Genomic DNA, 72089 nt, shown 5'->3' with positions numbered 1-72089 from the left:
CACCAGTGCAACGCCAGCACCTGAAGAACGACAGGGAAGTACGCTAAAACTAACCCAGAAAGAACGGTTTAAAAGGTCGAAGATCGATTCTCTCTATAACCATCTTGAAGAGGAGCTAGGGAATCCGGATACGAAGCATTATAATAATTTTGAGGTACGAGGGAATCAACTTCTTCATGATGGTATAGAGATCACGAAAAAGAACGGCGAGTTGCGATCTTCTGGGGAGATAAAAAGGAAGTTGGGCGCAAATCACTTGCGACTCATGGGTTTTACCGACTATACTACGCCCAACAAAGGAAGTAAGGCTAGGGCTCGGTAACTTTTAAACGAGATTGTTTATGTTGAGGCAAATGCGGACGATATAGAGATAATGCCATTACTCGAGAATGTTGTTGATGCAACGGAAAGTTTCAAAGATACTTCCTTTGGCGGTGAAGAAGAAGTTCAAACCGAACGTGAAAGAAAAGGGCTTAATCGCGAACTTCAAACCAAAAAGGGGAATTTAAAACTATTAAAAATTGTTCTGGGACATGTGCGATCATACAGAGGTCATCTTCAAGAACAATATTACACATGTCTTGCGTTTTGAAACAATCTGGAATATTTGGAAACCAAATCATATGAGTTGTTGGTTATTTATTAAAATTTTTTTTGATCAATAAATTTTTTAAGATGGACAAACCTGGCGAATTCAATTTGCGCATGATGGCATCATTTATCGTTTAGGGTTTTGCTCATGCGTAGATGTTTGTTGGATTATGTCGGATTTATCGGATTTTTCGAATTTAGTTGGTGGATGCACAGATGGGGTGTCAGGGGATGTATGGGGGAGAGAGGGAGAAGCGAGCGGTTTTAACACTTTGCGTCAGAAATATCAACAATTTTCTTTGATTTTACGGGGGGTGTCGAAGTAGAGAAAGAGAGAGAGAGAGAAGCGGGGGATTTGCACCGGAACCCAACACTTTGCGACAAAACGAATAAATATCTATCTCTCAAGGCCCCTCGACACTATTAAGAATCGTCTTAAATTTGCGCAAAACAGAGTCATAGAAACTTTGGAATTCCTAACTGTTTTACCATTTTCAAAACGTCGAAAAGAAATTGTTTCCAATATGCAGACTATTCAAATTGAGATATGATGTGATGATTACCTTATTTTGCAACAGCGAGGACAACGGTGTAAATCAGCATTCCAATGGCTATGATGATGGATTCAAATGGTGATAACTTGTTCCTTAAACAGTATTCTCACTGCTCAGTAAGATCAGAAAGAATACGTCAACAGTTAGAATACGTATTAATCAAGTTAAGCTGACTCTGGGTTAGGATGAAAAGCATGATATTTTTGTGTCAATTTGCATCCATGTTGTTTTTCTTTGGATTTGGCCTTTTTAATTGTGCCTCCACCGTGTCATTATTTGTGATTCCATATAAAACCCTTTTCTCCTCCATTCCCAAAGACTCCGTTGACTTGTGTTCTAATAGAAGTTACTTAAAACATTTCCGAACAGCGGCAACATCTATATTTCATCAGAGTTTTTCTCATCTTCGATATCATTCAAAAGACTTTGTGCCCTGGCTTTGATTCCCTTGTTCGATGTAATATACTCTGGTCTATGACATAATGTCAAGCATTTGGAAGCACTAAACCCTCCTTAAGATAACGAAAATATCGCCAAATTAAGACACCTCATAATGGAAAGTCACTCTTTCCCAGTTAGTATGGGAATGGTGCTATGTGCTTCTGCTGCAGTCGGGTTATCATCGTTAAAGGGTTCTTCTTGATGTTCAACATTCTCAGGTATGTCCATTCTAGAATTTTGGATTTTGACTGGATTTTCTTGAATTTTATTTTACATCACTTCCCATAAATAACCAGGAATATTATGTTTGGAAAAAGGCAGGATCCGTATGTAAAAGTTAACATTATGCTCGGGATGAAAGGAAAGCGGAATAGTGTGAAGTTCTCTCATATGCCATATATTATTAAACAAAACAAAGAACTTTATGCGGATGTGCTCAACATTGGAAAAGCGATTTCGTTTTCCCAGGACATCTCTGACTCCGTTTTAATCTACAACCAGTGGGAAAAAATGTTGGCACATGACTACAAAACTTAAAGTCTGTTGCTACAAGTAGGAATTTGGGCTGCTTCTATACTAGATTCACACCATTCAATTTTTGTGGTGCTAATTGTTGCGGACGTAAGTATGATTTCCTTTAACAGCGATTTAACGGCGCTCCGTAGGACCTAAAGTGGATTATTCTGTAATTCCAATATGTGCGACTAACGCATTAAAAACACTGCTTATCATTTTGGAGAGTTGACGCTACTTATTAAATTATCGACAGCTACTTAGCTACTTATTAAATTATCGACAAATCCGTGTAAAAAATCCACTTAGGCAGAAGAACAATGGAAAAGATTCTTCATTTAAATTTTGATGACGACAGCAAGCACCAGGTAATACACCAAAAGAATGTTTTTTTTACAAATTTTTTTACCTGTTTCCTCTATCGAGTAGACCTCGAAATGTTGAACGAAATGATTTATAGAAACATTTGCTTTCGGTGAACGGTTGAAGAGATTCATGCCCGAAAATTGTTGCTGCCCAAATTTTTTGTCACTGATTGTAGAACTTATCGAAACAAATATAAAGAGAAAGATCGTAAGCAACATTTGGAAGACTATTGTTGAGAACACGTGTATCATTTTAATACTTAAAACGAAATGAAATCCAAAGCACGAACGATTACAGTATTCTGGCTGTATACGAGAAAATTCCGGTACAAAAATTCGAGTGCAAGATATTCTGGAGGGCATGAACCAAACGACGAAATGATCAGAGCCTTACAATTGTAGTTGACTGGTTGCGTTGGTACATATTAAAAAATACACGACTTTGTCACGACTTAAAGAAACATCTTCTCTATTCCACTTAAAAAAATCGAACTTACTACAGGTCCACTCTTCTATGAACTGATCTCCAATCTGCTCGATCGATTACAGTCGTTTTGTGCTGTATGATAACGCGATCTGCAAAATATGCTAATGTTTAATTCAAGGTTAACAACATTATCCTCAAATTTGAAGAAGTTGCTCTCGAAGCAAACGCGTTGGTTTTGCGGTAATGCCGCATAATGTTACTTTTCAAGAAAGAGTTGGCGTTATCACTATGAAGAATGATGCTAGCTATAACTTATAGATTGATACTCCTGCCACGTTTCATGGGTATTCTCTTGCTATTCAGCAAATAAGATAGGAGGAAAGGAGTAAACGAAGTATCTTACAATATAGACATAAAAAACTTGCGTAACACTTAAGGGTGGCGCCTAACGAGCTATGCTTCCACGCAATGCCACCCAAGGATTACTTAGAGTAAAAAAGTAGCCTTTTTGGTCCATACTTACCGTCAAATATTACAAAAAAAGTCCGACGTTACAGGAAGTATCCTAGGTGGTTAAGTCTATCTTCTATCGGATGGCTAGCTAAACATTAACGACAGATTTTCTTCTACAGGATAGTATAAGAAGATGTATAGGCTAGTTTTGTGATCCAAAGAGATCAACGAAACAAGAAAATAAACACTAGACTATACACACGCTGTTAACACGCTTTATTTAACATCAGGATCAAAGTAATGGAAAATCAACGAAATGGTGCACCAGGAGCTTGTGTGTGAAAAATCATCAAATAAACGGAGTACCTACATACTACAAGATAAACAAACTAAAAAGAATACTCAGGTAATTACACCAAAGAATTTTGGCGGTAGCTAAGTTGTTGAACACAGAGGATAAAAATCTGTGTGCAAGCGTTCCGCTTAAAATTCAGCTTGCGAACATGATAGTCAAGTCTGCAAGCATTAAGCAGTAAGCGACGAAAACTATCTTTTAGGTGTGATATTGCAATGTTACGGCACATATTACAAAACAGACATGCCGCAGAAAAATTATATTTAAACCTATAGACGACAAAGTAACCATTATATAATGTGAAAGGACCACAATTATTCACCTAAGGTTGTAACTAAGAGACTACATTATACTAATACTCAGCCTATGCAGACAATAAGGGATATGTTTGACGGTGGAGTAAAATAACCTCACAAAACCGCCCTCAATGGTCGACTGGCACAAAAAAGACGAAAGTAGTTAGAGACAGAATACAGGATGGATTTACATAATATCATTGTGTATTATCCTACCATGCGATAAAGTAGGACCTATCTTGAGGTAAATTCTGAGTTGCAAAAAATGACTTTTTGATTAACTCAAAAGTTAGTTTTAAGTAATGTATAAATAGGTCAATTTTTATTATTCTTACTATCAGAAAAGAAGACATAGTTGATGAATTCATTGCGGACAAGATTCTTGACAAACGCAGATATCCCGCGCTTGAACTGGAAATTTTATGAAAGCACGGTGTAAACAGCTTATGGCTTTTAAACAGTATTTTAGAGTAAATATAGAATATGTTTACTGATTATGAAAATCTCTTTTGTGAGTTTTATTTTTTCTTTAAAACTTCCTCTGTGCTTAAATCGGTGGAAAGATTGCTAAAATCGCGAAATTTTAAACCTACTGTAAATGACGGATTAAGCGCCCGTGCGCTTATTTAAAATTTTATCTTGACACGGGCGGTTAATTTAGCAGGGGCCCTTGATAATTTTTTTCAGAAAAGCAGATTTTTTAAACTTTATTCTCATAATTTTTATAAATAAAAAAAAGAAATCCAAACAAAAAGGAATAGTAATAATGTACCTTTTATAAATATTTTAATATTTTTATCTTCATCTTTATCTTCGTTGTCTGTATCTATTGTGAGGAATTCAGGTGCAGCATTCACAACATCACTTTCATTAATTGCAAACCTATAATCATAGTAAAAATCGTTGCTTTTCGTGCCGATCTGAGTGAGCGGCCCCTTTTCTGGAGAGAGCGGGGGCGGGGGGGGGGAGGGCACGCAACTCCCCTAAAGAATGAGGAGTAAGCTTTATTACAAAGATAACACCACTCAGTTTTTATTTGAAAAAAAACTTTGATTAAAGTAAGTGTTCAGTTTAGAACTCAAACACCTCTCTTTAAAGCCCTACAAATGATTATAATTAATTTGCTTTAGTTGATTACAAATGTAAGACAGGATTGATTGATTGATTGGTGACAGTGCTTTGTTGTTTCAACAAAATAAAAATAAAGGTTGGTGATAACGAATAAGAGTTTCTGTCTATTTTTCATCAATTTCGGTAAATTTGGGCCACCTTTTATTCCGAGTAAACATTTCAAAACTTTAAAATTTTAAACAGAGGAGGGTGTGTGGGGAAAATAGTGAAGTGATAAAGGTTGGATGTAGATTTCTAATAATATTTACCGATGGAGAGTAGTGAAGGAAGGTAAGTAAGGAGGAGCACTTGAGTTTGGAGAGCACACACTGCAACTATCATTTGCATGACACTGAAGAATGCAAAATGAAACATAAATTATCCAATCACACTTTACTCCACTGCATAACGAATGCAAACACTGAAGAAAGAGCGATGGAAACTCTACCAAAGAAATTATTCTCACTCTCAAAAGAAGCTTGAATATTTTCTCTCGCTGAGTGCAAAATAATAAAACTAACTGACCAACCACGTTACGCAGTGTTTTTTTTTCGACCAATCACGTTTCCACAAATTCAAAACATGTCTGAGGGTCGTGATTTATAAAAGAAAAACAAACTCGGACCTAGTCTTCTGATTTTGTCGCGAATTATCAAGCGATTTTTTATTATGAAATCTCCCAAAAAAACAACTATTAATTTGGTTTCCACTCGATAAAATTATTCTTACTGTGTGCATGTGAGACACAATTGTTTTTGTTACCGATGCGACGCATACGTGGCAATCAATCACACTCATTAAAATAATGAGATTGTTTAGTACAATACGTAAATTCTTGATCTCTTCATATATTACTGCATTCCAATGAGTTAATGAAATGTCAGTAACAAAAGTTTGTTTTGTTTTTCCTTTATAACGTTTTCTTGTATATACACACGATCAGTTCATGTATTGTTCCAACCAATGTCACATATGATGAAATGCCCCTCACACTTAAAGAAAGTGTGTTTTTTGTAAGCTGCGCATCTGATCGCGCTGGAACGTACCTTTAATACTGGATTTACACTGTGACTGAAACTATGTATAATTTCTGCCTTCTTGTTTGTTGTTGTACGACATGCCTGATTTTACCGACCTTGTCTGTTTACGCCTTCTAGCGAATTGTTTAATAACGGATTATCATTAGAGTATTGTAGTGAAGTTTTCTAACTGCTTTTTTATATCGAAACCTATTCGAAACCTACTACACAAAGTGACAGCGAGAAACAATCCCACGTCTGTGTTAGTTTACTATTCTTTTTTATGTGAGATGTATCCACTAGTTATTGTGCAAACAAATGTTTTTATAGTTGTAGCCTTGTTTTTATAATCCTCGAAAACGTGACTAAAAAGGAAGGTAACCTTAAAAATAATAAGAACGGTCTTAAATTAGTGACTGTGACTCAGTTTAAAATATTTTTGCAAAGAGTAGGTCACGAAAATTCGATAACTTGCTCTTTAAATCTTATTAGTGTTTGTGGCGAGACCATTTTTTTGTTTTTTTCTTTATATTTATTTTATTCTGTCTAATTAAGGTCCCATGTTGTTGAGTAAAGATTAAAAGAAAAACAAAATATTTTATGGTAATGCCATGTCATCAAAAGAATCCGAACGAATCCTTGGTCACACAACAGCCTTTAAATTTCCCATTGTCTTTGCTTGAAATCCTAAAATTAACAATGTAATGCTAAAGGAGTGAAGCCACTGCAATGAAGACTTTGTAATTGCTAGTGCTAGCGTAATTACTTATTCAGGATGTTAGGATTAAATTATAATTAGATTGTCTCAAATCAAGACAGAAGTTTGGTGTGTCAAGAGGTAACTTTTTGTTGCGCATTATTTCTGTGTGAGGGCCGTGCAGTTGATAAAACATTCTTCTTTGAGTTAGAAAATCATGCTACGGAAACACGAATATCAAATGCGATATGTTTTTATCCACTTTGTTGCGACGGGTAAATTTAAAGGACGGGCGAACCCGTGGATTTTTCCACGGGCTACCAGCTAGTCTCTATAAAATAATGGCCGTATTCAGTCTGTCTCTGCGCAAAATGGACCTTAAGTAGCGAGACACACTAAATGCTGTATATAAAGGATTGGCGAACCCGTTAAATAATAATTGATTAAAGGATTAAAGTTTATGTTGCGTTTTAAGGACATATCTTCGATATCCGTTTAGTTCTGGCATTCGGTTTATAAGCAACCGAACTGGATTTAAAAATTACTACGCTATATATACTAGTTTTGTCCAAATATAAGTACAAACAACACAAAAAATATTTGTTGCGAAAATAGAAAGAGAAAAAAAGAAATTAAACTCCAAGAAAATTCCAACTACAATAACTACTTTGTTGAACTCTTTGGATTTTTTTTTTTCCTCTCGTACATCAATTACGAAAATTAGTTAAATATTTTATTTCGTACTTAGTAAAATAAAATTAAGAAATCACGCAACTACAACTTCATATCTAAATATTAACTAAAAAGAGTAACTTGAGATCTGGACAAATCCTAGCTTGCTTATAAAAAATCGTTTTCTTGCCCTAGCAGGATGACTCAAATAAACATTCCTTTTTTTAGCTTGAATTTTTGTCGAAGAACAATTTGATAAACGAAACAGTTAACCAAAGCATTATAGCAATTTGATAGAAAGAAATCATTGAGCTCTTTCGGAACATAATAATATGGTTTTAAATCAACTAATGTCTTATTATTATACAGAAGTGAGCCCTTAAATAGACGCCCACGGGATATTATTCTCGATAAAGTTTACTCGATAAAGTTTACTTGGAAGCATTATGCTTTTCTCATTTTTTTACAGCTTACTCGAAACCTCTTCTAAAACTCGAAACTTATTCTAAACCTGTGCAAGCTTTCTGAGAGTGCAAAGATTGGGTGATACATGAACCTATGATGTTTTTTTTGCTCAGCAATTATTCTACCTACCACGCTTCTATAATCTTACCAAAACTTGGGAAGCTTTTAGTAGTTTTAATATAGTCTAATATTTCGCATATTCAACATTGTCCGTAGAATAGTTTTTGTTTTGTTTTATTTCTTTTTCTTTGTTTCCCTTTGTTCAGATAAGTTTCAAAATTCTAAAAAAGCACAACAAAACAACAGTAATGCATTTCGTGAGAAGCGTAGACGTAATGGTTGCCATGGCACCAGGAGATTTGTTTTGACAACACTCTGGATAAACAACAATCTTATATTCTAAAGCTATGAATGCATATCAGCCATTTATCTTTATAGAAATTTTGTCCAACATTAGAACGAATTTTTTAATGCATTTACCTGTTCATTCAAATTAGTTATAAAAAAAGTAACAAAAAATTCCACGTCAGGTCATTAAAGGTCATGTCTCGATCCAACCACAATATTGAATTAACTTTCTTTGTATGATATTCTATTTTAGTTTACCGACATTGCACACAATAACGTTTTTTTGAATTTTCTGACGTGGATTTACAGTAAATGACTAGCGCATATAAATAAAGATACGGAAGTTGCTATGGTGTTTAATTATACATAAAGCCTGCCTTACACTGTGTATATTTTGAGCTTGATATTGTGCGATGATGCAAAAACAATTCGGGAATTTCCAACATATCTATAACTCGTAAAAGTTTTGTTTGTTTGTTTGTTTGTTTGTTTGTTTGTTTTTGTTACAGTTCCAATATATTTTCACCCTTTAAAATGCTGTAGCATTGTTTAAGTCACCGTAGTGTTCAATTAATCCCCGTGTCACTTCTTATAAAAAAAATCTCAAAAGAAGTTTTTTTTTGTTGAGGTCAACAAAAGTGAGAAAACAACGAGTTTTTTGAATTGCAAAATTTTTCATTCTGCGGGAACCTCTTAAAGTTTAACTCAAGAGTAATTATTTACAAATTTTTTAGGCTTCCTAAAGCTCGAAATAGGGCGTAAGGTAAACGTGAATTCATAATTTTGCTGTTGTTCTTAAACATAAAAGCGTAATTTTTATCCTAAAATTGGTACATATGGCTGTCGAAATAGGAAATAGCGAACAAATATAGTATTGCTTCCCTGAATGTCTTTAAGTTAGAAATTTCAATAAGATCATATTTTATATGAGAAAATCTTGAGTTTCGGTTGAAAGCGTACTATAAGCAAGACGTAAATAATGGCATGTGTAGCATCGCTATTATATTAACTTTTTGTATAACTCTTTCGCCCCAAAACATTTGCTTCAGTGAATTAAGCATGCCATAAAAGCTTTGTGGAGATTTTTTTTTAGCCTATCCTTTTACATGTAATATTTTTGTAATATTAAAATTATTATTGTAATATTTAAGGTTGGGGGAGTCGAAAAGCTAGTTTGTTTTGTTTATCGTAGTGTTGGATAAGCAAGAAGTTTTATACTTATGAGAAAGTGACAACAATATTTGAGACTGAGTGTTTTTTATTGATTTCGACAAAAAATTACATTTTAGTGATAGTACATTTGGACGTCGTTCATGGAATTGTCTCGGTTTTGTTTTGTTTACATTCAATTTATATAGATCTTCACCACCCTATAAATAAAAGTAAATTCTATTAAAAGAAAAAAAATACAATATCTACAAAATTGTTTGCATTTGTTTATTTTTCTTAAATTCAAGCATAAACAAATTTCTGCTATTTTAGACCATCAACAATTTGTAAATTGTTACACTTTTTGATTCATACATTTCAACTGGTAAAAATACATAAAAAGTCGTAGTTCGTTGCATTATTTCTACACTCAAACTTTGCAACTTTAAGTTTTTATTGTGTAGTATTAATTGATTGTTAAGAATTTTATTTCAAAATCAGCATTGAAAATTAAACAAATTCTCTTCGATCGTCAAGGATTGTATATTTTTCATTAGGAAAACATACTTTGAATGTAAAGTAGATTAGGTAATAGGACAAAATATCTATCATCTTCAAAATTTTTTTGATTATTATAAACATTTAAACAGTACACACCTTCCCTCCTTGTATTAAACTACATTGCTTGTAACTTTTAAACCAACAAAAAACAACGAAAACATACTTTAAAAGATTTCAACACAGAAATCACATGATGCTACCTGACAACTTTTTTCGATTTTTTTTTTTCACACAAAATAATATTCTTTTAATCCTTCTGGATTTGCAGCCAAATTTCTATAAACTATGATGAACGGAAGACAAAGAGGAATCATAGCAGCAGTTTTGTTCCATTTCTGCAAATATGTTAAAAAATAGTCATATTTTGATAAAACAAATTGAATCCATATGTTCTTTTAACCTGAAAATTTAAAAACAAAAACTCAAGTCCTGATTTTCAGTCTTTTTGATATAAAGAGTTTATAACACAAAACCTTAATGTTTCATATTTTTACGTTTCTTAAACTTTTTTGCTGTCTTAAATGCTTACAAAAATCAAATATACATTCTTCTTTATTTAGGGTGTCAAATTATAAGATTGAAAATAATTTTCCATATAAATTTATCCAAATAAAATAATTTATATGGGAATAGAAGATTTCCGTTGTTGGGGACATTACTACAGCTAAATAGAATTTTCTAGAAGAACTTTAAAGAGCTAGTATTTTTGTTACCTTCTTAGATGTGTAAGTCTTCATTTTCTTTCTTTCTTTCTTTCAGATCTCCTGGTCACAATTCACTGCATTGACTCAGGTTACCATATTTACAATTTCATAACATTTATACATACAATTCCACATCTCTTTCTTGCCACTGTCAACTGCAAAATATGAAAAAAGTCATGCTATTGTCAAAGGTATTATTTAGTTATTGGTAACAACGGGTCAAAATAATTGTAAATATACGTAGATAAGCTGAAAAAAAAACCTCTTTTAAAATACATAGCCAAATGAGAAAAAAAGAGAAAAAATTGAAACTTGCGCTAAAGAAAAATAATGTGTGACTGATGATCAAAACGAAGTAAAAGATCACCCTACCATGTTGTTCACACATAGACAGAATCTCGACGGATACAATGTTGTTCGTTGTTCATGTTCTAAACAATATGTATACAATATATACGATGTAATTGTAGTGACTGTAACTGTCAGGTATAAACTTAGTAACATGCAATTCTAGGCTTAACCATTTTTTTTGCAAAGGAGACTATTAACGGTGATGATGCAGTCTATTCTACGGACCATTATTGGCCGAGAACTTTGTTGACAAATATCGCGCATGCGCGCACTTAGAAAACTTATTAGGAGAGAATTGAGCAGCGAAGGCAGAACATAGTCGAAACGCAGGGAAGCTGGTTAAGGGTAGGGGTACGTATTTTACAGTAGACTTGTTTTGTTTACATGTAGTTTTATAGCGAAGATATATTAAAATGGGATTGAGTGATACATTTGTTCACAGAAAATAATTGTATCGACACTACATCATGTGAACATAAATTAAGTGTATCAAATGTGTTTTTGTCCTGTTGGAAATTACTTTCTTCGAAGTTGACGCTGTCCCCTTATTGATATAAGGAAAGATTCATTGATGTATCGATTGATTGGATAGTTATTAATCTATTATTTTCCTCCCTTCTAATAATTTCTAATGACAGTTAAATGTACTATGTCCTCCTTTCTAAAAAATTTATATATGACAGTTAAATATTAAGGGTATTAATAAACATGTTATCATAAGTTTATGGAGATAATAATTATAATTCCCTATACTTAAGAATTGGTTATTATCGCCGTAATAAAATGCTTTCATTTCATTGCAAACTAAGATTTATACAAATAACTATATTCAATTTTTCCTTCACACTAGAATGTTTCTTTCTAGCCACATATGCAAAATATAATGGTACTATGGTACTATACTGTATATTTTGGTAAAATATACAGTATTGGGCAATACTGTATATTTTATCAAAATTTCTCATTTTAATTTCCATGCTTTACAGATACATGTCATTGTATGATTCGTTTATTTTCATGTATTTTTCTAAAACAAGAGAATATATATTACATACTTTTACTTAAAAAGACAAAATAACATTTAAAACAAAATATTCTGTTCTAATTATGTCATCATTTTTTTTATAAAATTATGAAGGGTTGGTGGTTTTTTGTGGAGGAAAGGTTGTAGGAAAGGGGGTAGGTTCATTTTTAGGTCCATGTTCTAAGTTATGTAAGTTTGTCAATAATTATAGTATATTAAGCGTATTTGCAAAATTATTGTTTTTCCACATTATGATTGTCATAATTATTTGTTGTTTTTGTTGCTAACTAATTTTAAATTATCTATTTTTTGTTTGTTTGCTGTTCTTTTCTGTGAGTCTAAAATTTGTTTGTGTATATTATGTATATTTCATTCATTCTTCTGTTTGAATGAATATCAAAAACTTAGTGGGTTTTCTAGTAAAACTGAATGTATGTTTTCACCTACTTCTAGCTCGAAACAAAAAAATAACAAGAACTTTTAGACTTTTGACATATTTTTCCTTGTTGAACTTTCTTAAACAATTCTTAAACACTCACTAATTATATTCATTTGAGTATTCTCACAGCCACATGTTTAAAATGAATATTCTGACCTGACACACAGATTTTATACCACACAGAATAAATGGAATATAACAATACTCATTATCTTACAGGGTTTTTTTATAAGCATGACATTTATAAGCATCTGTAGGCTTAAATTTGGTCATTTTTAAGCCTAAGAAAATGTTGTGGAGTTTTTATGTTTTTTGTTTCGTGAGCAGTTTTTCTTTTTATTCTTTCTGTCTGAAGTAACCAGTATGTGGTGAGATTTAAGTTGTAATTACTGATATTTAATATTCAAATGCAATATTTTCTTTAAAATAAGCATATTTTTGAGCCTGAGCATCTGTTTTTCATAAGCACATTCCAATAAATCTTTTTTGAACTTGAAAAAGTACTTTTTATGAGTATCCTTAATCCTTTTTTGAAATTTCAATTCTATTTTTATCCTTACTTATTCAATATCAGGCTTCATGGTGTGGCTACACAGTTGTTTTTCATAAATATTATGTATGCATCCCTTCATGCATATTGCTTTATTTTATGCTTATGATTTTTTTATTTTTGTTCAGTTTATTTTATTTATTTATTTATTTATTTCTTGTTTTGTTGTTGTTGTTTTTTCTTGTAATCTTAAAACCACTCCTGTATTCAATGTCTCTTACATTTTATTTTTTTGCTCTGCTTGGCTGGAGAAAATCTTATATACCAATATTCTCAAAATAAGTGTATGCCATCTTTGTGGTGATAAAAAGCTGCAAAAATCAATTTTTTAAATTTCAGAGAATATTCTAGATATGTATATTTAGCTAGCTATTTCGCTATTTAGCTAGCTACAGCCCTGAAAAAAAATGGTAAAAATGGAATATACTTAGCTGGTGTGAACAAAAGTACTCTACAGACCTCAAAGGTTAGCGATATTTGAGGTAAAAGAGAGAGAGCAGCAAAATAACAGCAACACCAACAACAAAAATAAATAAATAAACAGAGACAGGAAAGTAAGTCCTTGTATGCTCACAAACTGCATAGATATAAAAACAACTTGTTTAAAATCCATGTTCAAAATTTTAGAATTCTTTTAATATTTGATATGTGTATTAAACGATCTATTTAGCAACAAAAAAGCAACTTTGAGACTAGGGACGCCGTAACAATAGTAATGAATTTTCGTAGAAAAATACAAAATAGTACACTCCATATGCAATTCTAAAAAAAAAACTTGAGCTTAAAAACTTTATTGTTCTGTACGCTGTTTTATTTACAAAATTTTAATCACTTACCTCGTTTCTAAACGCTGGCCTCGTTTTAAATCACGGAAAAAAGAAGATGTATTTATGTCCGTTAATATAATTAAATCATAACATTGAGGTGAATTCTGACTATGGTGAGGTTCAAAAGGCTGCGTTTGGAACACAGTAGCAAGCTAAAGTGGATTGAATCTAGAAATGGCATATGGTTTGCAAAAAAAAATACATTTGTATCACATCCAAAAAAGTTTAGTTTAGAGAAGAAGATATAGTTTAAACATTTTTTTTAGGATACATGAAACATTTGAATCTGTTATTTTTGTCATTTTTTTTTTATTTTTTATGTCATTGAAAAGCTTAGAATTCATAGCATATTAATTTTAATTAAATATTATAAATTTTTTAAAGGTAAATTATGAAAAAAGGAAGCTTTAAAAAAAACAACGATTTTTTCCCTAGTTCTTTCCAATAAAAATTAATTTCTTTGCAAAGTTTAAGCCTCGATATATCAAAAATAATTTTTGCTTGATACATCTTTAGGATTAAAGGTACAAATTTTAATAAATATTTAGAGAAAACTAAAATATTAATGTTCCAGGTGATGCTCTCAATCTCTCAAACGATGCCTGTTTTTTTAAAAAAAATGAATTGTTAAGATTTTATTATAGTAAAACTAAAGAGCGCAAAAAGGTAAAAATTTAGAACTAGGTCTTGAAAATCAAAATGGAGACAATATTTTAATAAACAAGTAGATTCTATTTGAATGGTGTGCTTTTTATGTAAAAAAAGCCTGTCCATTTTATGCTCGAGAGTCAGTAGCTTGAGAAAGGTGTTCGATAATTTGTTTACTTCTTGCCAGTTTCTTATTTTATGACATAAATCACGTTATTCGATGGGAAATTTATCTGACTGTCAGAAAATATATACTTTTGTATAATTTTATTTCGCAGTTTAGGAAATATATACAGTATTTTTAATATTGGTAATAGCTACTTCTTGTATCCTTAAGCAGGTGAAAGATTTTTTATTTTTTTATTTGATTTTATTTTTTTGTGTTGTTTTAATGTCAAACGTTTTTTTAAAACATACGACATCTTTCCAGAATATTACTGTGAGCAGAAAAAGTAGTTAATTAGAAAGTTCCATCCACACCATGACAACTCGTCACTTGACAATTAAAATTAAAATTAATACACAACGCGACAATAGCTCAACTAATGTGTTGGATTATTCGAAACACATTACAGCGGCGAAAAAGTTGTGCAGTGACGTGTCTGAAAAAGGCTGCTATTAAAATTATTGTATGTGTTTTTTATTTATTTTTGTTGTGAGATGATACTAAGTGTTGATTTTGATTCTTATTTTGTTTATGTTTATCATTCTTCTTTTATAACTTGCATTGCTTTTTTAAGGTAGATATAAAAAATATAAATATAAGAACAGTGAGTGGTGCACTTATAGTGATTTCTTATAACAACTTGGTTTTGTAAAAGAACATGTAAGAACTTCCAATACAAAGAAAAAGATTGACTGGACTAACACAGAGATCGTCCAACATCTTTCTTTCATTGCAGTCAGTGTATATATTAAGGGATTGTTTACAAATAAAATCAAGCCCTTCTCCCCCCTCATCGTCTCTCCGTCGACTTTGCTTCACCCTTTTCATTGATTCGACGTTATATTTTTGAAAGAGATTCCTTCAGGTCGAGATTGAGCAAGGAAAACTTTTGAAGGAAAGTACTGTCATCTGTTTTTAATTACTTTTTATGTGTTTTTACTTACACCTTTAAATTTTGTGATTTTCCTAACTTTTAAATAGCTTTATTTTTCGAATTATGCCGAAGTGTTGCCATGGTAACACGTTTTTTATGTTCAGTAAAATTCTACTAAAAAATGTTTTTACATGTTTTTAAAAGCTTTATGTGACTTCATAGTTTATATTGTTATATTATTTTTGTGTTTTTATTGTTATTATTACTAAATTAATCGTACTTAAAAAATCTTTAACAAAGTTCAAAGTTAGTGCTTTTTTTTCTATATGTCACCGAATTTGATGACGTCATCACCAAAAATGCTGACGTCATCCAATTTTTTGTCACCAAATTGTTTATTAATACCTGGACAACACTTGTGGTAGGTTTTAAGTCCAACGCCCCTAGCATTAAGGAGCCCCTAAAAGGCCCAGCAGGAATAGGGTTAAAATTCACATATGACTCCCATCAATTAGACGAATGTCGAGTAGGTTGTCCTGACAAATTTGAAGACTTCTTAAAAATTGTCTATTTCAATTATTCCATCTTCTCTTGTATATATGTTGATGAACGTCTCTCTTTGTTGTGATAAGATCATGTCGTTAATTAAACATCCTTTTATAGACCCCGTCAAAATTAAGAAACTTGTTCAGAATTTTTTTGGTGAAATGACCTAATAATTTAAGGAACTTTCACTAGTTGACCGTTTGCTTGGTTTTTGTACAAAAAACATGTGTGACATAGAAATTGACATATCTGGTTTTGAATCCAAAGAAATCAGAGCATAAAACTGATCTTAACTTCTCCCTGCAATGTTTTATTCTTGGACGTTGTGTTTGTTTTATTTTTTCTTGCATTTGAAAATTTTCTAATCCTTTTAACTATTATATTCCCTCCAACACAAAAATTGATAAAAAACAGACCCTGAAACGTAGATAGAACTAACGAGATAAAATTATTTTGCATGCAACCTTTTTTACAGTATTTTTATTGCTGTTACAAGAAGTTGTGTTCAAAAGTCGTACAAAATTGTTTGGAAATTTGTTTGGAAAAAGCCACATGAAAGTCTCACAAACCTCGATGTTTTGTTGAAAGGGATTAAAAAAGGTTTTGTAGAAATTACTGTGATGCTAATTTAAGTTATTGTTTATGTCGGAAGGTTGTACATTTTTAACTCGGTAATTTGGGATTGAATCAGTACAGCGTTTGACTCAAGTTCAAGAGGTTGTGGGTTCGATCATCACATGAGGACGTTGTCTAATTGCGCAGAAATTTCAAAGACTTCAGTAAGTAAAATGGAATTTTAAACACTTTTGTAACGGCCTTTGTGGTATCTTCAAGAAATTACTTACAAGTAAACAAGTAAACAAGTAAACAAGTAAACAAGTAAACAAGTAAACAAGTAAACAAGTAAACAAGTAAACAAGTAAACAAGTAAACAAGTAAACAAGTAAACAAGTAAACAAGTAAACAAGTAAACAAGTAAACAAGTAAACAAGTAAACAAGTAAACAAGTAAACAAGTAAACAAGTAAACAAGTAAACAAGTAAACAAGTAAACAAGTAAACAAGTAAACAAGTAAACAAGTAAACAAGTAAACAAGTAAACAAGTAAACAAGTAAACAAGTAAACAAGTAAACAAGTAAACAAGTAAACAAGTAAACAAGTAAACAAGTAAACAAGTAAACAAGTAAACAAGTAAACAAGTAAACAAGTAAACAAGTAAACAAGTAAACAAGTAAACAAGTAAACAAGTAAACAAGTAAACAAGTAAATACAGTTTAATTACATAGCATTTAATCATGTCATTAAATTATTAGCAGCATTAATTGAATCGATGTCTCTTTGTAAAACCAAGCAAGCATCATTAAAAACATGGCCGGATTTTTTGCAATGATAATTTAAAATTTGGATGTTAGAACATAAAAGATCAATGAACATAAAAGATCAATCTGCATCGCTTAAAGTCAAATATTATCTACGTTTCTTTTAAGTGCAAATTCTGTTTTTTGTTCTAACTGTAAAATTAATGTTTTTGAAAGAAATGTATCGTACGACTTATAATAAAGAGGTTTAGCAAATGTTATTGCTTGAATTAAATAAGGAAAAAATTTAGCTTATTTGCTACCCCAGTAAGAAGCAGGAGCAGATGTCTAGGTTAAAATAGAAGTTACTATTTACCTTAACCAGACATCTGTAAAAGATTATAATACTTACTAGTTGAGACACGGTTAATACAGACGCGGTTAATACAGACGATACTACCAGGACCAGATGATTATTTGTGTTTTAAAGAAAATTATAGGACATGAATGAAACCAGGACCAAATACTTATATGTTGTTGTAGGAAAATATTATTATTTGAATAGTGAATTGAGATAGATGTTATTACTTCATGAAGACCCTGAATATAAATATCTGATATACAGCTAATCTCTTCGTTACTGCGTTTAAATTATTTAGATTTGTTAAGAAGCTGGGTAAAAGCACTATATACCATTTATGTGTGTTTGTCCCTGCAATGTCCATCAACAATGTCATTAGCTGTGCTAAGCTACTATAAGACGAAAATAAAAACACCTGTTTTCTTTTCTGTGCTTGTTATTAAAAACATAACTAATATCTTAGATCTGTGCCCAGAAGTCAACTTTTTTCGTACCATTGACAACATAAAGTGATTAGATCGCACCAAAGATGAAAGAAGTCAATTCTGACAAGCATCCAGACAAGCAACAAAGAAATAAGGTGAAACCTCACAAATGTACAGTTTGCCACAAAGCATTTGTGCATGCGTATACACTGAAAGAACATCTGAAGCTGCATACTGGTGAAAATATTTACCAGTGCGATGTTTGTCTCAAAGAATTTTGTCAGCTGGCTAACTTGAGACGCCACGAAAGGATACACACCGGGGAGAAACCTTTTAGTTGCAAAGTATGCGAGAAACAATTTACAGACCGCTCGTCCCTCACCTGGCATGTTATGACCCATTCGAAAACAAAACCGTTTCAATGCAAGCACTGTTCAAAATCGTTTTATCTACAAAGCCATCTCGACCGTCATTCGTCTATACACGAATCGGAGAAGAAATTCAAATGCAAGATATGCGGAAAGAAGCTGCGCCGAGTGGATAGTTTAAGATGCCATATGGAGACACACAGCGTAGTGAAACCTTTTAATTGCATACAATGCAATCGAAGTTACAGTACAAAAGCTGCTTTAAATAAACATCTAAAAAATCATGAAAAACAAAATCAGGAACTACTTCCACATATAACCGAACAACAAAAAGGGAACTTAGATGTTGATTCATACACGATTTTGAAAGGAACACCAAGAAGAAATGAAATCATAGAAAAAACAAATTCATCGCATTCGTATCAGGAGAATAAAATTGTATCAGGACATAAAATTGACGCAAAAGTACATATTGATAAAGCGGAAAAACATCATGTGGAGCCAGCTCCAAGGAAAACTGCTTTGCGTACAAATAGCACACTTGAAGTAAGTTCAGTAGAGAAAACACTGGACAGAAGTATGTCTATGGACTTCAGTTCACGCAAAGCGCAAATACATATTCCAGTGAAACTACAACCTATGCCCAGTCTCCAGGAGGAGGAGGTACATTTTACAATTGACAAATATTTTTCTTTCGCAACTGATACTAAACAAATGTGTAACATTTGCAAACGAATTGCAACGAATGAAGATGATCGCGTCTATCACACTTGTATATAAAATCATTTGTATGTCTCTTTATGAGGGCGTTTTCATGTACGCCATTTATCTGACTTGTGTCTGTTTTTGTTGACTCGCCTACTGTAGTTTATGAGTTAAATATCATTTGGATGCCAATATGTTCTTTTCGCTTTTACCATAAAGTTCGAATTTTTCTTTTATGTATAAGACATATAATTGTTCTAACTATAAAATGCCTAAAATTCCTGGGGACGAGGTTGAGCTAATTTCGAAGTTCGCCACCACAAGTAATTGCATAGGCTATTTATATATTACATTCACGTATTTCGAACTTGTGCATGCTCAGAGGATCTTAAGCTTTTTGGTCAAGCTCAAACTCTCAAAATGTGCTTATTGTTGCCGACGTCAGCAGGAACATTTATCATTAATTTCGGGACCTTCATGGGAATCGACGTGGGTTCTCTTGATGTGTGGGCCCACAAGAGAATGTGACTAGCAACTTTTCAACGCTGTCTGCCTGACCTACGTGTGTGCAAAAGTAGCGACTTTGTTGCCTGCTGACTGCAGCGCATTGACTGTTTGACACCTTTGAAGAAAATCTGCTTTTGTCTCTAGAGATTATCTACTAAAAATGGCCATAGTCGTTTCAGAGGCAACAAAACGGCTTTCGGTTCTCGAATTTAGTGGCAGTGAAAAGATTATGACCACTAAGAGCAACATCCTACTAAATATATTATTGGATATCTAAAAATATTGCAATTAGGCAAATCCTGAAATTCTGGCGTGTCAGCAAAAGGTAATCACACTAGTGATAGCTAGGGTAAGATTTGAAATATAGTTTCCACGCGGAATAAGAAAAGGAATGATTAGATTAGAAATAAATTTAAACTTCAATATTCAAATATTCTTTCACACCCTATTTTTATGAATATTTTTTTATTTTAATTAAAAAACTTAACAACCTTGTACCCAACGCTTAATAAAGTGTTAATACTTTGATCCAATTAATCTTACTTTTACCAACATAATTTAAAGTATGGATTCTTTACTTGTATCTTTGTTGAAACTGATCCGCTGTTAAAATTAACTTATTGTCTTCCCCAAAACGTTTAAAAACTCAGGACGATGACAAAAATTTAAAAAATTTTAGCTTCATTTCATCAAACCGATCAAAAACTATACCATTCCGAGTTTTAAATCGTTATTTTAATTTTTAAGAAATGATGAGAAATTTAACTTTTTGTACCACTGAAATCAAAGTTGTTAGTGGGACTAATCAGTTTGGAACTATTTTGTACAATTTTCTTAAGTTCACCACCTTGTATTAATATAAAAGCCCTAAATAGTAAGAAGCCTTTATCGCTATGATATATCAAGTTAGCAAGGTGACATATTATAGAATGGAGGTAGAAATACTATCCGGAGTTTGCATCTGTTCATCCCAAACCTTTTTCATTAATCGCTTACAAGTGAAAGATCATTACAATTAAAGACAATTGCACTTTATAATCTCAGCGCATGTCCATGTTGTAGTAACTTTTACTGTGCCACCCAATTTTCACCAGGCCCCTTTTTATTTTCTTGTGCATGTGCTGGAAACAACAAGTATTTTCTGTCTGTTTTTGAAACTTAAAAATTGAATTTTTGCCGCTGTGGTCTGCGTATTTCCTTTGTGCATTCTTAACTGAACATGAATATGAGCCAGGAAAGACTTGATGCACGTTTACTACTGGGTATTTACGTAATAGCTGGTCTAATTAAGACTTGGTACATAATTTTTTTAATATATGCAACTTAGGATTAGATTTGACAATTATGTTAATTAAATTATGGTAAAACAGGCCACAAACCGTGCCAACATGGTAGCCAATATTTCGACCAACATGTTGGCGCTTATTAAACTACGCTGCAAAAAATTTCCTTGTTCATACGCAAGCCTGCCAATATTATTTAACGCACACGTTTTAGAAAATAAAAAAAAAACAATCGAGCTGTTCTCTTATCAGTAGCAGCATAGATAAGTCAAGTTTCCATTTAACTGTAAAATTAGAGATTTTGCGCGGTAACAAAAAACCTCATGAGCTTTTTGTGTTATAACAGAAATTACAGTCAAATAAAAGCATGAATTTAAGAACGTTGTCCACGATATAAGTTTGAAAAGGACATATGGAATCTGCGACAAAAAAACGCATTAGAGAAACATATAATTTATTCAGTTTTGTCCATTGTATTTTAACAAAAAAGAAATTAAAAATTAAGAAGAAATTAATTGAACCACGTCTGCTGACCGAGTATGCCATCGAAGTTAATTGACCTCAATCAGTTATTTGTAAAATGCGCTGAAACTTATCATTGCATGTTTTTCCCGTTTTGTATGCATTCTAGTTCCTGTTTCAAAAATGCGTGAATAATTACTTACCTACTTAAAAGTATTTTCGATAGATAAAAAATGTCCCAACTTCCCTGTTTCCACTATTAAAAAGATTATAAATTCCTCGACAATTAAAAACGCGCCATTTTCCTTGTACAATTAAAATGGTTTCGTGTTATTTATAATATTGGACTTTGTGCTCTTTGCATAAAAAAGCCAGTTACATAAAATGCAACAATTTTTTGGTGATAGAAAATTATTAAATTTCCCTTTACGAAGTGCACCAAAAACGTAGGTATGTGAAGCCCAGACCCCTTCACAAATGTTTTTCTTTAAATCCTCAACATTAAAAATATAAAAATGGTAGACAATTTCCAAGAGAAGGTCGCATTTGGTGATTGTGTTTTTTATTACATTTGCCTTTCGATGTTTGAACCTTCGCTTAGCGAATATTCGAGTTTTTGGAGTAGATTTACGTGAATGGGAACAAAAGAAAACGAACAAGGTAAATAGATTTGTTATGCTCGAAATAAGGTTCTGGAAACTTTGAAGTACAGGTCAAGGTTGTTGATTCTATTGTTGATTCTGTTGTTGTTTTTGTTGTTGTTGTTGCTGTTGTTGTTGTTGTTGTTGTTGTTGTTGTTGTTGTTGTTGTTGTTGTTATTGTTGTTGTTACGTCTGCACTTGGCTAACATGTTGTTTTTCTTTTGTGCTCTGTTGATGATCTTGATTGATGTGTTTCTTTTTTAACAACTGCCTCATAAATGAATAACCACTTCAAATAGTTTAAGTATCAGGTTTTAATAAAGAATAATAAACCAGCTTTAAAGAGATGGAAGTCAAATAATAACCTAGAAATTTATATCATTTTTTAAACGAAAACAAAACGACGATGTAATTTTGATTGAACAATTTTGATGAAAAAAAGGTGAATGCAATGGGACATTATTTCTGAATTGTAAATACTGTATGTATTTTAGGAATCATAAGGTGTAATAAATGCAGAATTAAAATAGCTCGTTTAAAATTTCTTGATATATTGTGATATGAGTATTTATTACGATCTTATGGCGTATTAAATTTTATTTATATATTGCAGAATTTAAAGAGGCTCCAGGTCTTTCGCTCGGGCCCACGAACTAACAGACTACTGGAGCATGGAAATGCAGTGTCGTTCATATGATCCTGATTGTTTTGATTTGTCTTTCTATTGTTATGTTAACTACTTTTGCATTTCATTGTACCTTTCCACGGTTAACCTCTCCGTTGTTGTTGATGTTATATAAATATAAAAAAATCAAAAAAACTATAGTTTTACTAAGAAATATAGGTTTAAAAAAAGGTAAATTAAGTAAATATTTCTTTTTGCTATTGTACTTGCGATTTATTTTACCCGTAAATCCAAACACCACAAAATACACCTTTCCCGAATTTCATAAATTATCATAATTATGACGTCATCCAAAATTTTATAATGGTTCTGTGCTCTTCAATTAAAGATATTCAGATAGAATATTAAATTATCGTGACAAAAATGAAGTTTTTAGAGCAATTTAATATTCTTGTTGGATTTTATTTGACTTGAAAAAACATCTATTTTGAATACAAGGCTATTCTTGGAAAGCTCGGCTTTATGAAGGTGCTCCGGCGGGAGTTGTGTTTATTGTCAGCCGATACGACGACAACAAACTGCGCAAACTCCCTGCACCGCCCAGGTCCACTACTTAAATGTCAGTTCAATTTCCAATGGTACGACCTTACTCCGGTATATCGAAAGGCCTAGAAGTGCTAAACACTTCAAGCAGTGGGGGCATAAAAGCATTCACAAAACACTCGAATTAAAGATTAAATACACGTTCTTAATTGTCAATAAATGAATACAAATGTCCTAATGTTAAATATAAAATATAGCTACGATCACCGACCCTACCGACCGAGATGCTTCGGGTGATCCGTACGTCCCGTCTCCGTGGTGTTGTACAAACATCTCCTGTTTCGTGCAGTATACTGCACAAACTTGTGCAAACGTTGTGCACTGGCGCGTGTAATTTCAAACAAACGGGATGCCATTTCTACCATACATGTTTTCGTTTGGTGCTGCGTTTAAGATATCGTTGAACGGGTTTGAATGGGGGTTTGCTTTATTTAGGTTTGGGGAGCTGACGCCATTGGTGAAATATCTGGACATATTTGTATGGATTAGGAGGTATGGGTACGAGGTGTATCAATTCAGTTTGGGCGTTACCTTGTAACAAAGGGTTTGATCGTAACTTTCTGTACGGAATTGAGGCACTTAACGAGGTATTTACGAAATTAGGTAATTTGTTCTACCTTTTGCTAAGGAACTTAGGGATAAAAATCATGGCATAATAAGGAAATTCGGAAAAGGTCTATTCGATATATACTAGTCGTTAACCCGTGGAAAATTCCACGGGTTCACCCGTCCTTTAAATTAACCTGTTGCAAAGAAGTGGACAGAAATATATCGCATTTGATAGTCGTGCGCATTTTAAAAATTTCGTGTTTCCGTTACGGGGCACGGCTTTCGCGGACAGACGACGGCTATTATTAAAGAGACTAGTCGTTAGCCCGTGGAAAAATCCACGGGGTCGCCCGTCCTTTAAATTTACCCGTGGCAACAAAGGGGATAAAAATATATCGCATTTGATATTCGTGTTTCCGTAGCACGATTTTCTAACTCAGCGGGGGGTCTGCGCAGAGACAGACAGACGACGGCTATTATTATAGAGACTAGTCGTTAGCCCGTGGAAAAATCCACGGGGTCGCCCGTCCTTTAAATTAACCCGTGGCAACAAAGTGGACAGAAATATATCGCATTTGGTATTGATGCGCATTTTAAAAATTTCGTGTTTCCGTTATGGGACACGGTTTTCGCGGACACACAGACAGACAGACAGACGGAATACGGCTATTATTAAAGAGATACAACGTATGACGTTTGTCAGAAGGGACTACGTTATGCATTAGTATCGGTAAATAAATACAAAAGCAATGATGCATTGTTTCTTTTGAGTATAGGTTTGTCCTACGGATTAACAAGCTCCCTTTAAGTTCTAAATCAAAATTAGTATATGCGGTGGAGAGTATACTAACGTTGTCAAAACTCGGTACGTTATTGCAGTATATAACATGTTCTAGCACAGCACTAGGATTTTGAGTTTTGACGGATTTTCTAGTTAGAGAGGAAACATCAATATGTTCGCAAGCTCCAGCTTTGAACCCATGGCAACATCGTCGATTTGTTTGCATAATTAACCGTCAAAAGTAAAAAGTAAAAAAAGAATATTCAGTAGCTAACAATAAAAGTTGTCTAAAATCACCGTTACTCAAATTATTAACTTTCTCAGTGTCCTTAAATAAACGTTTCAACACAAATATCGACGGTTTCGTGTATTCCGTCGTACGACCAAAACGTCGTTAAGAAATATTTCACCAAAAGAGTTGTTGTTCTTTTTTTTTTAAAATCGTTACACCCATTCAGTTTAGATTAAAGATCTTACATAAATTTCATTATTTATAAATATGCGTCATAACTGCAATTAAATTGACTAGTCGTTAGCCTGTGGAAAATCCACGGGTTCGCCCGTCCTTTTTATACCGCATTGCGTGCTTCTCGCTATTGCGCAGCTAAGCTACCATTTTGCGTGACAGACAGACAGACGTATACGGGCGTTATAATATAGATGATGTCCTTATTTCGCATAATTTGCGAAACTTTAAAAAAACTTTTTACTAGAGAACGAATAAAGACAACTTTTAAAAGTCTTTCCATATGACCTTACTTGATCTTTTATGGAAGATAAGCTGTAAGTCAATACATCTGTCAAATGCAAGTCAGGGAACATTATCCCTCAAATCATAAATTTCAGGGAGGGGTTTTGTGAATAAATTCCTCTACCAGAAATGTCTTAATAAATTATGTCACGATTGATGCCGCATAATCAATCTGAAATTCTTTAAATGTGAATATCTTGAGAAGGTAAAGAGCTTTTTTAAAAATTCAACTTTTTAAGCTCTATAAGTCCAACATAATTTTATACCATAGGTTCCCTAAGCTTTTTAACTTTATATCCGTGGAAAATCCGTAAATAAAATTGAGTGCAGAAAGAAACTCTTTGAAATAGAGAAAAATACCATTTTGAAAGAAAACATCAAGTTGTTGGTTCCCTTTGGCGGGGCTTGAACTTTCGCCGAAATGTAATTCCTAAATTCAAATAAACAGAAATAAATTTGGATAAAATTTCAACCATTTCGAGAAAACTACAGAGGTTAACCACGAAATGTTGTTGATACGTTACGTTGTATTTTGTCGATAATGATTAACATGCTGACAGTGGCAACTATCGGTACAGTTGGACGCCCACTTTATCAATCACAAAACAAAAGATATCGATATTAATATATTATAAAATTTAAATATATACACATATTTACAAATATTTATTATAAACTTTTACATATAATATATTATATTTTACAAGAAAAGAGGAAAACCATGCCTGAGTATTTTACTGTTTCAGGATCCCACTTATTTTGTAACTAATTTTTAGGATATCATTTAGAACAATTTCAGAAGATTTTAGCTTTTTAGTTAAAATCTTTTGAAATTGTTAGCTAGGAATATTAGGAGAATTTGAATTAGAATGACAAAAATAATTTCAACGGAATTGAACAAAGAAGAAAAATTGGATTGATCAAATTTCATTTCTACATTGGTTGATGCAGAATATAAATATTTTTGAATATTTTTGAGTTTGACAAACGTATGTTCCCTAAAATTTAGGAGATTTTTAGGAGTTTTCACAAAAAATCAGAAATTTTAGGAGTTTTTAAGATTATTTGATGGATTTTTTTTTTAGGATTTTTAAGAATTTTTAGGAGGCCTATAGTTTCTATTTTCTCGATTAGATTCGTAATGTAAAAAGTTCAAACACAGCATTAAGTGAGATCATTTTGAATATCAGCAAATGCTTTTGATAACTGTTTTACACGCTGTTCTAAATTTTTCTTCTGAATGGCGGTATCGTTTAAAATAATTCTCATTTCTTCTTCTACTTGTGTTACCTAAAGATAGAAGTTAATTTTTTAAGAAGAGTAGTTTAAAGAACTTTAGAAAATGCGGTTTTCGGTTCAAAAAATGCTGAATAACACAACGCCTACAAGAAAAAGAAAAGGTAACGAAGAAAGAAAAAAAAAACAAGCAAGGGCAACAGGCTGCGTTTTTACCTTGTAAAGGCAGACATTCCAGTGGAAATTAGTAGATTCTTTTTTTCCTTTTTTTCAGAGGGATGGGTTGGGGATTGAGAGTGGATTTAAAAACAATACAAAAATTCATTGAGGTCCGAATGAAAAAAAATCACGAAGATCCAAAAACGAATTCTTTCCACATTACTAAGGTTATTGAGATTTTGTGGGTATATGTTTATGGAATAGATTTTTAGGAGAAGGCGTTGCTTCCTTTTAAAGAAAAAAGCGTAAAAAGGTAGAAAAATAAGACGCATGCGTGCTCATAAATTATCAAATGCCCTGAGAACTCGAACTAATTTCTTGGAGGTTCAATAAGAGTAAACAGTAATTCTTTTTCTATGTTCTCTTTCTATGACAGTGCTTTAATATAACTAAAAAGTCATTGCTTAATACATTCTGTTCATATTACCTCTTCCTTTGCTTTCTGTATTTCATCGTTCTTTCCAGCAATAACTTTTCTTAACTTTAAACCAAAGTCATGTTTTGCAGTTTCCATCTCCAGCTGATGTTTCTCTTCAAGTGTTCTTAACTTTTCCTTTAAATCGCTAAAATAGAAAAACCAAAGATAACTTACGCTGAAGGACCTAACATGAATTTTTTTTAAGCACACATGGTCTTTAAATACCTTTATGTTTTTATCGGAAGCAATTAGAAAAAAACAAAGTTGTAAAGACGAGATGTAACTGTCCCACTATCTTACGCCAGCAAAACGAATTGAAATTAATAAATATAAGAAACAATTAACCAACAAAACTGATCCCTCTCTAACCTCGCCAGTTTCGCAGATTCGTCTTTTTGTTCAATCCAACTTTTTTCTTTTTCTTCAAAGCTTTTCTTCATTTGAATAACTTTGATTTCAAACTGGTCAATAATTTTACTTCTTTCGTCCCACTGATGTCGTAATTTTCTGAAAACAAAATGACAAAAGAACGTGAAAAGAGTTATATTCTGTGTTACTGCTAAATCGAAAAAGAAAATTGAGGAGAAAGTTGAAGTGCTTCTACGTAAAATTAAATTGTTAGTCAATCAAAATTTAACCCTGGACATAATATTTAGAAATTTCCTCCTTTAGCTCTTTCACGAAATGGGCAAACAGCATCACTTGACCAGCGCCTTGCAGCCGAGTAGGCTGTTAAAGTTTATTTCCGCAGAGGTGTAAGCCGAGTAACTAACGTCACAAATGAAAATGCTAGCTGCACTTCCCACATGTTCGCATTATGAAACAATCACTCCACGACCCAGAAAGTTCCGAAATATCGCGAAATCCAGGCGTGCTGATTTTGGATCTAATCAAATAATGAGTCCTAATTTCGCCGTAAATATTAACAAGCTCAGAATGCGTGCTACTTAGCTGCTTTTAGTTGCCTTTGACATACCACCCTGTTTCCCTATATACATAACCGGGGTTGTTGCATGTATCATAACAAAAGAACAATTTTATTTTTTCATTTTGTTTTGGTCGTGAGTGAAAATCTGGTGAAGAATTTTTCTATAAAAAAAAAATTCATATAAAAAAACTTAACGCTGCGGAAAATTTGATGCAAACCCACTTTAAACATATTTTTCGCATTTCCCTCTATTTTTTTAAAGAAATATGCTAAATAGGGAAAAGGGGAGGTGGGATTATTATAATATGTTTGAGTAAATACGAACTCACTTTAAATCCAATTTACAAGATTTAAGTTCGTCTTCTGTTTCAGCAAGGTTCGACTTTAATTCTTCTTTTCGATCAGTCAATGCATCTACACTGTCCTATGAAAATCAAGGCTGAAGTGACCTTCTGAAAACTTTAACCAAGTCGGGAACCACGACAAAGACAATGAAAGAAACAAAAACAACGTAGACGACGAGTCAGAACAACAACAACAACAACAACAACAATAACGGGAGCATTATTTATTCATCATTACACACATACCTGCAACTTAACATTCTGTTCTTTAAATTCTTGCAGTTCATCTTCTAAATAACCTCTCTCCTTTTTTTCTTCATCGGTCAATCTTTTATTCTCATTAGTCAGTATTGTAAATTCCTATAAAAAAATCCGTTTCAATAAGTGCAAGTCAATGTTTAAAAACATAACTTCAATAGAAAAACTTGTTCCCACGTTATAGCTAAACAGTTAACTTTACAACAACACACACTTCCATAGACTACAAAAATCGGATTGCGTCAAAACATCAAACTAAAATTTTATTCAGACCTGCTTCATTTTCCGGATGGTCTCTGTTTGACCTTCGATCAGCTTGCATTTAATTTTCAAAGAATCGTTTCCATCCTAAACAAGATTTTAATGTTTACACGCGAATATCAAAACTAAGCATAAACAATGAAACAAAAATTTTTTTACACAAACGTGAAAACCTTAATTTGGAGACCAGTTTATGATTTTTTTAGAAAATCCAAAATCGTCACTTTGCAGCATTTATTAATAAGTAATTTTTTAAAAAAAATAAAAAAAAAACAACCTAATGAACGGATCCGAAGATAAGCTGTGACGAACGTAAATAAGGATACGAAAAAACCTATTTTTAGCTAACTTTGGGTCGTTTTAGGTTCGTTGCAACTAAATTTCCCTGCAACAGGGACATAAGGATTTTTATTAACATTTTAAACCATTTATAGAAAAAAATAATGATAATTTTTTTAAAAAAAACTTAAAAACTTATTTTTAGGACAAATTTAGGGTTTCTTGCCAAAAATGACGCTACTATAATTTTTATTCAAATCCAAAGATGTCACTTTCTAGCAATAAGTAACTTTGAGCAAAAAAACAGAAACTAATAAGCGGACAGAAGGGGAAACTGCGACGTATGGACGTACGGACAGACTCTATATCATAGATCACTTCGCTATCGCGTGTGACCGAAATTACAGACACTTTTGGTGATATTCATAAAGTCTGACTTATACGTAGAATACCTCCAACAAGCATCGGCAAAAGTACTACCGTCAAAACTCAGCCACGCTGTGAATTACGTTATGACAGATGTGTGGTAATCAAAGACATACCTTTAATTGATTTTGAAGCAGGGAAATCTCTTTTGATTGCGATTCTAATTGGGCATCTAGTCGTCCTCTTTCTTGAGCCAATGAGGCACCTAGATTTAATTGATCTTAATTACTTGCAGACCAACATGCAGTGTATTATTCAGTACATTGACATTACCATACATCCTCAAAAGAAATAAAAATGGACGCAAAGACATCTACTTAGTGAGGAGACCAAAATTCGTAGATTTACTAAGCAAACAGTAAACAAAATAATATAAAAACATAAAAGGTTTAATCTGAAAACCTAAATACGTTAAACAATACACAAAAGGACAGACAAAACTCTTAAATTTTGTTTGCTTTAATTAAGATTAAAATTTCGAGAGTAAACAGCCCGTACAAATTTTGTATTTAATCCCTGTAGTAATAACAGTATCGTGTTATTATCAACTGCTATTAAAAAAGGCTTGGTCACTCCATGAATTGGCGCAGTGTTGAACTAGCGAGATCACAATTCTTTGCATTTCAAAGATAATTAAATATTACAGTGGCAAAACTCTGCTAATAATGGAAACAGTTGACATGAAACCAACCTTGTTGAGCTAACTCCTGTCCCCAAAGTTTTCGTTCTGATCTTAAGCCATGAATGACAGACTCTTGTCCTCGAATGTGTGCTGCCATTCTCTCTTTGTCCTATTAAGAAAACATAAGAATATTATTGCAACTTTTGTTTGTATTCAACTAAAACTTTTTCTTTCTTTTTTTGGTTGTATTATATTCAACTAAAACTTTTTCTTTCTTTTTATCCAATGAAACTTTAATCTTGTTAGCCACAAACAAGCAGTATAAAGAATCAGATAGCTTAGGTGAAGGGTACATTCACGGAAAATATAATTTCCCTGATTTTCCTACAATGGCGACATAATGTCTACAACTTTCTGATTTTACCATATATATATGTACTACCTGTTGAAGACTTTCCACTTTTGAACCGATATGCCGAATGGAAGATAACTCCTTCTCAACTTGAGATAATCTCTCCTATTATAAAATATAATAAAAAAGACGGTTGTTGTTTGCTGCTAAAAAGTTTTAACATTGTAACAGATGATGCTCATGAATATTTTTTAGCAATTTATCAATTTCGGAGCTGTGAAAAGTATCTATGATCATGGAGGTGTATACATTCACGTTGTGTGAACGCTTTATTAATTATTTTTTACTTTAACTATTAATTTTTAAGGCGTTTTTTTTTACCCAAGACAGACATTTAGACATGCAAATAAAAAAGTCTACCTTGTATTGTAACTGCATATCTTGCTTGCTTTTCGAAATTTCTGTTATACGAGCTTTCTGCTCTTTCACCAACTAATGTAAGAAAAAAACATAATACAAATAATTCTCCTCACATTTTCTTGCTATAGTCAATATGTAGAGTAAAATAACAACCAAATTGAAGTTGAAAGTAAGTATGAATTTTGCGACAGCATTTTTTGCTAATTCGGAACATATGTACATAGACCTTATTTGCCTTATTTGGCATCATTTGTTATCCACCTTATTTTAAAAATTGAGACGAAATTCGTTACATTGTTTAAAATTGACAAATTTTAAAGTTTTAAACAAACTGATAAATGTTTAGAATTAATCTCGTTTTGATAAGGAAGCAAGATATGGGGACTGTATACCAAATAATGATTTGACATTGGATAAAATTAATTTTATTGACGCCATCAGTATTAAAAATAACGTCATATCTGCAAGAAAATTTGCTATTTTAACGATACAGGTAAAAAGTACATTTTTTCTAAAAATATTGACACTTATGTGATTTAACTTTGGTAGAATATTTCATTTGGAGTTGTTCGAATCAAGGAAAATAACATAACGGCGTTATTAGGATCAGAAATGACGTCATTCCACTGGATTGCATTTTCTTTAAATCTGATCTGTCTGTATTTTATCTTAGTAACCATAGATGTCGTTAGAAAAATCTTACTAACCACCTGGTGGACAATATACATGTATAAATAACAGACCAGACCTTCCCCATATAATAGGGTTAAAGGTTTAATCGTAAAAACAACATCACATGAAAACATTTTCTGACATTAAATCGGGTTAAAAAATTACAGCACATCTGAAAACGCTAAAAGAAAGTAAAATCACCGAACCTTGCACCGAGTACAAATGAGTACAAGATTAAAGAATAGTTCACGCTACCTTTGATGTGTTGGTTGGCTTTCAAATTTATAAAATGATGCAAAAAACTCACCGAACTTAACTCAGTTACCAAGTTCTTAGCTTTCGCTTCTTTTAAAGAGACTTGTTCGAAAGTCGATTGCAGTTCCGTTAGCTCGTTTGAAGATTGCTCGAAAGCTTCGTGTAGCTAGAGAGAAAAAATTTTTTTGGGGGGATGATTTCAATCATAAACGCTTAGGATTAGTAACTCTTTTGGTCAAGGATATATAACTTGGTACAAAAACAAACAAAAAAATTGAAATTGGCAGGTTGTTGGTATAGGACATTGAATGCAGGCTATATATTGCATTCTCTCAATGCTAGGTTTCTTATAAAAAACGTGTATGTTCGAGAGGGAAAAAGACTATTGTCTTTGTCCAATATAGCAACTTAAATACAACATAGTCAACTAAAAAATAATATTTAAAAAGAAGTGGAGGTTTCATGTACATTAATTGACAAAAAAATTGGTCGGGATAAGCGGAAACCTTCTAAAGAGATTCAAGCAGCCAAGAAGCTCTAATCAAAAGTTACATCACCTCATTGTATCTATTTGCTTCGATCTGCAATGCCATTCGAAACTCATCTTCTAATGCCTTATATTCGATATTTCTCTCGTTTAATCTGAACAAACAAAAAACAGACACTAGGTTTTAACCAGTTAACGAAAAAAGTGGGACAGACAGAAAAACATCTACCTCTGTACATGTTGATTAATAACTTCAGCAGTTCTTCTCTCACATTTTGTTACTTCTTTCTCAATTATATCTTTCACTTCCTTGCTCTCTATTTTCACCATCCCTTCCTGTTTCTCCCTGAAAAATGCAACCAAAAATTACTAAGGTTTTTTTCTAATAGGAAACTTCAATCAGTTCCTCCTTACACACTTTTATCTTACTTCAAAGAAATGAAAAGAAATAAGGACTACATTCACAACAACAACTGTATTGTGAACAGTTAATTCTATATTCCGTACTTGTGTTCTTGCTCTCGTCCAACCAATAGTTCTTGCAGTTGTTGAAGTTGGCCTTTTTGTTTATCCACTGTATTTCGCAGAAGTTCAAGCTCTCGTTTTGATGCCCCACTATCCATCTGAAGTTCTTTGTAACGTTTTTTCTAAATGAGTGAAACATCCAGAAAGTTTGAGGGAGGGGTTAAACATAAACATATGAATGTTTTTTCTTGATGGAGGTGAAGCATGGATGTATACTATTACGAGAGAAATGCGTGTGTATTTTAATTTTGCGGATAGAAAAAATGAGGATTAAATTTCATAAATATAAAATTTTCGCTCATGTAAAAGTTTGAAAATAATTTTTCCTGTAATATGAATGTGAACTGAAACTATGCTGGTCCAAATGTCATTTTTAGAAAAACTGCTTAAAAAAACAAACAGAAAAAAATGCAAGAAATTTAAAACAAATTTATGCTTTAATTTTGTAAATCGCTTTATAGAAACTGTAGCACGAAGCAACTTTTTGTTCTGTTTCTCCAATGACGGTTATATTAAACTCTTAATTAAATTTAAGCTCCCATTCTCAAAATGAGAAAATTAAGAGTAAGTACTAAGAACACATGTCTTTAAAACTTAATAATTATTTTTAATTATAATTTTAATTATCTCTTTAATAATAGCCGTATTCCGCCTGTCTGTAGGTGCGTCTATTTGTCCTTCTGTTACGGAAACACGAAATGCGATATATAAAGGACGGGCGACCCCGTGGATTTTTCTACGGGCTAACAACTTTAATACACATAATTATAATTATTATTTCATACAGCATATTTTACACGGTTGTTTTCAGTGAGAAGAGCATCAAAAATTGCTACAAAACCTAACTATTAAGAAAACCTACATGATGGATTTCATCTTCGCCTTTCTCTTTTTCTAATTTCATTGATAGTAGCTGAAGTTCTTTTAAGTCTTTTTCCAGGGCCTTGTTTGACTGAAGAGTTTCATCTAACTCATTTTTTAGTGTACAGTTTTCGGTCTAGTGTAACAAAACAAAGAAAACCCACAATGTAAAGACAATATGAACATTATCATTTGAGTCGCCCTCTAAGACTATAAAAGAAATAAAAAACACAACCCGATACCTTTAACTGTGTTGCTTCTTGTTCGTACTTTTTTCGGTCTGTTTTCTCAGTGTCTAAAGTTTGCTTGAGTTTTGTACTTGTAGTAATAGCAGCTTCTTGAATTTTTCTCTCCTCAACCACTAAGAGTGCAATGTTTTGTTACAACATAAAATATAGACAGAATATTTTATTGTCATCACAAAACGCAGTCATTTTACAAATGCTTAAAATATATAAGGAAAGTAATTTTCGCAGAAATTTAATTTCGTAAATCAAACAAATAGATTTTTTGCGAGAAGTTATTTTTGCGAATTTAGAAAATTTATTTTTTTGCGAGAATGTGATCACTAAAAATCAATTTACTTTTCGTGAAATTTTCTTCCCTTAAAGTAGACTGAATTTTTCCAAGCTTTTATTCCACTGATACATAATTTAATCAGAATTATTGTCGCTACGTGTTGGATGATGACAATGTTGTGAGTATGAAGTGAAATTTATAGACTAAGATCAAACACCCATTAGTCTAGAAGATTATCTGATGTCACGAAAAGAATTACAAAAAACTGCCTGTGAACACTTTCGTTCATAAAATCAAACGTTACACTGACTTTGATAAGATTACCGAGATTAAAATAATCCCAAAGAAGAACCACATGTCAAGCATATCCCCACCTCCAAATTTATGCGAAAATATCCCCACCACCAAATTTATGCGAATTTTTACTTATTTTCAAAATCCTAAAATAACCTTCATACGGATGCTTAGAAATTTTTTCTGTTCAGATCCTTTAAAAACCAATAAAAAAACACTATAAGCATAAAAATAAGCATTTGATAAAATTACATCTCTCTTGCAGAATTTTGATGTTGTCCAACAACTTTCTTGATGCTTGTTCAGCTTTCCATCTTCTTTCTCGCTCAGAATCAACTTCATGCATGAGAGACTGCAAAAAGTACAACAAATGAATCGTTTGGTACAATGAAAGAAAAGGGTGATTCTAAAAAAAAGTATTTTTAACAAACTTTTTCATAAAGAAACTTACTAAATATGTTTCATCTTCTTGAACGCTGCTTACAGCCCGAGTATTCTTTCTTGGTTGTTGTGCAGTCAGGACCTTCTTACCCTGAACTATTGTTAACCCAAAGATGTAAATTACAACACTTGCACAGGATTATTGAGAAAAACGTTTTTGTGACATAATTTACACAATTTTGTGGTTTCTTAAAATAATGAAAATTCTTCAACTCGTTAATAGTGGCCTAACGGTCAACTAAAAAGTCATTGGGAGAATATTTTTTCCTAAGCAGAATGAATTATTATACAATATCATAGACACTCTTATGACTCGGTAATGTTTGCACCTAAAAACTTTAGCATTAGAGGCGAACAATGTACAACTAGATCACAACCAGTCAGTATCAATTTTTTTCACTTAATCAAGTCGTCAACGTGTCTAATAATTATACACGCCGAACATAGCACAACGACAGGATAACAATAATAAGAAAGAAGAAACCTTTTTTATGTAAAATATTTTATTTAGTTTCCAGGCCTATAATAAACACTGAAGATAACCAACAAAGTAAAATGATGCTATTATTTTTCTTACCATATTTCTCTTGGCTGCATTTTTTCTCTGCATTATTTTTATTTCTTATCTTTACTGGTACCTTTTTTAGTTGAGAATGCATGGGTTTTACACGTTCTGACTTTTTCTCAATAACTTCACTAAGATCATTAGATGTTGTAGAAGCAGTATCGTCAGTTGAAGATTCATCATGAATATTTACCAGTACGTTGCCTCTTGTACTATTACTTTCTTTCTAAAGTCAGTTATAGAGACATTCAACTTTTAAACCTATGCAGATGCATGCATGCTATAATTAGAAAAGAAAGAGGAAGAGCTTTTACACTGGGGCAGATTTTTTTCCCCATCTTTATCCACAAAAAAAAGGTTAATTTTTCCATTTTTAATGTATAAAAAGGATTAAATTTTTCTAAAAAATGTGTTACAATGAAGCAACTACTATAGTGATGACACAAACATAATTTTACCTGTTGATCAGTGCAAAAATTAACCAAAGTAGTCAGTTTTTCTTCCAGCAAATCCAGTCTTTCAGTAACAGCATCATCCTCTTTCTGCAATAGCTACAACACCACAACACAAGACAATGCAGAAAATACTATTTATTGTTACAGAAATATAGAACAAAAAAGATCAAGCAAGCATGTTGGCCTCGTTTTGTTGTAACGTTTTAGTGCATAATCTCCAACTAAGCAGGCTTTAAATGTGTGTCGTAAACGGTGGGTTTTGAGTTCATAGCAGAGTAAGCAACCAAAGTTTTATACCTTTTTAAATGTTTGTTTCTGTCCATGGGAATAGCTAGAATCGTTTTCTTTGTTTTCGTCATTGTAGACTTCTTCTTCTTCTTTTCTCTTTTTAAATTTAAGTAAAACAGAATCTATTTTCGGTGTAATGATGTTTTCTTCACTTTGAATAGTCTAAAGGAAATATGACATTATAAAACATCACTAGAAATTCTTTTTCGGGTTTTAGATTTCTTAGCAGGCATTAATAAAATAATTAAGAATTGACAAATAGTAAAAACAGACTAATTATATACAAAAATACAGCCTAAAAATAAGTTCACGCTGTTACAGGTCAATCTGGCCGAGAAATGTAGATTGCTGGAACAAAGAAATACAAATCTGTCTGTAGAATGAACAAATCTGTCTGTAGAATGAACAAATCTGTCTGTAGAATGAACAAATCTGTCTGTAGAATGGACAAATCTGTCTGTAGAATGGACAAAAGGAGCAAAATTCGTACTACTTCAATCTAAGTATTAAGATAAAGGGGAACTCCTTATTCACAGGGATAGAATTACAAACTTAGTCAAGAACTAACGAAATAGGTACTGGTAACTAAATGAGACTTAGACCAATGATATCAAACATTAGTTGTTATATAACATATTAACAGTTTGTTTTTTCAAATTCCATTTAAACCCAAAGTTCTTAAGGTCACTTAATTTAGGGTTTTTTCAGGTTTTCTAGGTTTTTAGGGTTTACTATCACCATAAATATAGAGAAAATGTTTGATAAATTCTTGCATGTTAAAAATAAAAATGTTTACTAAGGTTTTTATAAAGTTAAAATAAAGCAATAAATGATGTTGAACTTATTTGGTAGAGGACTAAAGGTTCAAAAATATTGACTCTTTTGTAGATAACATATGTGTTACAAAAGCAAAACAGAATACACAAACAAAAATCCAAATTGCGTTAGTTTACTCGTAACAGCCCCCTCATACTTATGTGGACTGTTAGATTTGCTTGTCCGTTTCCAATAAAATTTAGTGCAATCATGAGAATGTATCTATATATATTTATTTTATTTGTTAAACGGTTCTTCTTGGTTTGGTAACAAACTAGATGTTTTAAACAATTTTCTAAAGTTATGTTTTAATTCGAACCTGATGATTGTACGTTGTTACAAAGTTGTAATATTCTTACTTGTTCAACAAATATTATATTTATTTTATATTTTATATTTTAGCGCCACTTATTTTTGCATGTTAAATTTTTTAAAAATTGATTATTCACAACATGCCATACTGGTATGAGGGATGCGAAATCATTAACAAGTCCATTGCATGTTTGTGTATTTGCACAGCAATGCTCAGTCTGATTAGTGTGGAAAAGTCAAGACTGGTTAAGACTTTTAATCTACACGACTAAACACAGCAGTTACTATGCGCAGCGAGTACCACACTGTGTAGTTAAAAATAATAAAACGAAAGATAAAGGCATTTGATTTTTACCTCAGAAGAAGATTGCACATTGTGTGTTTCTGATTTAGCTGTTGATGATGCTTCCAACAACTCCAGGTACTCATCCAAGCCTGCAACAAAAAAACAAATGAACACTAAGGTAATAAGAGATATCACATTGATAGCTTAACCAGGGTGACCAGCCAATTTTTCTTTTTTGTTTCCCTCGACTAATATAAAAATTCTGTCTTCCCGAATAAAAGTGCATAAAATACAAAAACAGCATTTTTAAACAAATTCTAAATTACGGGTTAATATGTTATACTACAAGATACTATTCCTTACTTTTGGAAGAATTATTAACTTCCCCTGAAATTTCTTTGACTTAATTTTGGAAGTTTTCTAAAAATTACCAACTTTCCAGATTTTTCCCTGAAATTTTCACTAACTTTAGAAATTCCCTGACTTTTCCAGATTGCTTGCCAACCTGTTAACATAATGTCACAGAAAGTAAGACACAAAAAAAAAGTAGTGAGAGTTCTTGCAAATGATTTTGTAATGATATTGTCAGTATTTACCAGGAATGTCGCTACTATTGAAATCATCTTGAACAACATTTCCATGCTTATCGTAACCATCCAAATTTTCAAGCCATGGCATCTGTGCTAAAACATTTGGTCTGTATGCAGGCAGTGCACACACAGGATTTTCATCCTCTTCTTTCTTGAAGTAGATGGTTTTCAAGGTTGTACATTGCGACAAACATTGCACTACATGATTCACTGAACGAACTTTGTTTCCAAATATGTCTAATCTTTGCAACTGATGTGAATGGTTGTGGAACGCTTTCAAACCAGATAGATCAGTAATGCGATTAAATGATAAGTTCAAGTTCTTTAAACATCTAAAGATAAGTTCAAATAAAAAATGTTTTGGTAGAATGAGCTTCGCCATGCTTAAAAAATACCTTACCGGTTTTTTGATCTTGCTCTACTAAAATTTCTGTCTGTAGGCACATTTACGTGTATTTTTTAACAGAACTAGTACCAATAACTTCCAGGAGTGTTACGTTTAATACTGCCTTGCAGAAAAATATCTGAATGATATTGTTACAGGATAGGAGAGACTAATGATTCTCTTTAATTGATTGCCTTCGTTTTCTGTATGACAATTAAATAAGCACCCACGTGCTAACTCGAAGAAATAAAGTACATTATTGCAGAATGTAAATGATTCGAAAAAAATGCCATACCTTAACTGCTGCAGTCCCTCTACTTTTGCGATCTGATTGCAAGCTAGATTCAAACTTTGTAAACCGCTGCTACTGTTTAAACCAGAAATTCGAGTGATTTGATTGGATGACAAGTCAAGATGTTTTAGATAATTTAGATGGGTCAAACCTTCTATTTGTCTTATCTTATTGCAATGAGCATTTAAATGTATAATCCTTGTAGGTAATTTTAATTTTGTCAAGCTTACTATTCCAGCATCGATCAGACAGACCTCTAACGGATTTTCTTCCATTATTTTTGTATTTTACCTAAATATAATATAACAATAGCTATGTGGTTGCTTAAAAATAAACCAAATGGGACCAGGTATAAGAACGATAATCTAGCGTGTCTTGCAAAAGGAGGACAAAATACATGCATGGAATTCTTGAGAAAATAAAATGGAATGAGCCATTTTCTGTTCTAGTTGCTCCTCGTGTTCCACAATCTGTTCAAAAATAGCAATGTGGAAAATCTGTTCCCATCATGCATCATTGTATAACAGCCATAAAAATATTACTAAATTACAGTTTTGCTTATTGGAATGCATCATGCATCTACATATTTACCTAAAGAATAGATATTCACGATTATTAGACAAAGGCACAACACTACTCTGAGCTCTAAATTACAAAGAAAAAATTTGATACAAGTACATTGTGTTCTTAAGGATATATTCATCGGGGATCGAATTAGAAATATAAAGTCAGTTTGCAAAAATTTGTATACTGTACAGAAGAAACACCATCTGAGCTGTAGTCAGGGAGCACTGTACGCCACTTGTCATTGATCCCTCGTTAACGGTTATTTGTTGCAAAATATATTATAAAAATAGGTGATACAAATGATTGATAAAAAAATGGAACTTGTAATTCTTATAGTTTCATTGTAGAATGATTGACTTATTCAAAACCCTGAATGTAAGTATATTTCCACTACAGACACGTCAACACAAAATCTAGACAGGTGAATCATGCACCTAAAATGATAAAGCAGTAGGTTGTTATAATTAAAAATGTTTGATAACAGATAGTATACACAAGGTTCAGCAAAAAATCCCTTTTTACAATGATTTTCTTAAAATATATAACTGTCATTAGATATCATGATAATAAAGAGGACATAAAGACAAAATCAAAACAATCATGGAAACATAAAAGAACACAATTTCAAGAAATGATAAACTTTCCACAGTAATAAAATATGCAAGTTTAGCACATTAAACAATAAGTCAAAACTTTTCTTGTACATATGTGAATAATGTGAATCGTGGATAATAAGTTGTGATTTTGTGTGTCAAAAACTTAAAACAAGAATTGTAATGAAAAGAAATAATTAGTTTCGTTAACAAATTTTTAGTTTAAATTGAAAGGTGAAAATGTATTGTATGTGTTCAAGAAGAGTAGACAAGTTAACAAATAAAATAAATACTATCACAGGTACAGAAAGTTTTAAATTATAGTAAGAGCATTAATTTAAAAAAAAAATTATGTAGTAAATTTATCAATGCAGTGGTATCAAAATACATCCACAATGTCAAAATTATCTTTCAAATCAGGCTTCGTCATCAGGATTAGATTGCTTTTCACATCTTAACCATATTGGTATCAAAACAGCATCAAATAAAATCATTGTCAGATGGCATAAAACCATTGCAATAGCCATCAAGCCTTGGTCACCTAAATAAATATAAAGACATGTAAAACAAACGTATTCCAGTAATAAAATAAACAGAGTAATAAAAAGGGCGCAGGAATTTCTATATTCAACTACATTCTTCAAAAAGAACACTGCGATATACATCATTAAAACAAAAAAATATTTAATTTACATTTTGAATGTGGAATATCTCCCAAACGTTATTGATCACTTTCTACTCACCAAGGCTTTCCGGTAGAAACGTAATTGTTGGTATGGCAACAGCTAAAGTTTTCTGACTTGCTAGGATAATAATGCATTTCCTTTCCTCCGTTGTTAGCTTTAAGATATAGCTAGCCACAGTATTTAAAATTAAAAATAGACTATGCATAGTCAACGCCCAAGCAATGATAAAGAATGCACTGGTAATTGTTAACTGACCAAGCTTCCCATCTTGGCTGGACTTGCTCACCTTCAGCCAGGTGATGACAGCTAACAAGGTTACGCTGATTAATTTTAAAACCAGTTTATGTCTTGGAACAACAACAAAATCTTTTATTATTTTAATAAAACGTAAACATTTTCCAAACTAAATTGAAATAGATTTGTATTGCAATATATTACAGCTAAAAGTAAAATATTGTAACAACTTAATATTGTAATATTGTAACAACTTAATATATATACATCACATCGAACCAAACAGTATCACTAATTACATATCCTAATTATAAAGCTTGTGTTAGTCATGTTCTTTATATGCTTGCTTGTTTAAGTGAACTTATCCTTTTTGCATAATCTGATATAACAAAACCCTAACTGCGTCTGTTTGTGCGAGGTACCTTTTCTTTAAAAATAAGCGAGAAATAATAGTGTTTAATAACTATAAGTTAATTTGACGTAACGTCACAACATCCATAAATCAGATTGACATCAATGTTTTTAATAAAAATGAAGCTATTGCATTGCACTTGTAACTTTCAGGCCAAATAAATTGTATAATAAAACAAAAAGCATGCGAGTAAGAATTGAATTGAACTTACTATTAGTGGCAACAACAAAGTAAGACAAAGCTGTAAAAGTAATGGAAGTACATCAAGGTTAACATCAGTAACTGTTGTTAAAAACCATTTAAAGAACAATGGTATAGTAAACACACCAGCAATGTTTGCTACCACAGTCAATATCAACGCCAACACAAAGTTCCCACCTAGTTGTGTCACCTAAGAGAAGAAAACATTTTTTTTTTACTTTTTAGAAATAGGTTAGTTGCATGTCTATCCAGCTGAATTTATCCCGAATTCTCCATGTCACTATGTAACAATCTGAAAATTTACAAATAAGTGTTTAATAACATAGAGAAACAGATCTTGCCACAAAAAATGATGAAATGATGAACTCAATGTTTTAAAAAAATAGATCAAAACTTACCATAACGACACCACTAGAGATTGTACAGGGCATACAGAAAAAAACAAGCAAACCAACTTTAAATTCTGCAGGACCTAAACCATGTTTGTATTTTGTGCCGGTAAAATTCTGATTTAAGCTAATACTTGATGACAAATTATTTTGTAAGCTTGAGTTGGACGATGAGTTTGTCGTAGACTGATTGAATTTACCAACGTATTCTTCATTAAAGCCTAGCAACATTGTTAAATTGCCACCAATAATTGATGTAAAAGCCAATATACTTAAAATACCCCATAAAGCAGCCTTGTAAGCTTTAACAACTTCTTTTAGTGCGTCTGTACGCAGATATAAACCACTATATAAGAAAATGCCGATAACACATACATACAGAGTAGCTTTATGATTTAACGCTACACCAGGTTGTGGAACTAACACACCAAAAACTACGGCCACGATTAAAGATATTGGCAAAAAGTTCTTAATTGTGAAATTTTTAATCAGTTCTAAATACTTTTGAAAGCATGATTTTTCCTTCTTATTTTCCTCTTCAGCAACTAACTCTGATCTTTCCATGGTATTTCTGAAAGAAGAAAAAGTAACACAGAAATATAAGATAAAAAATTCCTTAAGGTAAGGAATGACACTTACATCCTAATATTATCACTATAGAAAACCTGAAGTATTATCCCTGGAGCATAATTATCTTAATAGCTTTTTTTCGTCCCTGTGACTGTCACTTATGTTACTAGACTGAAATGTCTTCAGAGTCACTAAAAAAACTTGCTTGTTATTCGTTACAAAAGCAAGTTCATAATCATTCAATTTGTTTCCTAAGTACTTGAAAACACCACATCTGTGTGTTAGCATGAAGTTTAAAACACCCACCATGCTACCTCTGCATTGTTACCATGTCTACTACGCTTTTGTGTAAATCTTAGTTTTATTATTATGAATGTGCACTAAGTAAAACTGTGATGGCAAAGACAAACAAGAGTATTATGAAACATAACATATAGCATATTTAAGAAGGTAAATTTTATCTACACTATTTTAACTAACTTTACACTTTTGAATTAAGAAGTAAGAAAACATGATACCATACCAGTTAAAAATATTATGTGAATTTGTTATTTCTAAAACTTGCAGTACTTTCATTTGGTTGATGACAGACCGGAGTCTCAAGGTGAGAAACACAAATTTTATCTTAATATCAATTTCAATCTAATAAATAATACATATATGGGAATTTTTTTCCATATATTTCTAACCTTGACAAGGTTAATTCTTTCCAAGAGAGACGAAACATCATTATATTCCAATATATACATGTCAAGAACTGTTACAAATTTATACCTAATATCTCAAAACATTTTATAACCATCCAATGACTAGGGAAGTTAATCAATATAAGACAGTCAAAAAAAAATATGGCATGTATATGTTATGGGATTGTGATGAATTCCAAAATTATGCATATTAAGCGGTTATTATGCATAATAACAAACCCTAACCCTTATAATAACACCCACAATATATGCATAATTTCCAATTGGTTATGTTCCCTGCAACATATACAATGTCTGATAAACGTTTCTGTGTTGTAAAGTTATACAGCTTGATGTTTTCACAGTGCTGATGAAGATCATGCAGCCGTATAACCACAAGACGTTAAAAATTGTTATAGGATATTAGAAATAAAAAAATTGCAACATTCCAACATTAGGCTTTGCACCATACAAAAATTAAGAAAATTAACAATGAGAAAGAAAATGCAGGGTAGTAGCAGACACTCAAATCTTTTTTGGGCAACAGGGGGAATTTTTAACCTTCTATATTAGGTAATCCCTTTTATATCAACAATGCAAAGAAAAACAGAACCAGAAACATTTTCTTAAAAAAACTAGTAAATAAGGAATATAAAAAAAATAGAGCTTCAAAATGAAATAACAAAATTTCATGAAAACAAAATTTTCTGTTTTCTAGCAAAAATGAAACTTATAGTTAAAGGAAAAAGAAAAACTAGGTGATTAAATCCGTTATTGTGTTTATGACAAATGTTGATAAAATTTTATGATTCTCCAAAAAAATTAATTCTAGCAAAAAATAAGCTGCTTTTTATCACCTGCAAGAAACGTTTCAAATTTTTCTGACAATAAACTACACTAATCAGCAGCATCGAAAAATTCACCATCATCATCATCCTCGCTACCACGAGATGGCTTACGTTCAATGTCAGTTTCTCCCATCTCATTTTTATCATTAGTCTGACTAGTAGAATGTTCATCGACTTGATTATTGACAGCTTCCGCAGATTTTGTATCACTTTGACTCTTAACTTCACCAACAACTGTTTCATTGGTTGAACTTGATTTGTCTGTTTCTGTGCTTTCATCAGCAATCACTTCTTGTTGATCCTCTGTTAAGGTTGGAGCTGTTATGACAGAATTTTCAATGCCATTAGACGACGTACTATTTTTTATGGCTTTATTTTGCGAAGCTTGTGCTTGAAGTACAGAGTTAAGTTCCTAAAATACACAATTACATAAAAAAATAGAATAACATGGTGACCAGCTAAATTGACACATTTTAGATGTATGACACATAAAAAACGTGTCGATTTAGCTGTTTAGTTTTCACTTTCACCAAACTCACTGTGAATGATTTATAGACACAAAGGTAAAACAGGACTTTGACAAGACAACTACATGACCTTTCTTTTATATTTAATGCATCAGTAAAAAATATAATCCCAGAAAATTACAAAAAAATAAATTAAGTACAATTTTCAGGAATTCCCAGTACATAAAGCAGATCCTAAAAGACCTTGTTTTCCGGACAATCTTGGAAAAGGCATGCAATTGTATGCAAACGTCCCCCACACAAAAAGCAAAATGTGTAGTCAGAGAACCAATACAGTTGGCTTTGCAACCCTTATTGTTGACTTTTTTCGATTTAACTATTATCAAATAGATTTGTTTTTCTAATGGCTGCACTAATTAATAAATGTTGGTAAAAAATACAGCAACATTTATGTCCCCCTTTAGTAGCTTTTTTGTGATTTTATAATTTAAACTTACTTCAATAGTGTATTTTTTTATGGTTGCTCGAACTTATATTATAACTAAAAAAAGTAAAAGTAAAAATATCTTTGACAATAAGGGAACATTATTTTATTTTTCATGATACATTGTTTGTTAGTGTTTTGGGGGCTCTTTTAGTGGTGCCATGATATCATTTAGTGCTTTTTTAATTTCAGAAAGTTCAGGAGATAGAGTTCAGAGATTACGACTAAAGGAAAGTATTTATTGTGTTGACGAAAATTAAGTACAACAGCTACGATAGGGAGGCTAAAACGCTGTACTTATAATGTAAAGGGACCAAACAACTTGTGACATATTGACACAAACCACAAAGGTGAGATGGTATTTATTGGTTTTAGTAGATTTTCTGTCTGACTTGTATTGCAAATAACAAGGTAGAGACTGAATTGAATTGATTGAATTGATTTTTGAAAGGTATTAAATGTTACCGTATCCCAAGTAGAGTCAGGTCTGAGCAAGGAGTAGAAAATGTTTCTGTGGCTGATTTTATGATTGAAAAAAAGAGAAGTGTTCGTGAAAATATGACAACAGGAAAGTCTAACTACAATCAATGCATTAAGCAGCTATGGAGATATGTGTTTACTGGTGACACATGGGTATATGTTAGAATTATTTTAGAAGAAAGAAAGTATTTCAGACCCTTTGAGCAGATTTCATCTGGCACTGAATAACACAAATGTTATTCAGTGGAACTCACCGATTGAACAGTACTTGCCTGCTAACAAAGACTGTGCTATGGTATTGAGGGGAGCATAGATATTAAAGAAGATTATTATGATTCCTGTCCAATATTTCATGCCCTCACAGATGAAATACTCTCTAGTGATCTTACAGTTAATTTGGGACAATAGATTTAACACACATCTAATCCAGAAAACTATGGAATAGACAATTTTGTATGCATCAAAAGCATAATTCCCAATTATCATAGGTCTTAGGAGACAGACAACTTTTAAAAGTTATATAGGATGTTTTTAAAACAAGATTTTTTTACAGAATAAATGTTAGCAAATGTTAATGAAATGTTATAAAGAATATTAATTATAGTATTTGTTAGCTTTCCTTCTTCATAAGAACAAACTTTGTAATAACACATCTGGAAGAAGTAAAAGGCACAAATAAAACAAAACCTTAAAAAAATTAACACTATAAGCTTTGGTCTGTGCTTAACTTTCGTATATTTATATCAACTTTTTCACTTATAGATTTAGGCCACAGTGCTCTCAAGTCAAGATCCTTTAGCATTTTTTAAATCAGTGATATTCATATTTAGTGAATAGAACACTAAACAATTTGATGGTAACCAATGAGGAGCACTGAATGATGTGCTCCATGGCAAAACAGTATCCACTGTGCAGTGTACTGGAGTAATGGGATTATTTTCTTGCTTTTACCTTGGGCAACTTTATTTTTTTTGAGATATCATATGCAAAATTATTAAGGTATGCTATTCATCGCAAACATACGTAAAATCTGATGTAATAGAAATTGCAAGCAATGCATCTAAAAAAATTATAAGTCTATTATCTTTAATTTATATTTTTTGGTCTGTAAATCATTCTCCATTTCAACATATAATATATTAAAAAAAACTAAGATAGACTTCATTATGCTAAGTGTAAGCTGTATGAAGTTAATTAGGAGAAATAATAGCATTACCTCAGGTCCTAAAAATTCTTTCAGGGTGGACAAATCAGAGTCGTCAATAGTTATATCTTCTATTTGACTTACATTGTCTATTTCACCAACTGAACCTGCTATTGGCTCTATAAACATAATTTCAGACAATGAAATATATATAAGGTAAAAAAAACTGCTCCAAACCTTTCTTTATTTAATTCTCAATAATTAAATATTATACTAGTTGAATATTTTGTTTTCCAAATAAAAAACACAAGTTTACACTCACTTTCTAGTTCTCCGTATTTGATGTACTGGTTCATCTGATCAAGAAAAGCATCTTCATATGCTTGTTGTTTATCCACAGATTTTTCTCGTTCCACTTCACGATGTATTTTAGGTGTTCCCACGCTACTTAATTTTGCGGTTGACTCTTCCTCGACAACTGTCTTTTCGCACTGCTTGTCCTTACCAGCAATCATGGCTTTTTTAAGAGTGTATTCAGCACTAAGGAGGAGCAGAACAATAATTCATTGCAGCGTCTTTCATAACATCTGTTAAAAAATCAATATTGTGCAAAAGAGATCAACCTACTGTTTTGTTTCAACCAATTGACTCAATTTTACTTTCAATTCCATTTTTTGTTTCTCAAATTCGCAACGCTCACATGCATCTTCATATTGCAGTAAAAGCTCTTCAATTTTCTGAGTCTGTTTGCCAATGGCTTCTAAACAACGAATTTATTTCAAATAATAAATCTTTCTTTTTTTTAACATATATTACTCTAATCTACACTAACCAAGAAAACGGCTTATGCGATGTTACAGACTATATGAGGGGCCATTCAATAATTACGTAACACCCAAATTCACCTTTTTTACCCCCCCCCCCCCACCCTTTGTAATGCATTGTAACAAATTTAGTACCACCTGTCCACCCCTTGTTATGTAATATTTTGAATCTTAAGATCTATTTATTTTCTATAGTACCAAAAACTTTTATGTAAAGGATAATCAGGCAAACTAGTGCACTAAAATGAGAAAAAAGATATAACAGGGCCATTTATTTAGCATGCAGCAAAGTAAAGAGGCAAGAAACAAATTCAAGATTTAGATCATACACTAAAATAACTAAAAATATCTGAATACATAAAAATTCTTTGTTACATAACAAAAGACTTCTGTCCCCCACCCCTAAATTTTTGTATCAATTCGTAACAAAAATGATCATACTTCACACCCCTCAGCCATTAGGTAATTTTTGAATAGCCCCTCATTACAAACTACAGGATATTTTATGTTATTAATATACATCTTGGAAAATCAGTTATTCTAAACAAACTTAAGGGGAGAACTAACCTATTCGTTTTTGAATAATTTCAACTTTGGCAACAACTTCTGGTAATACCACCAAATTGCCATGGAATTCCTCCAAATACCCATTCCATTTCACCCACTCTTTAGAAAAATTTGAAATGTTGCGATCAACATCCTAAATGCAAAATTATTTTTTTGCCAAAAAAATAAAGTGGTAACAATGAATTATATGAAAAGAACATTAAAATGGAAAACAAAAATCTTAATTTATATCAAAACTTACAACAATGAACAAATCTTACCTCTGATTTTTTAACATTAGTAACTGATTCCTTATGCATGGATGCCCAGGTTTCCTCAAACCTAGGTCAATATCGAAATCACAAGTTATATATGTAAGTATCATTCGTGTTATTTTTGCATCTTTTTCTTCATTTCTTACTGCCCTTTTTAACACTATATAATATTGTATGGAAAATTTCACTTTAATACTAAAAGGAACCAAAAACAATACCTCACGGAAATACAGAAACAATCAACCCTTGATTTTCATTATGAATGGTGACATGGTGCTTGTAATTTTTAGTTTCATTTATTAACTGACTTTCAATCTGCCGTTTTAAGAGATTGAAAAAATTTTGATGAAATTTATTTATAAATTTAAGCATTGGCATTCAAAATATCAAGAGAAAATGCAAACCCGACTGAAGTAAAACCAATAATATAAACATACGTTTTAAACAATGTATGACCAGCATCAAGGTTTACCGTCAGTATATAATTTTCCCTAAAAAAAGAGTCATTGATCATTTTTTTACATTTTCTTTAAATATGTGCAACAATTGGTAATGTAGTTTCAGCAGTATATTAGAAAAAAATAATTTCAACATAATTCTTTGTAACAGTCCTATGTAAAAAACAATAATCAAACATTCAACATAGTCAAGAAAGTTTTAAAGTTTACAAGTTACTATATTTGTATTGATAAACCAGCCAATAAATTCCTGCTTACAAAATTGTTGATAAATCTAAAAATTTTTTTAGAGCATCAAGCTGTGTTTTTAAGCCTCAGCGTATCAACACTCTACGTCACAATAATTAATTTTTTGTCAAAATAATTTTAAGCAATAATACAGAAGGTGAGAAAAAACCCTATTAATTGTTAAAATTAAACACATAAACCTTTAATGCCATCCAAGTCTTAATTCACAGATATAGGAGTGTGGTATATTATACATACAACTAAGCTACACACATGTATGTCAACTCTTGCCTTAATTAACGCAAAAGCACAATCGTAAACGGTACTGTGTTTTATGCAAAACAAGTCTGAAATAAACGATGACATTGACTTCTTGGGCGAGTCTAATCAAGCACACACGTACATTGTAATGCCTGTACATAGTTTTTATTCGAAATAATGATGCTTTAAAAACAAACCTTAACTTGCCACCATCTTCTGTTGCCAGTGCTTTTCTAAAAAAAGAAGAGTTACGAAGTTGTGCTCTGTTTATCTAAGGTAACAAAATTCTGTGGCTTGAGAGTTTAAAAACAATTTTGTTTGGCAAACAATGTACCTGATTTCAAACAATTCCTACTATTTCATTAGTATCTAACACCTTAGAATGTTGTTTTTGTTAAATTCTTCATTTTAACATTATTACTGTGTAATCGTTTCAACAGTACGACTTAAAAAAAAATTGCCATTAAATACAGATTTTTTGGTAGAGGTTTCACCATAATACCGATCTCAAAATTGATCAATAGCTACAGTCAGGAAAAATAGCAAAAAGTACCTGGCTTTCTTGTTAACAATTTTGGCTTCTTTTTTGGCTTTGTCTGCAATTGTCTTCCAGCTACAAATTTAAAGAAACAGGACAACTATAACAATTAATAACCTCCTAAGATTTATACATTTTATTTTGGCAGGTAAACACAAATCAATTTTTACTGCTAGTTGGTTGTGAACATGTTTAATGGTTTAGTTGTTAAAAAAAGAAAAAACTTTATAGATTCATAGAGAAACATAAATTGAAACCGGTATTGATACTAACCTCCATCCCAATATATTCTGAAAAATGGTGTGTAATAAACAGACCAGTGGAAAAGGTTAAAGTGCAGGAAACTATACATGCCTAACAACCACATAGACATTCAAAAAATTTATCTTTTTATAATGGATTTGCTATCCTTAAATTGATGTCTTCTAAAATTTAAACACTTCAATTTATAGGCAGCAAAGCTAACTAATATTCCCCAAAATATTAATTTGTTCTGACAAGGAAGGAAAGTCAACACTAGGGACTCTATGTTATTAAGCAAAATGTAAAACATTTGAAACCAATGTTGTCTGGGTTGGCTAATGTACCATATTCTTGCACATTTCCAAAATATTTTGAGGAATATAGCTAGCTGTCTGGGTTAAACACGTCTGGAATTCTTTTTTGCAGACAGAGTCTGTGCATCTCTTGATTATGCATACCAAATACAAAGACGATTTTTAAGTTGATGTAAAACATTGTTGTCGTCCTTAGTATAATTTTGGTGTAAGTAACCAAAGTTAATAATTACCAGCTCTTTTTTACACCCTTTAATCGCTGTAGAATTCCAGATGATATTTAGGTCATAATGTAATAAATATTACACAAAAAACACAAAGTGTTAAAGTAAAAGGTAATAAAATTTACCTTGCACTGAACTCTTGCTGAGCACTTTGCACTCGTTCTTTTAAATTACCAAAAGAAATGTTTTTACCACCAAACATGTTTGCCATTTTTTTCTCTGCAAATCTTTTTACTAATTTATTTCTGAGATTTTAGACAAGATATGAGCATGAATTTAAAAAAATACATTACGGAACAGCATGTAACACTGAACATTAGTCTTTGATATTATCAAAAAAAATAATGCTAGTTTCATGGGAATGGCATTACGAGCTGTCCTAACAAAGCAGTATGTCATAACAAGTATAGATTAAATTCTTAGCTTACTTGTATAACATATTAAAAATACTTTTGCAAGGTCTTCTTTTCCGAAAATTTAGTTAAATTATGTCACGTCAAATAAAGCTTTTGACCATATTATGCTATATTAATGTTAAAGATGTCTTAATACATATGTAATAAACAAGATAATTGTAAGTTGCAGAGAAACTTTTTGCTAATAATATTATTCAAAGTCACACAAATGTCATTTTCTCCGCTTTTTATGGCTGAAAAATATTTGTAGGCATTAATATCTCACCACAAGAAATTATGTCACACACATCTTAGTACATCAAGTTCTAGAAAAGGCTTTAGCAGTTGAAGATATAATTTTTGTGTTTTGTTATGTTTTCAGATTGTTTTAGGATAAGTCATTTTCTATTTGTTTTTGTTCCCCAAACAGCACATATAAAAAGAAACTGGAGATTAGTTAAACTCAAATTTTAAATTTCACAGTAAAGTAATGCACAAATTAGTTTCCATGAAGATGGTTAATTATTTTTGGTGTTAAAATAGCTGATATTTCTTTAAATTTGACTTCATTACCAAGCTTGCTAGCTGACTTTAATTCAACAAATGTAATATTTTAAGGGGTTCATTAATATTTGCATAATATCCTTTATCTCTGGTATTTAAAGATAGCTTTATTTTCTAAACAACATATGAAAAAAAAATTGACTTGGTTTAATTAAAAACACAGTTTTATTATTTGACCTAATTTTAAGGTATGTTTTTTTACAACAAGTAGTGTTAGAGTATTTAAAGCTATTTGGAGGTATGCATTCTCATGTCTAATTTTATAAAAGAGTATATTTTTATTGTGTAAGGGTTTAGGCAAAACAAAATACAAGTCAAGATCAATTTACTTACGAAAATACATAAATAATAAATTAATATGCTTCAAAATTCTCAAATTCTAGGTGGAGAGATTTGTTGAAAATCAAAAATTTTGTGTCAATTAATTTCGCAAAAAAAAAATGTAAAACTAGTAAGATTTCTCTTGTATTTTTTTATATTTGGAAGAAAATTTTCTTTCAATATTGATAAATGCCTTGCAACATTGACTTTAAAAATATCATTACCATTTTAAAATGTTAGAAGAATGTGCAGTGTTTATTGCCAATGCAGCTATAGCTAGCTAGCTACTATAATTTCTGTCCTATAGACAGCTATATTCTCACTAGTTCTCATTTTTGAAAAAATGACCAGAGTATTATATATATTTCCTATTACATATTTCCCCTGTGTATCAGTAAATTTAATTTTTACTTTAATGTCCACTAACAAACAATAAAATAATAATGTATTTACATTACTTCCACAGTAAGATATTAATGCCGATGACTTTTCAAGCACAGGACAAGCACATTTTTGGAAATTATATTTCTCTGTATTTTACAGCTAAATTCTTTAAGCTGTGTTTAAGTTCTTCTGAAGATATAGGATAAGGTCAAAAACATGGTTTGGTGAGCCATAACTCACTTGAGATTGAAAACAATACTAAACAAAGCATCAAAGCAGTTTCAAAAAAAAAAAAAGTTCTATGAAATTAACAAAATAAGTTACGTTTTTAACTTAATTTTATCAAATAAGTCATAGTCATAGATACACTATGTATAAATTACTATCCACGTTGTCATTCAATTGGACTCATTCGAAATACTCAATATTTTTTCAATAAAAGAATACTATAAACAATTATCTACTATAGAAGCACATCTCTTGCCAATACAAGATTCTTTGGATTTTTTGTACCATAACCTATCGCTACGTAGTTCCACCACAACTGCTGTTTCTACAACTTGATACTTCTTGCGTTGTTCTGTCAGAAATTCGTGGTGCTTTTTCCACAATATCTATTACTGTAAACCACTTTTTTTTGGTTAATTTACGACCTTCTTTAATGAGTACGTAGTCACCTTCTCTGCAGTCATTGTTTTCATCATGTGCAAAATAGACTTTCTTGTGATTCCAATACTAAAGAAGATGAAAAATACATGAAGTACAATTTGCTGTGAAAGATTCATGTGTATTAGATCTAATGTGATGGTAACAGTAATATATTGAAGAGCTGACAAAATGAAATTTAAAAAGACCATAAATTATGTGCAGTACAGCTTTCTTGAATTTTCCTTGAAATTAAAATTAAAATTAAAACAAAATAAATCCAAAGGAATACCAAACATTAAATATCAATTTACACATAAAATCAAAAACATGATCTCTTCAACTCATATAAAATATAACTTCTTGATCATACTAAATCAAAAAAAGATTCAAAACTGCACTTACCTTCAATATCTCTGGATGAAGCCTTAAGCTGGTGACACAAACTTTCACTGTTTTATTCATTTTTGTACCAATGACCTGACCAAGAAATTGTGCCATGTTGTTTATACTTTTCGTTACAGTTTTTTAAAAGCTCTGGAATATAATTAAATGTATAGGTTTATAGGATAGGTTCTGCTTGGAAAAAGTTTATAGAGTTACTTCTTTTGTTGACTAGCAGAGACTTGTCAATTGAGTTAAAAGGTAGGTTGTATGAGGCCTGTGTAAGAAGTGTTATGTTGTTCGGTAGTGAGACATGGGCAGTGAAGCAGGAAGATCTTGACCATTTAGAAAGGAATGATATGAGAATTAGGCGGATGTGTAACGCCAGTCTGAGAGACAGAAAGAGATCAGATGAGCTAAGAAGCAGGCTAAGTATCCGTAAAATTAAAGATGTTATCCAGATAAGAAGATTAAATTGGCTGGGGCACTTGGAAAGAATGGAGGGGGATAATTGGGTAAGAAAGTGTAGAGTTTTGATAGTTCCTGGGGCAAAGCCCAGAGGCAGACCGAGAAAGACTTGGCAGGAGGTTATAAGGACAGACTTGATACAGAGGAAGTTGAGTTTAGATCTAACACAGTCTAGATCAGATTGGAATAGGCTCATTAATATACCCCGTCCAACCCATGCTAGCATGGAGAACGGACGTTAAGCCGAGAATGATGATGATGATGATACAATAAACATACATAAAATAATAATCACAAGTTATTAACAGACATAATGAGACGGTGGTATCTCTAACTAACCAATTTCAAGATAAGGACCAATTTTACATGCCTAATAAAAAAGAATTCAATGACGGTACACATTTAAAATAATATTCACGTATAAGCCCACAGTGAAGTCTCTTTAAAGTCACAGAGAAATGATTTGAGAAACATAATTGACAAATTTTCGTTTACTTCTTAGGGCCTTGCCATGGTTGGGGTTAACACGTAAAGAAAAATAATAAGAAAAATAAGATTTTAACCCCTTAGATTGACTAAAAAACAACATCCACACAGTTCTCTTTCATATTAACCATGATCAACACAAGTCTGCTACGTCCTTGAAAGTGGGAAATATAGTAAGTTTCATCTGATACTTAATGTTAGAATACAAAAAGAAGTGATAACCAAGCAATTCTTTAACATAAAGAAAAAACAGGGCAATTAGCAAATACAAGACAAACAAGTAGCCTGTTATATGGTGCTACATTTCTTTTGGTTTCTTGTATAGCAAAAAGCATAATTTATGTCCCAATTGCGCTGCATTATTGGCTAACTTTACAAGTATAGCTTTGGAGCAACTATTTCTATTGTGCTAAGATTTTCTTCAAAAAAAAAATCTACTATACATAAAAAAAAATAAAAAACATGCTGCAAAGACATCAACTTTTATTCTTATATTTTTCAGGAACTTTAAAATTATTTAAATTTATTTGGTTTGTCTCTTTTAAGGGTACGTTATCATGCAACTTTGTTTCTTCTGTTATTTTAACTTTGTAAACATTTGAACTTTCTTGTCTAACACCTTGCAGTACACCCTGTCTTAAAAATTCATCAGTTTCCTTGGCTATTTTTATCTGTTCTAAAATGTCCTCCTGTGCAGTTAACATACGCTGGGCCAAAAAAGCCTCTTTGATTTTTTCCTTTGATTTTTCAAGTGCAATAACATCACCAGAGAATAGTTTCAAAGTTGTTTGCATCAACTGTTTGTAGCATTGCAGTACCTAAAATATATTGATCAATATGTTGATACAGAAAAATGAAAAATGTCTAAAAATAAAACGAAGTGCCATCTAATTATATCTTATTTTATCAAGTTTTTCTTACATTTTAATTAGTTAATTTTACAAAAATATAATGCTATATTTCTTTTCTACCAAGAAAAGAGTGCAATTTTTGCTTTTCAATTTTACAGTGCACTGAGTACAACAATGTTTAACCTTAAAACATCCAAGTTCTTTTAATAACCTTTTTTGATATGCTGCATGGCTATGATAGTTTTTGTATTGCTTTACTAGACACCTGTATGCCAATTTTTTAGGTTGCATACCTCTCAGAATTTTAGATATTTGCCAATATTTGAAGCTATGTCTTAAATTTCTGTAAAATCCTTATAATCAGGAAAATTAAAAAACTTTCGCTAGCATTATCCTTAGAGCTTGAAAATAACAACAGAACTTTATTTATAAAAGGGGGTCGTTCTGCTAAGTTTGACACATAATTAAGTTGATTTACAGTTTTTTTCAAATTTTACCCAAGAATCGAAAAAGAAGAAGAAGAAAAACATATTTTAGGGCAATTTTTGGTCTTTTTTGATGCAAATGATGTAAACAGTGGCAAGTATGGTAATAAACGACTTCTGGCTACCAAAAACTTTAAACAAAATCATGGAATTGGTTCTAGAACTAAAGTAATTGAATTAGCTCTTCAAAACATTATGCAACTATTCTTTTATAATTGTAAAACGAAATATACTGCTGTTTAAGCTTCATACAGAGATGTCATGTCAGAACAAATTAGGGTGATGTATGGCCATGCTTTGGTGATTTCAGAACAAATTATTCTTGAGATTTATATGAACTTTATAAAGAAATACAGCCATTTTTAATCTTTGTATAATTTAATTTTATTCACAAATGAAACAAATAAATTAATTTTATCTAGAGATTTCTCTTGTCGAATAATGCAGATACTAGTCAATAAGGCGCGTGGAAAAATCCACTTTAGGCAGAAAAATAATAGAAAAATAGGTTGTTTTAGGTGATTTGCTGAAGTCAGCAGTGTATATACAAAAAAAAATTTGGGAAATTTGTTTATTCGTTGCTTGTGATGCGTAGAGCTTGCAACGCTGATGAGAAAAATGTACTTGAAATCTGGCATATATACTTAGTGCAATTCTAATTGGAATTTCTCTTTACTTTGGGTTATTGTCAAGAAAAAACTTTGCAATAGTTTATTTGAATTACAATAAAACGTTTTAATTTGATTTGTTATCATTTGGGCTCTGCACACATTAAAATGATGGTCGAATTGCAACTAAAATTAACATTATTAAGCAAGGTTTCACAAAAGGTTTTACATAAAAAGACAGACAAACAAGTTTACCTGTAATCTCAGTGACATTACATGAAGTTTCAGATAATCCAGCCTGTTAGAAAAAAACAGAATTTCTTTAAAAGTAAAAAATTGGACCAAGTGGGATTAAAAGCAACAAAACAACCATAAGAAAACAACCATAAAACAACCATTTAAGTAGCAACTGTTGGATTTAGTCAATCACTGAGCTATCAGTTAAACATGATGCAAATTTAAAATTAAATTTCCCTTAGTTGCCTAAGATGGAGTTTCATTGAAAGTTTCAAAACAACCATATAACAATAAGCAAAACCTGTTACTCATATCACTGATATCATTGCAGCCAGCTCTTTTGTGAGCTCATCATCAATTTACTCAGAAACAGCATTAAACATTTCTCTATAATTTTCGTATCCATTTTATCTGAGCAACATAGTGATGATTAAGAGGATATAGTCTTATCACTGTACTTTTAATTATTTCTTCTATTTTTTAAAAAATATATTTTTTAAAAGTAACAGTTTTGCAGTCTTATATGCAGCATTTTTTTCAGGATATTGGTTGGGAGAATTTAGAAGAAATTTTTTATGAGCAGGGAAAACTGATACCGTATTTTCCGGTATATAACCCGCGGGTTTTAAGTTGATTTTTACGACTTCCACCGTTGGTGCGGGTTATAATGTGGTGTGGGTAATTTGATAAGTTTTATATTTTCTGCCATTTATTGTGAAATTTAAAGTTTATATAGTACCAACGGGATAAAATGCATACATTAATATGCGCGATCCTATATCTACGTAATCTTACTTCAACTGTTGACCAGAAATAAAATATTATAGAGTGATGAAAAAGGCTATTATGCTGATTACATAACATTCATTTCTTTGTGATTGATTTGTTTGAAAAGTATAGAGAACATTAAAGTCAGCCCCTTTCCTTCATGCCGACACTCTTATGCTCGGCTGGTGCATTACACTGAGACTCGAACGAAAGACGGAAGACCATTTGGAACCATGCCACAAGTCAGTCCAACCTTCATCGTCACAGAATACTGCGAGAAGAGTGCCCACCCATGCAAGTTAAATATAACCAGAACATGAGAGAGGTTAGGTGTCCTGTACCTTAATACAGCTTTCGGACGAATGTTTTCGTGATGTAATACCAAAGAAAAAATATGTTGAAAAAAGTTTAAAAAAACTTTCTAAAAGGGGAAAGAGAAATCAAGAATGTCTAGAAATATATTTAATGCAAAAAACATATAGCGAATCTGCCAACACATCATCGCGTTCAACAGTGTTTCAACCTTGCACTTGTGGTTAATATGTTTTACAAAATTCATTTCTATACAGCTTAAATAACATATAACGTTGCAGTAAACAAAAAATAGTTAAGTGTGAATCACACTTGCAAATATTAACATCGCACTTGTAAATTTTGCTTCTGAGTGCGATTTTTCGCACACCCTAGCACTCGTAATTATTTTAGCAGGTGCTTTTCGTAGCTCTGGCATAGTTTTATTCAAGAAATGGCCTGCATTTTACATATTTTTTTTATTTAGTTACCATAATTATGCTCAATGCATACTCGTGATTGTGACGTCACAATTTCGCATAATTAGCACTACTTTTAAGACAAATATCTCGAGTATGGATAAAGATTTTTCAAAAAAAGAAAAAGATTTCTAGACAACTTTCAAAGATCTTGATTTTTAGTGGGAGGTAACCTTTATACATCAAGAATTATTTTTGGGATGTTTTGAAAGTTGTACAGAACATATATATATACTTGTATTGTTTTCAAAGTTATGTAGCAAGTTATAGCTGTGCTGTTTCAAAATTTATACTGCAAGTTATTCTTGTCCTACTTAAAATAATAAACAAACAATTTTGATAAAATCCAGGATAAAATGTCTGTTCCGCCTGTAAGTGCAGTTTTGCATACTTGTTTTATCTATGCTTTGTCAGCGTTCACCTCCGAATTACAGTACAGTCCAGATGTAAGCGTACGCGTACGCTCAACTTGCAAAAATAATTGCTTTCATTAAAAAAAACAATAGGATAGCAAGTTCCTCTCAAATTGCGCGAATATAATTGCTTCATGTTAAAAACAAAAGATGGAGCCAAACTGCAAGTTTTGCTCATGTTAATTGTGGTGACAGAAATACAGTTCTTTATCATTTTGGTTAGTATGCATTAGGTTTATCTTAGTCATTGAAAATATCAGGTAGAACTTGGCAAGTGGGGGTGGTTTCTACCTATAGACCTGATCTTAAAGGTTGCCAGGGACACTAGTCTCACTTGCCTGTAAAAGAACTGGGCCCTACCCAGGTCTTGATTATTAATGGTTGTATATAAAAACCCAAAACCCCACACTGCACAAGTTCTTCAGATGTACCTAAAAGTTTACAGTTAGCCATCAATTGCTCACCCAGGGCCCCTCGACAAGGTTCGCAATAAATTTTTCATGGTGAAGAGTTTAATTTCCACACCTATTAAAGTCAATGTTTTGGCAAGACTTTTGTCCAATTATCCCAATAGGGCCTTAGTTGACTTTATTGTGTCGGGTTTTAAACATGGATTTCGCCTTGGTTACGATAGTGGCTATCTTACCTCGAGCAATAAAAATAACAAATCTTCTGAAACTCACAAGGCAAAGGTTGAGGAGGCTATTCTTAAGGAATTAAACCGTGGACATACTGTTGGTCCTTTTCCATATCCCCCACTACATAACTTTCATTGTTCCCCTCTAGGCGCTGCTCCAAAAAAGGATGGCACTGTAAGGGTTGTCTTAAATTTATCGTCTCCAAAGGGGAGTTCAGTGAATGATGGAATTTCAAAGGATCAATACTCGGTTTTGTACTCTTCTTTTGATGATGCTGTCAGCATGGTTATCCATTTAGGTCGGCATTGCTTCTTAGCGAAGCTGGACATAAAACATGCTTTTAGACTGTGCCCAGTTAATCCTGAGGACTGGAATCTTTTAGGTTATAAATGGAAAGGCCAGTATTATTTTGATATTGTTCTTCCCTTTGGAGGTCGCTCTTCGCCATTTATATTTAATACATTTGCGGACATGCTGGATTGGATCCTTCACTATGTTTTTTTATTATTATTATTATTATTATTATTATTCATATTTATTTACAGGTGTCCTAATCAGGGTTCATAAAGACAATCCTGGTATCAATAAGGTAATAATGTTAAAAATCAATAATAAATAATGTTAAAAATTTTAAAAATAATAAAAAAAAATGTATTATCTATAAGACAAAAAATGAAGTATACAAGATAGTAGAATAGGCGAATGTGCTGGGATAGATAGATTCGACACCACACTGAAAAAGACATGAAGAGGAAAAACAAAACTGATGCAAAGGAAATCTAAGTGCGCAGAGGTAATTAGACGCGACGCTGTGTGGAAACAAAAGTAAAATTTAAAATTTAATAACCCTAATGCTTCTTTTAAATAAAAACAATGATGATTCTTTCTGCAGTACAGTTGGTAATTCGTTAAAAATCATACCACCTTGATGACCAAAAGATTTTCTTGCGAATTCAGTCCTAAGATGGCCAAGTTTGATGTTTGATTGATTTCTTCGAGTATTCATTGTGTGGTTGATTTGCTCGAAATTGAAGTGGTTTTCAGTGATGCCATTCATGCTTTTGAAAACTTCAACCGCAGCTCTTTGTTTCTTGATTGTTGCAATAGAATCCCATTGATGGGTACCACCACAAATTTTAAACGCTCGATTGTGTAAAATATTGTAGCTTGTCTTCCTGGGTTCACGATAAAGACAGCATTATTGGATAACAATAAAGTAAATTCGGCAGGATAACAGTGTTATAAACCGATTATACTATGTCAGCTGTCAAAAGATATCGAATACTTTTGAGTAATTTGAGCTTTCCAGATGCCTTTTTGTACGTTGTGTTGAGATGTTCCTGTAGTGTCAGATGGTTGTCCAGATTAACCCCCAGATAGATATAATTATCTTCTTTGTTAATGGACGTAGCATTTATCTTGATGGTACATGCTTCCTGTTTACGTAGGTTTTGATGAGCTCCATACATAACAAACTCAGTCTTTCCCTTTTTAAGATTTATTTTTAAACAGATTTCATTCATCCAGTCTGCAATACGTTGGACTTTGTTATTAAGAACTGATTCAACTTCTTTGCTCGATTTTGATGAGTAATATACAACAGTGTCATCGGCATACAAAAGTACTTTCGATTTACTTAGTAGTTGGTGTAAGTCGTTAACGAGTAGAAGGAATAGTAATGGACCCAGGGTTGAACCCTGGGGTACACCACAAGTAATCTGTTGAGGTGATGAATTTATGTTATCGTATGTGACATATTGGGTACGATTGAATAAATAATCTTCGAACCACTGCAACTTGATACCATGGATGCCATGAAGTTGGAGTTTGTGTAAAAGCCGCGAGTGGTTCACAGTGTCGAAGGCTTTTCGCAAGTCGAGATAAATCGCCCCAGTGCATTCTCCTTTATCTGCATTTTTGCGAATAGTTTCGACAAACAATGACACCGCTTGTTGCGTAGATCGCTGTTTACGAAATCCGAATTGTTGGCATTGAAGAAGGTTGTTTTCTTCTAAATAATTGTACAGTTGGTGATGTACAATTTGTTCAATAATCTTCGAGAATACATTTAGCGCGGAAATTGGTCGATAGTTATCAAGTTTTGATTTATCTTCCGATTTGTATACTGGAGTCACGCGTGTTCTTTTTTCAGCCGATGGAAACGTATGAAACCGAAGACTCAAGTTAATTAGGTAGCATAATGGAAGTACAATTTCATCGGCGCAATCCTTTATGAGACGAGGCAGTATTCCATCCGGACCGGCACCTTTTGACACTTTCAGTTTCTTTAGTCGTTTTTTAAGTAAATCAGGAGTAACTGCATTAAATTTGAACATTGACATATTCTTGTTAAGGGAAAGCTTGCTCGACTCATAATACATCCATCTCCGATCACCAATGGCAGTAATAGTATTCGCAAGTTTGGAACCGATACTTGAAAAAAATTTACAGAAACAACCAGCTATCCTCGATTTATTACTTATTAAGCATCCATCAACATCGATAACATTACTAACACCTTTTTTTGGTTTAACCAGGTAAACCTTTTTAATTTCATTCCAAAATGTTTTAGAATCATTTACGTTTTCAGTAAAAATGTTTTGGTGATATTTCTTTTTACTTTGACGTATAAGAGTGGTGACTTTATGACGGATTCTTTTATAGCTTTCCCAGTCAAAACTGTTGTTATATTTCCTTGCTTTTTTCAAAAAATGGTCCCTTTCTCTCATTTTTGTTTTAATTTCACCAGAGAGCCACGGACACAACTTTCCTCAAATAGATATTTCTTTGAGTGGAACATGAATATTAATGATTTCGAGGATTCTTGATTTAAATGCATCCCAGCTTTCATTCATGGTATCTTTAAAGATAATAGAATCCCAATCAGAGTTTTTCATATCATCCTTAAAACGAGTTGCCTTGTAATTTTTATAATCTCGAATTTTAATTCTACGAGGTACATAGCGATTGACATTTATTTTTCTGTTTACACCAATTAAGTCATGATCACTGATCCCTAATGGTAGAACTATTGTTTCTTTGACATTTTTTTGATGCGAGGTAAAAATTACATCAATTATCGTTTTTGAACTTTCCGTTTCTCTAGTGAACTGTTTGATGAGTTGCTTGAGACCCACAATAACAAATAGGTCTTTTAATTGTTTATGATCATTGCGTTTATTATAATCTATATTAAGATCTCCCAGTAGTAAAGTTTCTTTATCTTCCGTTGAGCTAATTGTTAAAAAGTCGTTAAGACAAGTTTTGAAATTTTTTGTACCATGTAATGAACTATCCGGGGGTCGGTACATGACACAAACGATAAAAGATTTGGACTTTTCTACAAAGATTTCTACAACTCTGGATTCGATATCACGCTCCAAGTCAAATCTACGTTGCCATTTGAGATTGTCTCTAATGTAAACAATAACACCACAACCAATTCCTGTTTTTCGATCTTTCCTTACAGTACGGTATCCTTCAATTGAAACTAGTGAATCCGGAATTATTTCAGTTAGATGAGATTCAGTTATTCCAAATATGTGAATGTTTTTTCTAGTACTGAATAACATGTCCCGGATTTGGTCAATTTTTCCAAACAAGCCATTGACGTTTAGATGAAGAAGTTTGAAACCACGCTTTTCTGAAAAGGAGTTAATAGTGTCATTTTCAGTTCGACCCCCGTCGTGGTTGAGTCTGCATTGAGTGCAAAGAGATGTTGTGATAAAATCTTTTATGTTGATACAATTTTTGTGAAAAAATTGAGTACATCCAATACATGTTACCTTTTGTTTGTTATGCTTTATATTATTCAAGCAAGCGCCACAATTAGGACCCGGACAGATTTCAACGCCCCCGGCAAGTATTAAAAGTAACCAAGTCGTTTCTCTGAGATCAAGATTAAGTTTATAAATGTGATTCTGTTTATAAACCCATAAAGATGCACTGTAAAAACAGTCTTGCACGAAATCAAACGATTCCATAGTAAAACCAGTATTTGTATCCATAATATCATAAATTGCAGGTCCAGCTGATGTAAAAGTAGGCCTTTTCACAGAAAATATAACAACAAGTAATAAGAGGTGGCGGAACACGTCCGTACACCGCAGCGCCATCTTTACCATGATGTTGCTTTTATAAAAAACTTATTACACTACTTAGATGATTTAATAACAGGAGAGAAAACAAGAGAGGCATGTTTAACAACATTAAAAGTAATTAAAGATGTACTTTCAGCACTTGGTGTACCTTTAGCCTCAGATAAGCTTGTTGGACCATCACAGGTTATTACCTGGGCATAGAAATCGATACTAGTAAGTTCATTATACGTTTACCTAACGATAAATTTTAGGCATTAATTAATACTTTACAACTGTGGCGTGAAAATATAAAGTGTACAAAAAAGGAATTATTATCTCTTATTGGGTCGTTGTCCTTCGCGTGCAAGGTCGTTAAATGTGGCAGCATGTTCTTGAGGCGCCTGATTAATCTTTCCATATCTGTGACTAGTTTGTTCCATCATATTAGCATTACTTCTGAATCGCGAAAGGACATAGAATGGTGGTGTGAGTTCTTGCCAACCTGGAATGGTGTGGCTATGATACAGTCAGAGAAAGTTAATTCCTTCAGTTTAAATTTGTTTACAGAAGCGTCCAATATAGGTTTGGGTGGTTTCTATGACGGTTCATGGTTCTCAATTAATTTCACCAGAAAAAAACACAGTATTACATTTTCAGAGCTTTTGGCTATTGTGGTTGCTGTGCATACTTGGGGTGCCGGGTGGAAGGATAAGCAGGTTGTCTTGTTCACAGACAATGAGGCATTGGTGCATATTTGGAGCACAGGTTCATGTAAATGCAAGCATATTATGAGGTTAATTAGAACATTGTTTTTCTTTACTGCTCGAAATAATATTAATTTGCTAATGCATCATGTCATAGGTGCGAGAAATGTTTATGCTGATTTGCTTTCCCGTTTGCAGGTGTCAAAATTCCGAGAGTTGTGTCCAGAAGCAGACAAGCTACCCACACCAATTCCTCCAGCAATGTCAGAAATCTTACTGGTTGATTGAGATTTTATTTAAATTCAGCGCTTTCAGCAAACACCAGACTAACTTATCGTTCTGGTTTCCGTGCATATAAAAGATTTTGCTATCAATTGTCAACCCCTTTGTTTCCACTTCAGGAACCAACTTTACAACTCTTTGCTACGCACCTTGCGTCCACGATCAAATATACAACCATAAAGGTTTATCTTGCCGCAGTACAATATGAGAGTGTTATTAATGGCCACAACACCATGTCAAATATGATAAGACTAAGATACACTATGCGTGGTATACGGAGAAGCTTGCCTAACATACCTACACTTCGCCTGCCAATCACCCCGGCTCATCTATCAGAGATTTTGTCGTTTTTGGAAGATAGCCAATTTCTTAACTATGATAAGGCTTTGTGGCGTTGCTTAGTGTTAATGGCGTTTTCTGGCCTATTGCGAGTATCTGAGTACGTCTCTCCTACAAAATACCACTGGGATCCTCTAAGACACTTATCACCACATGATTTTAGTTTTTCAAAGGACAATAACATTCTGTACCCTTATATCAAAAGCTCAAAAACTGATCCATTTAGAGCCGGTATTAAGATCCGTTTGGCCAGGATTGGTGGATGCCTTTGTTCCGTAAACGCATTTGCGCATTACTTATCGTTTCGCAGTTTGGTCCCCGGTCCTTGGTTTATTTTGCATAGTGGTGAAATTGCTACTCGGAAATACGTCAGTGCCATGCTCAATGTATCCCTCAAATGCAGTGCTAACTTAAACACACACAGTTTTAGAATTGGAGGGGCATCAGCGGCGGCATCCTGCAGCATACCTGATTCAGCTATAAAAATACTAGGAAGATGGTCTAGCGACTGTTATCGTAGATATGTCCACTTGAGTGACAATGTGTTAAAAAACTGGTGTACTAACATTGTTAATGTTAACAAGATCACAAAGCTATGGGATGTGAGGGCTCTGTAGTGTATAATTTTTTTTGACATTTTACTTTGTTTAGGGTTATCTAGTTTCTTTATTTAATTAATTCACAGTTAATGACTGTATATGGATTATCAGCTGTGAGTATTAAAAGTGTTGGCGAGATAAAATATGGCTGTGCCAGTCGATTACTTGGTGAATATATTGTGTTATTGCATTGTATAACGTCATATTTGCAATTATAACAAAAAACGTATATTTCTTGTGGTTCCTGTTCACAATATGGGGAAATCTGGGTATGTCGGGCCTCCTTCGTCAGCCTTTTAGGCAAGTAATTTGTTGATACAAGTGATTGTTGAAACGTACCTGACGCTCAGGGCGTGCATACATGTCTTCACCATATTTTCTGACGCTCATTGGGGTGCACCTGACGCTCAGGCCATCTCAATCAGCAGCACTTAAATAGGAAACATGCACGTGACGCTCAGGGCATGTCGATGCACCTAACGCTCAGGGCATCTCAATAAAAACACCTGTAATTAGCATGTGCCTGACGCTCAGGACATGTCGATGCGCCTGACGCCCAGGGCATCTCTCATACACCTGACGCTCAGGGTATGAATAAAAACATCATTATTCTCTAATACACCACGTAAGAAAACACCACAATTAGCATGTGCCTGACGCTCAGGACATGTCGATGCATCTGACGCTCATTGCATCTCATAAAACACCAGTAATTAGCATGTGCCTGACGCTCAGGACATGTCGATGCGCCTGATGCTCAGGGCATCTCTCATACACCTGACGTTCAGGGTATGAATAAAAACATCATAATTCTCTAATACACCAAGGAAAAAATGCGATCTAAAAAAAACATTTCTATCGCCGTTTTTCGTTTTTAAACTTTTAAAATGCGATCTAAAAAAAAACATTTCTATCGCCGTTTTTCGTTTTTAAACTTTTAAAATGCGATCTAAAAAAAACATTTCTATCGCTGTTTTTCGTTTTTAAACTTTTAAAATGCGATCTAAAAAAAAACATTTCTATCGCCGTTTTTCGTTTTTAAACTTTTAAAATGCGATCTAAAAAAAACATTTCTATCGCTGTTTTTCGTTCTTAAACTTCTAAAACACGATCTAAAATAGCTTTTCTATCAAAATTAAAGTTTCATTATTTGTTAAAATATAATAATTTCTATCGCTTAAAAGCTTTATTTAACCCGTGCAACCAACAATGCCTTCTCGTTAGTTTATTTAGTTTCCACGTAAAACTTTTGTTTAATAGTTATGTTAACACTTATTTAACAATAGTTACACGCAGTTATAATAAGCTATTTTTCTTCAATAATCTATTGTTTATTACGCGCAAGTTAATGACTTACAAGACTCGCAAGATAATTAATAAGAACAAAAGACAAACAACTACCACCTCCGAGAAAAAGGTGTGAAACTTTAGCGTACGCGTAGGCTTACATCTGGACTGTACTGTAGTTAAGAACCACATATGGCTGGATTTCTTGTGTAAGACTTGGGTACCAACGACGAAGGGGCCAGGCAAAAGAGATTAGTTTTTTTAACTAAGTCAGGAGTCGGTGAATTCGCTACGATGAATAGGCCTGCTCCTGGATTAAAAGGACCAGGATAATTCTGGGTTTTAGAATTGTTCAACTAAAACAGAAATCTAAGTGGTTTCAAGTAGGTTTGAGGTATGTGAACAACTTAGAAAAACTGTTAGTCACTGTATTACATCACGTATTGGACAAAATTTTGCTTTGACAGGGCTTTTTAGTAAATTTTATTGTCTGGAAAAAGGACCAAAAAAAATAATTTCCCCAACCGCCAGACTTGAGTTTTATTTTTTTGAGTCAGGTTACCTCAAGCAAACTATTTCTTAAGGGTAACCTTATTTGAATAATCAGGATTGGCCAGATTATGTACGCTTAGGGACCCTATCCAAGATCGTTTCAGTTTTGATACTATATAATTGAAAAAATTTTCATTGTATGGAAATCGTTTTAATATTTTTGAATTTCCGCGCCCGAAGGCATAGGAAATTCTTTAAAACCGTCGCTTTTTTCTTTCGGAGCATTTTTTGAGAAAAAATCGACCCTGGGATTTCACGTTGCTCCGTTACAGATGTAAACTTCGTACCCAAGCTCCTTAACTACTGGGAAGTCTCGTATTGACGTTTCAGGCTAAAATTGGTATTTGTTTTCGCCAAATTTGGCACAGTTAACAAAAAAAGTATGCTGAACATAATGGTGACATCAAAATTTTGATTTTTGTCACCTAAATGCCATTATAGGCCAAAATTGGTCCAAAAATTAAAACCACTTCATTTTCGGCTAAATCTGGCACAGTTAACAAATTAAGTATGCTGAAAATGATTATGGTACAAAAGTTTGATTTTTTGTCACCTAAATGTCATTTCAGGCCAAAATTTGTCCAAAAATTAAAACTGCTTTATTTTCGACAAAAATTGACACAGTTAATAAAAAAAGTATGCTGAAAATGATGGTCACATCAAAATTTTGATTTTTTGTCAACTAATGCCGTTTAAGACATAAACGTTTCAATCGCAAGACTTTCAACCATGAATCGTTTTGTTTGCGTTTGTTGTAAGATATAATGTCACTGGTGTGCTTTATCTTCAATGCACCAAACCCCTTCGAATGTTTGGCACAATAACACAACGAATTAGCAGGTTTACATCAAATATTTTGGTAGCGCGCGGAAATTCTTAGAGCCCCCAGGGCTTCTTGTTTTTACATCGTTTCATAATGGTATCATGAAACGAATTAAATGTTTCACATTTTATTTGCGAAACAATTTTGTATAAACTACGTAAAAAAATCTAAAAATATAACTTTTGACATTCTGGAAAAATCAAAACACTCAGTTTGAGAACAACTAAAGTTTCAATCTTTGTTAAAATATAATAATTTCTATCGCTTAAAAGCTTTATTTAACCCGCGCAAACAATAATGCCTTCTCACTACTTTATTTAGTTTCCACGCAAAACTTTTATTTAATAAAACTATTAAACAATGACTCTTCGCGTCACATTGGCAATTATGCTATTGGGAATAGTTATGTTAACACTATTTAACAAAAGTTACGTGCAGTTATAATAAGCTATTTTTTCATCAATATTCTTTTGTTTATTACGCGCAAGTTAATGACTTACAAGACTCGCAAGATAATTAATAAGAACGAAAGACAAACAACTACCACCTCCGAGAAAAAGGTGTAAAACTTGGGCTTACGCGTACGCTTAAATCTGGACTGTACTGTATGTGCGACAGTTGAAAACATTATTTGGCACGCACAGAAATGAAAGTAACTTTTCCACTTAATTTGTTTACATTTTTACCTCCATTTCTGGCGCCGTAGATTAGTGGTTATAGCTCTCGTACTCTGTGGGGGAGACCGGGGTTCGATTCCTCTTGACGGCGATTCAACACTGGCGAGTGAATGTTACCATAGCCCCGGGTTAACCCAAGCCATGTGAGGGAAATTGGGAAGATGGCACACTGTGTGGGCCGTTGGATGTTGCAGGGAGTTGTCTAGTAGAGCGCGGGCTCTAATTGGGTCTGCGTAGCTCAAAATGAGCTTTAAATACTCTAGGACTCTCCATCTAAGCCATGGCCCCTCCTGGAAATAATAGACAGGGTATATCCCTCGATATTTGTGAGGCTAGCCATGTAAAATATGCACATCTATCTATCTATCTTCTGCGCGCGCATGGGGCATTACGTAATCAAGTAAATATCGGGACTGTGATTCCATGTATGGTGTTTTATCCTGCAGAGAAAAATTACGTCAAAACTTTTTTCTTTAGCCACATGTCTAGTCAATATTTCATTCACAAAAGTTTGAAGAAAATGCTAATCACAGCCTGCCTGTCCAGCCCTGGAACAGTATATTAACGTTCATAATCCGGTCACCATGACATAATCAGGGTAAAAAAAACATAATCGGGCCATGCGTACATAATCCTGCTGTGCTGTTATATAAACAGGCTGTTATTGCCAAATCTGGGCAGCAGAACCAGAACAGTACACCAGCGCACACTCCACAACTTCTAACCAAATAAAAACAAAATGGAAACACAAAAATAGCATGCATTATAGCTAAAATAGCTATGAGCCTTAAATATACTTAGCTGGCTAGCTAGATTATTATCAATCTAGATTATTATCAATCTCATTGACATTGGCTAATGGCTAACAAAATTAACTTTAACATGGTGTATGGTCTTTCCAAGTTGGTTAAAGTGCTAGCTAGCTAGCCCAGCTATCTTTAAAATTATCAGAAAAAAGAAACATATAAGTATAAAATCAACGAAAAGCATACTTAGTTAACATGCAATGAATGTTAATTAAAAACAAAACACTTACTTTGGTCGCTTTCTTGCCCCTGTTTAGGCTTATACCTTTTAGGCAATCGACGTTTTTGGGTCAAGCTAGATATGCGTAATAAAATACAATATTAACTAATATCTATTTTGTTTCATGCGCAAAAGATCTAGAAGATATGTCACGGACTTAAGCCTCGGATTTCAAAACAACCGGGGACTGGCTGGAAGGGCCTGTTGTATTCTCTTACCTTCTCTTCTCTTGTCTTGTTGGCCTGACCTTGCATAGCTAGCTAACTATTAATTATGACGATAATGGTCATTGATAGTACGTAAGTAAATAGGTAGTAATTAAATTGTCGTTGTGTATAGCTAGCTCGTAGCTACGCCCATACTATCTAGCTAATTTTTCAAGGAATATTATGAAACAACACAACACTGCATGTAAATCCTTGCTTGCCTCTAGGTGCAGCTGAAAGTAGAGGTTTCTGGTTTCACCCAAACCATTTTCCATCCTTTGTGGTAGGCAGATAGTTAGCTAAACATTGATTTAACATTGCACAATTATTTACACACACCCTGGCAGGGCTCCCCCATTGATAGTAAAGTAGGATAACCACTGATGTACATATAACTAATTAGGAAGATCTGAGACAAACGGTGAAATCTAGTGATGAAGGAAGAAGTTGCTGAAATAGAAGTTCTTGTTTTTGACTTTGATTTTTTACTTTAATTTTTGACTTTCACTTGAATATAATATTTTATATGACACACAAGGTACAGTACAGTCTGAATGTAATCTACCCCGTACACGCTAATATTAACCTTTGCGTGGAGGACGGCAGTCGTTTGTCTTTTGTTATAATTAAATCCCTTAAGGGTTTTGCGAGTTTATATTTGCGTGTTAAAAAACAATGCGCTAGCGAAGAAATTTCAGAGCAATTATATTTCTTGTAATAGCAAGATGCATCGTATAAATGTATTGATAAGCTATTCCCTTAAGTATTAGCGTGAAGTATATAAATAATAAAAATCTTTTGCGAAGTTTTATAATACATTGCGCTAGAATGTATTGTTGATTTAATTACTTAAAAAGATTCCAGCGCAATTAATTTAAGAAACATATGAGAAGCATTGTTCACAACTATTAAATGACTCGGGCCTTGTCAGGAAGAAAAATGCTGGCGTGTGAGCTTCGCACGTCATGATACTTCTTAATAATTTTGAGGCGTGCGTTGTTCGCACATCATAATTTTCAATGGCGTGTGATAGCGTGTGCTCATTTTTGTTCCATTTTTTTCTCGAATAATCATAGAACTCGCATACAGCAACACTAATTTTGCCATGTTTTGAAAAGCAAGTAATTTGTTGCGACTTTTATATTTAATTACTGCAATTAAAATTTTTAAAATTGTTCACACAAAATAGATTGCTAAAATTGATCTTGCAACCTATTGTGATTAAACAATCCATCGTGTGGCGTCATTGTTTATCAGGGAGGCAATTATTTTCTTAAAAAAACAAAAGCTTTCCAATGTTATTGTTCTGTGTAACTATTCATGCTAGTTTCGCGTCCGTGGTAGACTACATTCAATTTTGCCATGTTTTGAAAAGCAAGTAATTTGTTGCGACGAAACTAAAATGTGAGATGCGTTCATTATTCATTATTTTTTAAAAAAAAAGTATACGACGTAGCAACAGAACAAAGAAAAATTATAAAACATGCAAGTTATAGTCATAAAACTCTTTCAATTAATAACTTTTTTGTAAATATTTTTTTAGAGGTAAATATTTTTTATTTTTATATTTTTCAAAAAAAATATATCATTAAACATTAAACTGTTTTTTTATAAAAAAATCCCTCACGTTATTATTGTTGCTTTGATCTTAAAACATTCCCCCCTAAACAAAACAATAACAAGCTTTGTGATGTCCTGTTTCTATGGCAATGTTTTAAAACTATACAGATTAATGTCTGAGTTGTAAAGCAATGATTGTTGAAAAATATTCAGAAAGCAAAGTCTGCATGTGGCAGTTGATCACCATAACTATAATTAGATATCATGCTGACTCTGTGCTTGCGAAAGAACATGCTGGAAGTGATTTCATATAACGAAAGTAGCAAAAGCATTTAAAGAAGTAAAAGACGGAAAAGTTGAACTTTAAAATTTATTTATTAATTTCAAAAGAGCAACAAAATTAAATGGTAAATTAAAATTAATGTCTTTGTTTTTCTTTAAAATAACTTGCGAGTAACATGATATATATTTTTAAAGATTTACTTGCGAGTAGTTTAATTATTGATTACTCTTATTTATTTTACTCGCACTCGCATTGTACTCTCACTCTGAATTA

The 72089-nt window shown here is 32.5% G+C and overlaps 7 protein-coding genes across 9 annotated transcripts; 1 reads left to right on the top strand and 6 right to left on the bottom strand.

The window, feature by feature from the left end:
• The first annotated feature begins 16013 nt into the window (after positions 1–16013).
• Positions 16014–20570, top strand: LOC130614678 (zinc finger protein 28-like). Its single transcript, XM_057436114.1, has one exon. It carries the CDS (start codon positions 18334–18336, stop codon positions 19375–19377), a length of 1044 nt encoding a protein of 347 aa, XP_057292097.1. The 5' UTR covers positions 16014–18333; the 3' UTR covers positions 19378–20570.
• A 5545-nt stretch (positions 20571–26115) lies between these two features.
• Positions 26116–40509, bottom strand: LOC130614832 (leucine-rich repeat and coiled-coil domain-containing protein 1-like). Of its 2 annotated transcripts, none has more exons than XM_057436290.1 (24): positions 39314–40509; positions 38640–38965; positions 38113–38192; positions 36639–36791; positions 36345–36437; positions 35899–36112; positions 35332–35417; positions 35133–35232; positions 34310–34428; positions 34069–34203; positions 33189–33328; positions 32911–33027; positions 32752–32836; positions 32247–32360; positions 31268–31339; positions 30938–31012; positions 30565–30664; positions 29990–30078; positions 29181–29255; positions 28896–29009; positions 28635–28729; positions 27747–27884; positions 27387–27522; positions 26116–26794 (listed from the first exon to the last, which is right to left on the bottom strand). In XM_057436290.1, exons 1-24 carry the CDS (start codon positions 39583–39585, stop codon positions 26669–26671), a joined length of 3054 nt encoding a protein of 1017 aa, XP_057292273.1. In that variant the 5' UTR covers positions 39586–40509; the 3' UTR covers positions 26116–26668. The 2 variants fall into 2 exon arrangements, with proteins under 2 accessions (XP_057292273.1, XP_057292274.1); XM_057436291.1 differs by having other exon boundaries at positions 39034–39457.
• Positions 40510–40806: 297 nt separating this feature from the next.
• LOC130614836 (uncharacterized) lies at positions 40807–43265 on the bottom strand. Its single transcript, XM_057436294.1, has 4 exons — positions 42402–43265; positions 42014–42193; positions 41214–41559; positions 40807–41011 (listed from the first exon to the last, which is right to left on the bottom strand). The coding sequence occupies exons 1-4, from the start codon at positions 42954–42956 to the stop codon at positions 40887–40889; spliced, it is 1206 nt and encodes a 401-aa protein (XP_057292277.1). The 5' UTR covers positions 42957–43265; the 3' UTR covers positions 40807–40886.
• Positions 43266–43623: 358 nt separating this feature from the next.
• Positions 43624–51454, bottom strand: LOC130614835 (dysbindin-like). Its single transcript, XM_057436293.1, has 10 exons — positions 51108–51454; positions 50217–50276; positions 49861–49896; positions 49154–49207; positions 48723–48783; positions 48463–48595; positions 47699–47831; positions 47394–47611; positions 47144–47250; positions 43624–44908 (listed from the first exon to the last, which is right to left on the bottom strand). Exons 1-10 carry the CDS (start codon positions 51191–51193, stop codon positions 44546–44548), a joined length of 1251 nt encoding a protein of 416 aa, XP_057292276.1. The 5' UTR covers positions 51194–51454; the 3' UTR covers positions 43624–44545.
• Positions 51455–52966: 1512 nt separating this feature from the next.
• LOC130614838 (30S ribosomal protein S17-like) lies at positions 52967–54329 on the bottom strand. Its single transcript, XM_057436297.1, has 2 exons — positions 53697–54329; positions 52967–53381 (listed from the first exon to the last, which is right to left on the bottom strand). The coding sequence occupies exons 1-2, from the start codon at positions 53790–53792 to the stop codon at positions 53172–53174; spliced, it is 306 nt and encodes a 101-aa protein (XP_057292280.1). The 5' UTR covers positions 53793–54329; the 3' UTR covers positions 52967–53171.
• Positions 54330–55095: 766 nt separating this feature from the next.
• LOC130614837 (uncharacterized) lies at positions 55096–69871 on the bottom strand. 2 transcript variants are annotated; one of them, XM_057436296.1, is made up of 3 exons: positions 69778–69871; positions 56829–56871; positions 55096–55447 (listed from the first exon to the last, which is right to left on the bottom strand). In XM_057436296.1, exons 2-3 carry the CDS (start codon positions 56844–56846, stop codon positions 55106–55108), a joined length of 360 nt encoding a protein of 119 aa, XP_057292279.1. In that variant the 5' UTR covers positions 56847–56871; positions 69778–69871; the 3' UTR covers positions 55096–55105. The 2 variants fall into 2 exon arrangements, with proteins under 2 accessions (XP_057292279.1, XP_057292278.1); XM_057436295.1 differs by lacking the exon at positions 69778–69871 and adding an exon at positions 57112–57284.
• Positions 62171–65966, bottom strand: LOC130614833 (uncharacterized). Its single transcript, XM_057436292.1, has one exon. It carries the CDS (start codon positions 63521–63523, stop codon positions 62171–62173), a length of 1353 nt encoding a protein of 450 aa, XP_057292275.1. The 5' UTR covers positions 63524–65966.
• Positions 69872–72089: the final 2218 nt, after the last annotated feature.

The sequence above is a fragment of the Hydractinia symbiolongicarpus genome, chromosome 11 (assembly GCF_029227915.1).
Source record: "Hydractinia symbiolongicarpus strain clone_291-10 chromosome 11, HSymV2.1, whole genome shotgun sequence".
Taxonomy (NCBI): domain Eukaryota; kingdom Metazoa; phylum Cnidaria; class Hydrozoa; order Anthoathecata; family Hydractiniidae; genus Hydractinia; species Hydractinia symbiolongicarpus.
The sequence above is the reverse complement of the archived record's forward strand: the minus strand, read 5'-3'. Positions and strand labels throughout refer to the sequence as shown.

Coding starts and splice junctions, on each gene's coding strand:
- LOC130614678 (XM_057436114.1), top strand. CDS start 18,334: ATGAAAGAAGTCAATTCTGACAAGCATCCAGACAAGCAACAAAGAAAT.
- LOC130614832 (XM_057436290.1), bottom strand. CDS start 39,585: ATGGAAGAAAATCCGTTAGAGGTCTGTCTGATCGATGCTGGAATAGTA. Junction 30,079..30,564: donor ACAGGAGTTAGCTCAACAAG/GTTGGTTTCATG, acceptor AATTAAATCTAG/GTGCCTCATTGGCTCAAGAA. Junction 27,523..27,746: donor GAATCTGCGAAACTGGCGAG/GTTAGAGAGGGA, acceptor TTTCTATTTTAG/CGATTTAAAGGAAAAGTTAA.
- LOC130614836 (XM_057436294.1), bottom strand. CDS start 42,956: ATGGAAAGATCAGAGTTAGTTGCTGAAGAGGAAAATAAGAAGGAAAAA. Junction 42,194..42,401: donor TCTCTAGTGGTGTCGTTATG/GTAAGTTTTGAT, acceptor TTCTTCTCTTAG/GTGACACAACTAGGTGGGAA. Junction 41,560..42,013: donor CTTTGTTGTTGCCACTAATA/GTAAGTTCAATT, acceptor ATTTCAATTTAG/TTTGGAAAATGTTTACGTTT.
- LOC130614835 (XM_057436293.1), bottom strand. CDS start 51,193: ATGGCAAACATGTTTGGTGGTAAAAACATTTCTTTTGGTAATTTAAAA. Junction 50,277..51,107: donor CAGCAAGAGTTCAGTGCAAG/GTAAATTTTATT, acceptor TTAAATTTGTAG/CTGGAAGACAATTGCAGACA. Junction 47,251..47,393: donor CAAATACGGAGAACTAGAAA/GTGAGTGTAAAC, acceptor TTATGTTTATAG/AGCCAATAGCAGGTTCAGTT.
- LOC130614838 (XM_057436297.1), bottom strand. CDS start 53,792: ATGGCACAATTTCTTGGTCAGGTCATTGGTACAAAAATGAATAAAACA. Junction 53,382..53,696: donor TTCATCCAGAGATATTGAAG/GTAAGTGCAGTT, acceptor CATCTTCTTTAG/TATTGGAATCACAAGAAAGT.
- LOC130614837 (XM_057436295.1), bottom strand. Junction 55,448..56,828: donor TAATGTCACTGAGATTACAG/GTAAACTTGTTT, acceptor AATATATTTTAG/GTACTGCAATGCTACAAACA.
- LOC130614833 (XM_057436292.1), bottom strand. CDS start 63,523: ATGGTAAAGATGGCGCTGCGGTGTACGGACGTGTTCCGCCACCTCTTA.